We start from the raw sequence: 53,501 nt of genomic DNA, 5'->3' as shown, positions 1-53,501 counted from the left end.
TTATCTAGGAAAAGTAGAGTAAATTAATACTGTTGCTGGGTGGTATAGGCCTGTGGATGTTCCAGCGGCAGTCTTAATAGAACAATGGGTTCGGGCATGAGATAGTGGTATGTGGGTTTTGAGATTTACACAAGATCAGCTAAAAAGTGCCAAAGGCCAAAGACTGGAGCCTTGAAGGATAGAGAATGGAGGATTTGGTAGCATTGCATCCACTACTCTCTTGTAACAAGTTCGGACTTGGTGTGTGTATATATATTCTCTCTCCTGCAGATAGAAATGAGGAAAGTAATATTAGCATAGACATTTAAAAGTAAGTGTAATCACATGACAGACTTAAAATGGCGTGATGCTGTCCCTTTGCACTCTTTTTTTTCCTTTGGTTTAAACCATGTTTATTTTTGTTACTGAGATTCTTGTGCTTCTTTAAGTGGGCTACTCATTAGCTGCTTCTCCTTCCTCCTGGATACTTTTGCTCCTCAGCCTTTTTATACCCTCGAGCTTGAGCTCTTTATGAACATGCCATCATACTATATGAGTCTCTTTTTGTTGGGTGTTCCGTCAAGTGAGGTTCAGCTTAGCCAAAAATTCGAGGTTGCATTATTTTATATGTTTCTGATTGCGCTGTTACATATTTGGGTTCAGTTTTTTAAATCTTGATGTCTGATATAGGAATCCTGTTTTCTTTGTGTTGCACTTGTAGTCTTGTATTGCAACCAAATCAAGAACCTGAACAAGATGATTCTTGGACTTTTCGGCATCCATTGGGTTCCTCACTTGGTAATTCCTCCCCGGGTAAGTTTACTGAGGATTTCCACTTCTATGTTATGCTGAGACAATTTAAGGTCTTCTGTTTCCTTCTGCTTGTGCCTGTATTCTCTATTTTTTTTTTTAAGTTGGGTGGGTAGAAAAGGGGGGGGGGGGGGGACTTAATTAATTTAAACTTCTATGATTTCAGCTATGACCTCTGATACTAAGGCATTGCCTATATTTCTTGCAGGTAATTGGGCACAATTTGGCAGCCCTATTGAGCGTGGCTCCACTCAAAGTCCTGGCACGTCACCAGGATTTAGATCCCTGAGTCCCACCATTGGCAATAATTTACATGGGTTAGCTTCAATTTTGCATCCTCGTGCATCAAATACCTTGAGGGTCGCACCTATTGGTGAGGATCGCACAATGGGCGGTCATGCAGATTTTCCTAATGGTTCAAACCATGTTGCTCCCTTCCCTCAGTCTCATTCTTTCCCTGAGCCTAAGATAACCCAGTTTGGTGGAACACTGTCCTCTTTGGGTGCTTCAAATACAACTGGTTCTGCTGTTGAAACACTATCTGGACCACAGTTTCTCTGGGGCAGTCCAAAGTTGCATCCTCAACAGAGTAATTCTTCATCCTGGAAAACCCGGTCTTTGGCGAATGCTTTTACATATAGTGGTCAGGGCGACAGGTTTTCCGTGTCAAATCATCAAAAATCTTTACTCAATTCATCTCAGCACCATCAGCACCACCTTCACCATGTTGGATCTGCTCCATCTGGTCTTCCCTTTGATAGGCACTTTGGTTTCTGCCCAGACTCGTCAATCCTGAGTCCAGGTTTTAGAGGCATAGGTATAGGTCCTCGTGACGGAAGTTTGATGGTTAACTATGGTGCTCGTACCGCTTTGAATTCTGGCGTTGTTGTTCCAGGGAATATGTCGGACAATGGTTCTCCTGGATTTGGCATGATGTCTTCCCAAAGACTCAGTCCTTTATTCCTAGGCAATGGTCATTTCCCAGGACATGCAGCTTCTAGCTTTGAAGGGCTGACTGAACGCAGTCGCACTCGACGTGTTGACAATAACAATAATGGGAACCAGATGGACAGCAAGAAGCTGTTTCAACTCGACTTGGATAAGATCAGATGTGGTGAAGATACTCGGACAACCTTGATGATTAAAAATATTCCTAACAAGTAATAGCTACTTCTAAATGCTTGTACCTTGTTAAGTATGGCTTATTTTAGTTTGGGTGACACTTGACATTTTTTTCCTCCAGGTACACCTCCAAGATGCTTTTAGCCGCTATTGACGAACAACATAAAGGCACTTTTGATTTTCTGTATCTGCCCATTGACTTCAAGGTAATCCTATAGTAGTTAGGATTATGTGCTTTCCTTTTTGTTTCTCAAAGTCTGATGGAAATTCTTGCTTGCGAGCAGAACAAATGCAACGTGGGTTATGCATTTATCAACATGTTGTCTCCATCACTCATCATCCCATTTTATGAGGTTTGTTTTTGTCTATTCTTTTAAACGTATTGTATTACTTTCTTTTTCCTGAAGTGATTGGGCTATGAGCTTTGAAGCTGTCTCTTCTTGTTGTATAGTTCTTGCCTTCCCGGTTATATATAAAGATTGCTATGCCTTCTTAATCGTCTCTTCCTTTTTATTGTGTTTGCGGTCTTGAAGTTTTGAAGCAAGTGTGTTGTGCTGTGTATTCACTTTGTGCAGGCATTTAATGGAAAGAAGTGGGAGAAATTCAATAGTGAGAAAGTGGCTGCTTTGGCTTATGCTCGGATTCAGGGAAAAACAGCCTTGGTAGCCCACTTCCAGAATTCAAGTTTGATGAATGAAGATAAGCGGTGTAGGCCAATCCTTTTCCACTCGGAAAGCTCAGAATTAGGGGATCAGGTAATATAGACCGTTTTGTTAAGAATTAAGCATGCAAAATGTAACTACTGTTATGTCGTGCGCTATGATTCGGCTAGCTTTGATTTTTTTCTCTTGAGTTTTCAGGCTATGTGATTGGATATTCTTGTTGAGATAATATGACAACTGAAACTGCAACTTTTTCATCAAAACATAATTATAGCTAAGATGAAAACTTCCCTGCAGATTGTTCAAGAACATCTTTCATCTGGAGGCTTACATATTCAAATCTGTCAGTCAAACGAGTCAGACTTCCTGGAGTCACAAGGTAGCCCACCTGAGGAGGATCCAGTTGACAAATCGGAGAATAGCTAGCAGTGTCATGGAAGAGTTTTTGCTCACGGCTTGATGAGTGTGCAGCTGCTAGTACAAGTGTCGATATACATGTGTAGAGTAACATGATTAAGGCAAAAACATAGAAGTATGAAGTATTTGTATTATAGTGAGTAGGTGTTTTTGGTTAGAAATATCTAAAGAGGAAGAGGGCTATTTCTGACGTGGCATCAAAGCATCTGTAGTTCATGTTGTAATCCTTTGGCAAGTTGAGATAGAAAACTATATCTCAACATGGCATGCAAGGTTTGTAGTTTTGTAACAATTTTTTTGGTGGTAGGAGTAAAGAGGAGATGCTTGAAACTTGTATAGTGGGAAGGAAAGCTGACGGCCATTTTGTATCAAGCATTTTGCTATTTATGTGAAACATCTCTAGAACAATTGTATAACAAAATTGCTTGGTTTACTTATTACTTTTTACACAAGAAGCAATGATTTAATTTTCACATTTCACACCTCCTCTACTTTGCCTTAGTTTATTTTGTCTTTTTCATTATTTAGGAGAATCATGTGAAGTTATTGAATGGAGGATGCCAGACTTGTATGCTAATGAGTAATGGTTAAAATGTAACTTGACCTGCTTGTAGATTAAAATATAGTTTAGTTATAAAAAACTTGAAAGGAGAGAAATTGTGTAATGTGATAGAAGGCCAAAACCTTAAGGGAAGCATATGTATTTTTCTTTTATCAGTTGGACTACCTATAATTCAGAACCTGAGCTAGTGTTATGCTCTATGCATTTACGTTTTCAAGGATTTCCTGTTATTAGTTTCTTTTTCCTTTACCGTGGGGTGGAAAGAGCATTAATTAGACAAAATGAGCGCGACTTGAGGTCTTTTGCATTTTCACCATGTAACTCCTGTGACTACATTAAATTACCGTAACTGGCACGTCGGATTTCTGCTTTCATTTTCTCTTCTTTTAGCTGAAGATCTATTGAAAACATTCTCTGTACCTTTCAAGTAAGGGGTAAAGTTTGCATACGCTCTATCCTCTCCAGACCCATTTGTGGGATTACACTACATACGTTATTGTTGGAGTCCGCAACGAAAATGAACCCAAAAAAATGTTACTAATTCCCCCATTTTTTTTTTTTTGGGTTAAACGCCTCTTTCTTTACACCTTTTTACGTACTTTACATAGATTAATCATGCTTCAGGACTCTGAAAGTTCAATGTTTTATGTAGAACCCTACTTATTTTTGAGCAATTAGTAAGGTAAGCTCAATACATCAAGGATAAGCAAAACTTCGGATTGTCGTTTTAGTGGTTAAAAAGTGCTTGAAGTCCAATTTTGTTTAGCTTTAAGTTATTTATATTGTAAGGTTTCGATTTAAACGTGTTATTTTTTAGTTAAAATTGCATTATTCATACCAATCTCAAAATAATTAAATTGCATCATTCTTAATAATATGAAAACACTTAAACTTGTTCATTAATTTGAGACCCAAACTTATTAAAATACAATCATCAAAGAAAGAAAAAACTTAAAATACATGAGCCTACACATGCCCTTGATTTGATCTTCCGCTAAACATACTAATATTCTTCAAATTAACAACATCATTATAAATTAAACAAAAAACTAAAATCATAATATTCTTAATCATCATCAGAATTGAAGTCTTCAATACCGTCCTCAGAACAATATTTTGGGTTTCTTAAGACATATCTTCTTTCAGTAGATGTTAATTCTCTACCTGTTGATGATGCTTGTTCTTCGACCAACTTTAGCATGTAAAATCTACAACGTCTTGCTAGCATTCTGTTGTTTTCTTTTCTACTCCTTTGTATGGCAAACTCGCATGTTTCTGGACCTACTCGAGGCATGGTTATTGAGAACATTGTTTGGATTTGAGCGTTGAGATTTTCAAGTCACGAACAAGACGTTGTGATTCGGCGTACCGATAAGCCCATTCGCGACGTAAACCACAATAATATTCACGTGGATCTGAATATTTCAGCTCGCGAAAATCGTCATTACGCTCTATTAAAAGGTGGGGCTTGAAATCGTCTAGCATGAATTCACTGTTATCAGTTGAGGAATCACCGGAATAGTTACTTTGATTTGAGTTGTCATCACCACTGCTATTTGAATCCTGTGAAAAAAATACCGACCAATCTATATTTCTACTATTCGACATTGAATTTTAAGTAGATACTAAGTAGCAAAAAGCTCTTTATATAGGTATCAAACTCAATAGGTTGTGAGATCATGACTATGACCCCACCAACTTTATTTAATACAGTACAACTATTAATAATATCATGGGGAATCATCGTCATAGGACATCTCACAGTCCGAATCCCACTTGGATCTGAATCTGACGTAACTATGTTGACCATATTCTACCCTGAGGCAACGTATTTTCATCCGATTGTTCTCTTCGCCAAAACGGTTAAGAGCAAAATTCAACTCTCGTGGAGTGCCACGAGGCATTGACATAGCACATTTTTTTGGGCGTTCAAGCCCTAGTGACCTCAAGTTTTGTTCCAGTGCTGCAGCCTCCCTAACACGCCAATTCCACTCGTCTGTCACCATATTGTTGTAACGTTGATTGTATCTCTCGTTCGGGTTATTCGAGTATTCAAAAACTTCACCCAATTCCCATGTCCTACCCATTGCGTCGAATACGTCTCCTGGAGAGAACATTGTAATACGACTAATATCTCCAAATTGATTAAAAAATGACATAATAACTCAATTTTGTGTGGTTGGTAGTTATTCGTCAATTACGTTATATAACACTTGCTAGCATGAAACGCAAATTTTGGATTCGAATTATGACGTCTTTCTGTATGACAACTCTGATTGACAACACAACGCACAGAAATAGTGTAGTAATTTACTGCGTTATGTCAGAATTTACTGCGTTATTGATTAATAACGCAGTAATTTACAGCATTATTCTGACATAACGCAGTAATTTACTGTGTTATTCTAACATAACGCAGCAAATTACTGCGCTATGTCAAAATAAGGCATTAATATAATGGGCTATACTACTACTTAATTATAACGCAGTCAAATAGGCGCACTCCGTACTTAATTTGACTTGACGTAACACTACAAGACACACTAATTGCATGCGTTATATGATTCAAACGCTTTCAAACCTTATATAATACAAATTTTGTATGAAAGGAAAACACAGTTTCTAAGTTTGATCCAATTTTCTTTATTTTACACAAATTCTAAGTTTAATCCAATTTTTGCATTTTGTACTCCTAAATTAGTCAAAAAATGGAAGATGTTCCAAAAATGAGGGTTTCTTTATTCTGGGACAGAGAAATTACATTTGAGGAAAATAGTTTACGTTATGACTCTCCCCCAAAATACCATGTTAAGTTTCCACTTAACTTAAAATTCACAAAACTACTCCAAACCTTGTATAATAGACTACAAGTGAGTAGGAGTGATTTTGATTTAAATATAATTAGAAGATATCCAATATCATTTACACCGCAAGGTGTAGTTAGTTATGGACAGTGGCATATTCATGACGATGGTTCTTTGACGGATTATTTGAAGGCGCCTTACGATTATAGGAAATGAATAACTTTAAACGTCCTTGAAATGTACGCACAGAAGGTCCCCATTAATCGTCTTGAGGTCATGGATATAGCTCCTCGGGAAATCCCATCTAGAATTCAGGCTGAAGCTACTGAAGCGGAACCTACTCATGAACACAATTATCCTGACATGAGCACTTATGAAGGCATTTTAAGGAGTCAAATGCCTCTGGAAAGTTTAAGTCAGCAATTTGATGGGCAGTGGTAAATATTCATTATTATTATGTGTAGTTTCATATGTTAATTACTTGGATGCTACTAATGATGTTGATTATATTTTTTAGGGGTTATACACCTACTCAAAACGATGGTCCTTCCTCAAGTTTCGGTGCAATTGATTACTATCAGTACATCTATTTTTTTAACATCAATAGTATTATTTGATGTCTAGTAGTTAAAATACTCTAGTTTCTTATGTAGGGAGAATGTGGTCATTGCACCAAATTATAGGCAAAGACCTGCTCTGGAAGGAAATACCTAATATGGAGGAAAGTGAAGATGAAGAAAGTGAGGATGAGGTTGAGGTTGGTACTAATCCTCAATATCAAGTAGAACTGTTGCAAGACATGATGAATAGTCCAGCACACCAGGAAGAACTGAATTCACAACACCCATTTGACCAGCAAGCGCCTATGCCGCAAAGTCAATTTCAACAGCAAGAGTCGACCTCGGTTCATTGGCATTTTGATGAGATCCCTTATCTTGATCATCTTCAAGATCGCCCCGATGCCTTTGTCTTTACTAGGGATGATGATCATATTCGGCGAAATTTGTGGAAAGAGCCGGTGGATCTTGTAAAATAGAAGGTTCATATTGAAAAAGGCATGATTTTTAACTCGAAAAAGTCATTGCAAAGGGCTGTTAAGATTTATTGCATCCAGCGGATGAAGGAGTTAAAAGTTGACGATTCTACTCGAAAACTTTGGCGATTGGTCTGCAAGCGAAAAAATCAAGGTTGCCAATGGATGTTCCGTGGCAAGGAGACTGCTGAAAAGATGTGGACTATTTCAAAGTTCTACACAAGGCACACTTATGATATGGGTGACCTCCCAGATGATCGTTGCAATCTAGATACCAATATGATTGTTGTTGTGTTAGTTGGCGACATTGCAAAAAGCCCGGGGTATCCCCTTCGCTTAATTTTATTTTAATTTTGATGTTAACACGATGTTTCTCGTTATTATATGCTGATATTTCAACTTATCCAGGTACCCTATAAAAGATTGTATTACAGCCGTCTTGAAAGTATATCGCAAAACCGTCAGTAGGCGGAAGGCGTATCTTGGGCGTAGACGCGCACATGAGATAGTCTACGACAATTGGGAGGGCTCTTTCATGACGTTGCGGAGATACATGACGGCTCTACACACTTCAATCCTAGTACTGTTGTTGAATGGAAGCTTAAATCGAAGCCTGGAGTGCCCGGTAATATTTTTGAGTTTGTGTTTTGGGCATTCAAACCATGTATTGATGGTTTTGCTCATTGTTGGCCAGTAATATCAATAGATGGAACACATTTGTACGGGGTATACGACATAAATCTGCTAATTGCAGTTGGAATGGATGCAAACGGAGCTATATTCTCTCTAGCTTTTGTAATTGCAGCTAATGAGAGCACTAATACGTGGGGTCTGTTTTTGAACTACTTGAGGCAACACGTTATTAAGGATCGTATGGGCATATGTGTTATGTCAGATAGAAATGTTGGCATATTGAGCAATATGTTTAATTTGCATAGGTGGCAGCCGCCTTTTGCCTACCATTGTTGTTGTTTAAGGTATTTGAAGGCAAACTTTCAAAAGGCATATCGAAGCCCAGCACTTTACAATTGGATGTGGGCGGATGCAATAGAGCATCAGGATAAGAAGTTTCACTTGCACATGGAGATTATTAGGCGGGCGGATGAGGAAACCTTCCACTGGTTGAATATGTTCGTGGTTTTGTACATTGAGATTTGTCGTGTGTTAGTGGTTCTAGTCTTGGATACCGAGGTTATCAAGGTTAAATGAGATTAGACAAATTTATCTTATAGTTATAATGGGTTAAGTTCTTGTTTAGCAGGTATTGGATGGATTAGAGGCTCAATGAATCAACGAAAATACGTTTCGGCAAAAGTTGAGATTTATGGTTGTATTTATGGACTGTATATGTTATACGAACCATAAATTTTATAGACTCCACCGTAAAATTGAATCAATGGATGGTGGTTTTCTGTTGGTGATTTACGGTCCAAATGTACGGACCGTAAATTATTTACGATCCGTATATTGGACCGTATATATGAGGCGGTGGCAGTTTTTTTTAATATATATTTTCGACCCTTGCTCATTTTTGCTCATTTCAACATTTCCCAAAGTTCATGAAAGCTCTAGAAATTTCTTCTAAACATATTTAACCAACCCCAAGTGAAATCAAAGATTAAAAGGCAAAAATCAAGAGATTCAAGTGTTAGAAGATTCACGAGGGTTTGTAGAGTCTAAGTATTCCTTTGGTGTTGAAGTTGGAGGTTTCACTCTAGTGGAATAATTTGATCCAAAGCTTGCTCTTGTGTGATTAAGGTAAGTTTTCACATCTATTGCATGTTGTTGAGGATGTTTGATTGTTATACAACTTGATTGAGGAAAGAAAGTGAAAAAGGAAGTTCAAATATGAATTTGAGGATATTTGGAGTAGTGAATTAACTTGAGTTATAATTTTTGACATGTTATGAGTATAGTCTTGTTATGAGGGGTAATAATGATGATGAGGAAGTGTTGTATACAAGTGTATAAGGGGTTGTGTTGAAGTTGTTCTAAATTAATTATGAGAAGAAGTTGGGATTGTATAGAGTATAGTTTGAATGAAATCTTTTAATCATGGCATTGTTGATGTTGTTATTATTGTTTGGGAGTTGATTTGGAGTTTGGTGGAAGTAGATTAAATAGGGGAAGTGCTGCCCAAATTCCGTTAGCTCACTAATTACTCTAGTTTGAGCTTATGAATGTTTTCAAGACTTAACTCTAGTATGAATTCTCTTGAATATAGATTTGTGAGCCTGGGAGGAGAAACGTTAAGTAGTTAAGGAGACGAAAAGGTATGTTAAGGCTAACCCTTTCCTTTATATGGCATGATCACTTTGATATGAACATACATACAAATGTCCTCTATAATGACTTCATTTCTAGAAATGTTAAAGCTTATGATTCTTGAGGTCCATATGATATTGTTGATAATTGTCCCATAATTATTGATCTTCTCATATGATTATTGATCTTGCTCATTGTTGTTGATCTCATCTTATGATAATTGTTCCTTCGAGGTGAGATATAGCGACGATGATGATTTCCATAATGATAATCGGAGGTTTACCGACCTTACTTCACTCCGATACAGTTGTAACGTATTATTTGGGCTCTCATACATGCTTTATATATGTAGTTATTTTTCTCCCACCGAGCCGCGCTATAGTCGGCCGGGTACGACACGTAGATGTGCACACCACTGCAGTGGGCAGGTTATGATGTTACCCCAGACGCGGGATGATATGATATATGGATCGGGTTACACGTTCCGCAACACTAATACTTATATTATATATATATATATATATATATATATATGTGCGTGTATGAAAAATATTTTTTTTAAAAAGGCTAAGCATGCATGATATCCGCCTTAAGAGGTAATCAGATGTACAAGTTATTTTTCCTATCTCAAGTTTCTTCCATATTTTCATTGTGTTGTTGTTCATGCCTTACATACTCAGTACCTTGTTCGTATTGACGTCCTTTTTGTTTGTGAACGTTGCGTTCATGCCCGCAGGTAGACAGGGAGACGAACCAGACCCCTAGACTGCTTCATCAGCGATTGTACATGAGCGCTCCATTTGTTTCGGAGTTGTAGTTCAGCTGGTACTATTCTTTTGTGTATATATGGGCATGACCGGGTCCTGTCCAGTCTTTATGATGTTATGCACTCTATGTAGAGGCTCGTAGACATATATATATAGTTAGATTTCCCATAACCTCATCGATTCATATTTTTGTATATCATTTTTGGCAGCCTTGTCGGCTTGCGCATATGGGCATAGTTGATGATGATTATATAGATGTGCATTTATCTTTTGGACTCATGCCCTTACAGATTATGATAGTTATGGGTTATCTTTATGGTCCACCTAGATATGATTATGAGATATAAATAAGAGGTGCTCGGGAGGTTAGCTCCGAGTGCCCGTCACGGCTCTTCGGTTGGGTCGTGACATAATACAATTGATAAAGACAAATGGACATTACACCAGGATGAAGGTAGGTGATGGGGGATGCTGACAACAAACAGCTCTGAGTCATTCAATGGCTTGTTGAAATATGCACGGGGTCTACTCGTCACCGCAATGGTGAGAATGACTTTTAAGCAAGTTGTGGAGCGGTTCGTCACTAGATCAAAAGAGGCCAAAGGACTTGCGACAGACAGTCTAAAATGGATGCCAAAACCGTCACAATTGTTCGAGTATCACAAATTTAAGGTTCAGCAACACGACTGGATGGAGTACAACTATGCAGAGCGCATATTTGAACTCACAACAAGTGTGCACCAAGGTAAAGGAGGTAACGTCCACACAATTTGTGAGATTCCAAGAACATGCACATGTGGCAAGTGGCAATCATATCACATGCCATGTTCTCATGCCTTTAAGTGCTTTATCACAATGGGAAAGAACACCTCCCCGTAAGTGGCTAAGGAATATACAGTTCAATATTATGCAAAAACGTATGCTGGAAGGTTCTACCCACTTGGTAGTGAGAGTTATTGGCCGCTGGATCCATTTTCCATGGTTGCAAATAAAGCATTTATCCGTAAATTCAAAAGGAAAGCATACTCCCGTATTCCTAATGAAATGGATGTTCCACCAGGGAGATACATTCGAAAATGCTCATTTTGCAATTATGTTGGTCATGATAAGCGCAAGTGTCCCTTACGGCATAGTGGTCAAAATACATCTCGCGGTGGAAGTATCTCTCGTGACGGAGGAAACTTCACGGTGGTGGCACATCTCGTGGTGGTGGCGGACGATCAACTCAAGGGCATGTGTAGGCTCATGTATTTTAAGTTTTTTCTTTCTTTGATGATTGTATTTTAACAAGTTTGGGTTCCAAATTAATGAACAAGTTTAAGTGTTTTCATATTGTTAAGAATGATGCAATTTAATTATTTTGAGATTGGTGTGAATGATGCAATTTTGATTAAAAAATAACACGCTTAAATCGAAACCCTACGACATAAATAACTTAAAGCTAAACAAAAATGGACTTCAAGCACTTTTCAACCACTAAAACAACAATCCAAAGTTTTGCTTATCCTTGATGTATTGAGCCTACCTTACTAATCGCACAAAAATAAGTAGGGTTCTATATAAAATATTGAAGTTTCGAAGTCCCGAAACATGATTAATCTATGACTAAAGTACGTAAAAAAGTGTAAAGAAAGAGGCGTTTAACCAAAAAATAAATGGGGGACTCCTTTAACACAGTAAAAGGACTTAACCGTGCCGTTACGGTTAAGTCCTTTAACGCAGTAAATTATTGCGTTAAAGGTACTTTAGTAAAAAAAAAAATTAGTACTTTGGTTCAAAATGTTTTTTTTTGGGTCATTTTGGTTCCGGACTCTTATTGTTGTAACCCCACTCAATAGTACATTACAATTCCAATTAGTCTGGAAAATAAATTTTTTAACGATAAAGGTAAAATGTTGAAAAATGATTATTTCTCACTTGATTTGCTAAAAGTGACGAGTAAATTGGAATGAAGTATTAACATGGAAACCAAAAGTAACTAAATACGCTTAGAATATAAATTTCCTTGGGCGCATCTTTATAGCTACGACGTTTTCATTAATATGAATTAGTAAAACTAAATGGATCTTTTTTCATTCCCATCTATGGACAAGTTATTGAAAAAAAAAATATTGGCGCTTTTAAACAAAAAAATTCATGAAAAAGGTTTAAAGAAATTAATTTTGATTTATTGACTCAATTCTTTGAAATGAACTGAACTTTCCTATCCAGCCAAACATCATAATTTTGGAGCGTTTTATTGAGAAGATAGTTTTAGAGCATACTGATACAAACAATATAGTGATATACAGCATAACAGTTTACATAAGTAACCACATGAAAACATATCCTATGCTGCTGATAATAATAATAATAATAATAATAATAATCATGGCTGAAGAATCAGAATCAACTCCAAGGCTTCATAGGCTCTAGAAATACCAGATATATTCTTACTAAAACAAAAAGAAAAAAAAATTACCTGAAGTGCAGAGGAGAGTTTAAGGTACCTTGATATATGACTTAGGACACTCTGCCTGCATCCAAAATTGGACCATGTTGTCTAGATTTCCATTTCTTGAGTTCCTTCCAAATTCAGAGCGTGTTGTGTAGATTTCGATGTTTTGAGTTCCACTTCAATTAGGAAATAACATTTGTTTTCCTCTCTAATATAGCGGACGTGTCCGTTCATCATATTGACAAGTTTCCGGGAAGCATTTAACGCGATTCCTTCTTGTGCTGTCCATCTATTTCTTTCTCCAGACATGTCATCGATTAGAGCAGCAGGTAGTCCTTGGCCAGGGTGAGCCATTCTAGAAAATAAAGAGCGTTAACTTTACATGAGCATTTATCAACAGCAGTCATTACAATACATACATATAGTTATTGTAAGGCTATGCAAGGTGGTTTCGCGGATTATGACAAAGATGTTTACAGTTACAAAGGAAGACAACTGAGAAAGTTCTTCCTGATTTTCTACTCTTCTCATTTGAGAGATTCAAAGTGAGTATTTGATAACAAAAAACAAATTCAGATAAGTGAATAAAGCTCCATAAATATTTCCACTGATTACATTAAACCCAGCAAAGTACTTCTATGGGTTAGGCGTTATATGTTGCAGGAAAGGACAGACATACGTTGCAGGAAAGGACAGACACAAGATAAAATAAGTTCATGTTCTTATGTAACAAACCATCAATATTCAAAAGATAAATAGCTCTCAAGTTACCTGAACTGGAGATGGATAAAGTCATTTCCATCTTGTGCAAGTTTCAAACCAGGTAACACCTTGATTTCAACCCAACCATCCGGAGAAGGTGCATGATGCACTACACTCAGCAAGAAATCTGACAGAACACGCTGAAGCTTAATTTGATCACCATATAGAGGAAGTGTTTTGATCTGGTCAGGGATATCATGCAGCAGCTGTAAGTTCTTTTCTTTCAGCAAAATCATTACTTGACTCACAATAGCATCCACAACATTTCCTAGAACGAACTCCTCCATGTTTAGCTCCACTTTGCTGCTAGAACCAGGAGAAAGTAATGTGCATTAAGCAGACCTTTCAGCCTTAGGGAAACAACACAAAGAGAAACAAAGAAGCAAGTATCAACATACATATACTATGGTGGCTTATTGTTGCACTAACAAATGCAAAGGGTCGTTATAGTAGATTTTTGAAGAAAACTATAAACTTTTTACGCATTTACAGTCTTTTGGGTACTTCTCTCTCTTTTCCTTTGGCGCTCCTGTAAACTGATTGCACTCCTTCGGAAAGCCGTTTCTAGTGAATTTAACAGTTAATGAGTACCAGCTACTCAAGACAGGGACACTGTGTCCAAAAATAGCTTATCAAAGGAATAACTATCAGTAGAGGCCAAGCAAATAGGAAATAGAAGTTGCGTAGCCTAGTAAACTTGAAGCAAATTACTTTATAGTTGAAACTACACAAATTAATATAAGCCGTGATAAGGGAAGAGTTGCTGTAGAGGAAAGAAGAGTGGTAACCTCTGGATGAAAAATCCATTCAGAAGGTCTTACAGATCATATATGGGATTTCCTCTATCATAAAGTGACAATCAGTTGAGGTGGAACATAAACAAACATAAGAAAGAGATAGAGTAATTTTAATCAGGGTCATATAGAAGAAGCATTACCCATCCTTTATACCTCCAAAATCCATATTGTCAATAACAGACAGTATCTGTTTCTCACAGGCTTCACTAGTCTCCAGAAGCTGTTTCTGATTATCTGAAACACAGGTTGCTTCAAGGAGTTTATGGGTAAACTGGATCCCATACAGTGGATTTCTCATCTGCTGTCGGACATAAGCAAATTCTTTAAGTTTTGAAAGGGATTCTTTATTGTCTTCTTGTCTCTCATCTGATGCCTCTAGCGTTGGCTGCAAGAAGCAGAAACACCCAATTATATTCCCATGCTCATCAGTTCTCTTGCTTGCTGTTAGGAATACTTCCACCAACTCTCCTGTCCTATTAAAAAATCCAAATGGAAGCTTTTTGGTGCCATGGCCACTAAGTGCTTGGTAGAAAAGAATCATAAATTTGGTAAGGGCATCTTGTCCCCTAAGACGACAAAGACCACCAAAAACCTCACCAGGAAGTGTCCTCCCGATGATTTCATATCTTGTCCAACCAGTCAACCTTTCCATTGCTGCATTCCACTCCGAACAAGAAGCATTTTCATCAGAAGCAAATATTGGTGGAATCAATGGATTAAGACTTTGTACAATAGCCTCATAATCTCCTCGCAACTGAACGAATTTATCCATGACAGCTTTCTCAGGAGTGACATCTTGAGCCACAAAGCACACACCAACAACATCATTTTTGTGGTCCCTGCTTGTGCAGGTATTCGTCACAAGGTATATAACTGATTCTGGTAGATCCTTCCCAAACCTTCGCAATTTTATTTCCACATTTTTGTCCTCCTCACCTGAATCATAAGTTATCACAAGTTACAAAGAGAGGGGGAGGGGCAGAACAAGCTTAGAAATGTTAGCGGAAGCTTCTATGTTATGCTAGCTTCAGTCTTCAGTCAATTTTGACTTACCCAGAAGAGAAAAAGACAGTCCTTTTCAACTAAAAGAGTAAGCTAAGTTTCACTATGCAACGGAGAAGACTGATTAGTCAATGCTGAAAGCATAATATTGCCCCAAATAATGCAGGTAACTAGGCATATATATTATAAAACACAAGATGACAGGCCAATTCAGTTTGTACGTAGCCAATTCTCTTACAGTAGGCATGAATTTCAAATCTAAGAAGGCTATCAAGTATGGACTACAATGCATAAAGAATGAAGATAAAAAAAACAAAATGAACACATATGTAGAATTATAGCCATCTAATGTTAAGCATGTTTCCGAATTATAATGACTATAAAGGCTAAAAGAGAAATACCTGACAGAGCTCTATGTAGAACATTTTCTACAGTTCCATGTGAATCTTCATGAGCAATATCATTAAGGAGAGACTTTCCAATAGCTTCACTAGCATGCAACCCTGTCAAGTCAGCAATCTTCTCATTCCATCCATTTATTAAGCCAGATGGATCAACTCCAAAAATTGGAGCAGTGGCTGTCTCAATCAACCTAACCATTTCCATTGCCACAGAACTAAGTTCATCCATGCTTGGCCCATCAGCATCATTCTGTTGAGAAGAGGTCAGAGTTTTTAGATAACTGTTCTCTCTCTCTTGAACTGATTCTCTCATTATGATTTGAAGAGAATGAATGGCATTAATCTCCGGAACCTCCCATGGCAAACTTCTGCTTTTAACCACTTCAAGAAAGGCATTAAATGAAGACCGCGGGTGCATTTTGCCTCCATCATCTTTATCATCTGGATGATGCTTTGCACCTCCCCACTTGACTTCCTTTGCTGTGTGAGACCTGAACCAGAATAGAAAATCCTTGGAAGTAATTCTCGCAGTAGCCATACCACAAACTGCATCTCCCAGTAAAGTCGCACCAGGATAACCAGCATCTGCAAGACTGTCCGTACTTAAACCTGTGGAGTCCGTATGAGCTCTTAGTAACCACTCTGCAATATCTTTAACTTGTGCTTTAGTTGGTGTCACCCCAAGCAACCAACATTTTCCACCATAATAAAGTGCAGCTCCATCACACTTGACAAGATCCATAATACTAGGGGATTGTGTTACAATACCAAATGGAACATCTCGAAGAAGCATGTCACATAGTAAGGTCTGCATTTGGAGAGTTTTCTTCTCTGCCAACTGTGATGCCAATTGGAGCTCCATATTAAGCTGCAGGCCAAATGCTTGTATGAAGAATTCACACGCATATCGAAGTGGGAAAGGCACATAGCGGGAAGAAGCGTGATGACAAACAACCAAACCCCAAAGCTTCATTGAATCACCGCTATTGATAACAACTGCCATCGCCAACGACGAAATAGATCCCATGTTGGCCATATACTGGCTATGGCAGTCATGAGGTGATCTAAGAGTCGAATTTACCAAGCAGAGAGGCTTCTTTAGTTCTTCACTCTGAACAACCTTAACAGGATTTGCATTACAATCACATATCATTCTAACTCTGTTCTGTTTGAACAAGAACCGAGCAGCTTGTGGGATATCTGTTGCAGGATAATGCAAACCCAGATAGGGCTCCAAGTCTGATCTCCTAATCTCAGACACAACTTCACCATGATTATCATCATGGAACTTATACACCATTACCCTATCATATCCAGTAAGCTTTTGCACATCTTCCACAGCTGTATCACACAAAACCCCTATATCTCCACCAGGGAGTGATTGCAACCTAGATATCGACCGCACCGCCAGTTTCTGTGACTGCACTGCCCCAGCAAGAAGCAATGCAGGATCACTAGAATTAGCAGGCTCTAAATCAATCACAATGCCCACATCAATCCTATGAAGTATAGCATAAAAAGGCTTGTGGGTACTTCTAGAATGAACCCATATAGGGTTCAACAAAGAAATCTCCCTAGAAGCCATAGCTTTAGCTAATGAATCCCCTGAAGAAGGGGTAAAAAGGGTTCTAGCATCAACACCAATCAAACTAACAGAATTTCCAGGCTTCAGAATCTTAAAATCCAACATATCAAAGCAATTCTCACTATAACCTATAATCTTGAAAGTTGGTTCTTCAATAGCAACCATACAACCAAATGGTTGAACAAGTCCACCCCTCTGAATTTTTGAAAGATAAGAACTTATTTCTTCTTCATTAGCATCTTGTGGTGCAAAAGGAACTGATTTTGAATAATTAAAGGACTTACCAGACACACTAGACTGGTCAAACTCAGCCATTAGCTTTGCATCAGCATTATACTGAGCAAGTGTGACCTTGCTGGCATGATTCTTCATGTTACTAGCAGCTGAGGAAATGGAATCTTTGTTGGAATTCTTGTTGTCTTGTTGATTCTGGCTGGTGGGACTTTCTGTTTTCCTGGTTTTACTGCTGTGAAACTCCATTTGATGGGTTCTTGAAAATGGATTATTCTTGGGAAAAAATGGAAGTGGTTCAGTAGAAAGAGAAGCTGGAAATGTAACATGACTATACTTGACAGATTCTCCTACTTGAGCCCTCCTTGGAAGCTCCACACGTCTCCTTCCCCTCTCTCTCTTTTTTTTTTCTCTAGTACGGACTGTGGTTATTTTTTTTCTTAATTATGTCACTAGACCTTTCCAATCACTGTCCTAATTTCCTATTTGCACGGAAAGTGATCATGATTCATGAATAGCTTTATTATAGCAGCTTTCTAATCACAATGGACTTATCTTCTTGTAATTATGTCATTATAGCTTCCATATTTACCTAAAGGTATCGGGTTACGTTTGAGTGTAGGTTATGGAGTCAAACGGGAAAAAACAACTCGCTTTTCTAATCGGACTGATAAGAGAAGAGGCTCTAACTGTTTAAAGGTAAAGGAAAGGACGACTGGTGAAATCACCGTCTTTGTTTGGGAACAATTTAACCCCTAATGTGTGACTTCATCGAGCCAATCTGAATTTAATCGAATTTCAATACGAATATCGAATTAGAACAAAAAAAAAAAAAAAGACACTTATGAACTATAGTAATGGATGATACAACCTCCAATCCCATATCTATTTCTTTTTGGGAGGAATAATGAGTAAATTAAAATTTGAATAGAGGAAAATAATTTTATCAAAATTTCATTTATTTTTTTATCGATCTCTTGTGAAAATGATTTGTCAAGGGTCTATTAGAAGTAGTTCCTCTACCTCCACGAGGTAGGGTAAAATCTGCATACACTTTACCCTCTCCGATCCCACCCGTGAGATTGTACTGAGTATATTATTGTTGTTGTTTCTCGTGAAAATGGTCATATTTAACTAAAAAACATCGGGAATAGAACATTCATCCACTTTAGCTATAAGTGAGAATAACAAATTAATAGCTAAAATAATAAATATGAAATGCGAGCTCTTTTAGATGAATTTTTATGAACCACAAGTTTAAGGCATTAAAGTTGAGATAGTGCTGTCATGCATGTAACCCATAGAAGCAGGGAAAGAAGAATGACTTGTGAGAAATTTGTAGGGCCGTTAATAGATCTAAAGGTTCCTTAAAAACGAAGGTGGAGAAGGGGACATCAAATCGTTTGGAAGTGTGCAAAAAGACATTTTAAAATTAACGTCAAATTAAATATTATAGTAGTACGAGATTTATTACATTAAAACAGTGCCAAATCTTGCTGTACATACGTGATTTTCAAGATAGTTTACTCTGCATATTGGTCTAAATTCAAGCTCCATGGAAACTTAAAAAACAAGAGGCGCAGCAGTGGACCGGATATATATATATATTTAGAGGTAAACCACTGTTTCGGTGTGCGCCGTAAGAGTGGCATCAAATTAAGGCAAACTCCGAATACTAGATATGATCTCAAAATAATAGGGTCAAGACTCAAGATCGGCTAGTAAAATGATGGAGACAAGCGAGCGAAACAACTCAGATTACCAGTTAAACCCTTAAACAAACTACTGAACACGTTTTGGTTTTCAACTACTTAATTTAAACAAATATTTGGAAGACGGAAAAGGAAAACTAGTTATGCAATTAATTATTGAAATTAGTAAAAGCCGGAAATTATTCTCCCTTCCTCAAAATTCTTGTCCTTAATTCTTAGTGAATCGTCCAGGAATATAATGCTATTCACTTTCCTTCAATAGGTCAGATGTTCATCATGTGTAATGCTTTATGCCCAGAGGCGGATCCAGAATTTGAAGGTTCCGGGTGCCACGCCATCCAAATAGGATAAACGGGTCGGTTTGTTGGATTTTGGGTTACGTTCAGGTTATTTATCTTTTTCGATTTATTTAATAGTGTTTTCTTCTAGATATTCTGAGATTAAAGAAATCTAAGCAGTCTAAAAAAATTGTAGGAACAGGATGCCTTATTCTCTAAAACTTAGAGAGAAACAGATTTTCCACGTTAAAATCCTTACCTGTATAAACCATCTAATATCGTTACTTCAATATCTTCATCCTCCAATGTCTTTGTGTGTTGATGCATATACAAAGTTGAGAAAGAATCAAGAATTGTAGCTTTAACTCAATCATCTTCACTTAGCGCAAACATCGGTAAAAGATTACAATATCCTTTAAATTTTATCATAATATTATTTATCTTTATTACTTAATATTTATGTGATATTTTAAAATTTAGTACTCATTGATATGGGATATGCACGCAACGTGTATATCAAGAGATTAATAATTGAGAAAGAGGGAGGAAAAAAAGGTCAAGAATTAATTAAAGCAAGTAAAGAAGAATTGAAGAAAAAAATAAAAAATGAAAAAGGATACAGCTGATGCGTGTAATTAGCAGCAAGCAAAAGAGCAAGCCAAAAAATATGTGCTACATGAGATTCGAACTCAGGTCAATTGTGTGGTATGGTATGCCCTTCGCCAGTGTCACCATTCCCTCCTTTGTTAGTATGGGTGGCAAGATCAATATATATTGAATTTTGTATAAATATGCACATACATATACAAATTTCCACCGAAGTGTCCGGGTGGCGTGGCACCCCCAGCCCTCCACATAGATCCGCCCCTGTTTATGCCTAGACTGTTTATTTTGTACGTCCACGTGTATGTGCATGCTGATGCCTTTTGTTAATTTGGTGATTTAGAGTATCACAATTAAAATAAGCATATTAGTCTATAAGTTTTCATATTGTAATTATAATAGTATTGATGAAACTTACGTACACCCTTGCATGCCTCTGGGCATACGTCCGAATGATAAGGCGACATTACGTCCATATATAGTATTGAGACTCTTCGGTTGATGTATATTAGTATATAGTCAACAATACGAGCTTCGAGAGTGACGCAAACAAGCATATTCTTTTTCTTAAGACGGCATGCATGCACTTTGAATATCACAACGAATATCATATACGAGTTTCAAAGTGTCATCTGATTTAATTTTAACATATTGTTTGATATGGAAATGAAGAACGTGCATGTTTCTCCTAGAATGCTCATCTGTTAAATAAGTTGATGTTTGATCGAAGACGAGACTGATTCAAGATTTATGTTTTATGAGTTTAAAGTTTAATATTGAACTTATTATATTCTCACTTTAAACCTCCGTGGATTGCACTTTAAACCTCCGCAAATTACCTATTTTGTAGTCACTATTTATTATAATTCTAGTAAATTTTTACACATAAATTTATAATACATATCGAGAATATTCAATTCTGAAGAAACCGGTGGTGCAACAATGCATCCGTCTTTGTGTTTGATGCACTATTGAAAAATTATTATTTTCCCACTAAAATGTTCAATAGCTATTTCCATTGAATGTTGGTGAGAAAATCTTAAATAGTAGCGTTTTCACACGGAAAAATTAGGAAGTTTCCCAGCGTTTTAATGGGAACTTGTTTCTCATCATGCGTTTTTCAGTGAGCTGGTTCATTGGGAATGAGATGGGAAAATCATGTTTTATAATAAAAATTTCTCGCTGAAGGTCGATGGAAAAAACCTTTATTTGTAATAGTGATGGGAGTATTTGAAGAAAGAAGTTTGTCATGTATTAGTAAATTAGAAGAAGGTAAAGATATTTTTAAATACTTCTTTGTCTTATTGGGTTCAAAATATTTAAAAGAAGTTCGGGAGTAAAATCAAAGTTTGGCTATGTTATTACATAGTCAAATATATATATGGTCACTCGGGGTGGTAGCTCAAAATTAAAGTTAAAACATTTGGCCGCTCTCCAAGAATAACTATAAGCGCTAGCCATATAAACAAAAAAATATACACTAATTATGTATAAAATATATATATTATATATACATTTATATACAAAAATATTTGCCGGGTATTATTTTGGTGAGTGGCTTGCTGTATGTACAGTGTCTCCCATTATAAATACCCGTTGCTTCTCCAAAAAAATGAAACATCTCAAAATTCCATCTCTTTTTCTCCTATCGCTCACCGCCAAATTACGAATTTTGTTCTTGTGGGAGATTTCAGCTAATTATTAATTGAAACTCAAATTTTGTTGGTTTAGTAAACGCCTGAAGTAATTCTGTCACCGTCCTTACAACAACATAAGTGAAGCTTAAATTTCTTAAGAACAATAATTACACTATCAAAATCGGTTTATTTCTTCCCGTTTCTGAAATTTATTTTCTAACTTTATCCTTCTCCAGTAAGACAGAAGCCAATTCCTAAATTTGACATAATGATATAGAAACTTCTTTTTATTGTTTCGAAAGTATATTAATACAATTACCGGTCAAGCTATTTGATTTGGCAACTAGCTCGCTGTTGGCTTAAAAATGAGAAAATAAATTAAAGGAGCAATGTTGATAGGAGGCAAAATCGTAATTGATGGTGTTTTGAAATGATATTTATTAGGAGAAGAGATAATTTAGGTCAACTGGAAGTCTTAATTCTCTTCCCTTTGCATAAATAGAAAATTTAACTATGTATTGACCACTTAATAGAACAGAAGTACTTCACAATATTTCTATATGCCATCGAAATCAAACCTTAAAGTAAAGAATCGAAATTAGAAACATGCGTTTAAAATAATACTTGAATAATAAAAAACTTATCTATTCTTAAATACAATATTAACATGGTTTATCGAATCAGTCAGCAACCAAACAAATAACTTGACTTTATAGCTTCGAGTAGTACTATCTAACTAAAATATGACTGCAACGTGTAACATTTCCTACTTCTTAAAGACCACAAGAGATATCAACATCAACATAAAATGTAAAAGTCTTCATTAATGTGAATGTCCATTTCTTTGAAATTATTGGGTCACTATGAAGTAATGGGGCACACAAGAAAAATACATATCTGCATTATACATTCACGTCAAATTATTTTTATTTATTATACTAGCTAAATAAAGAGTCAAGATAAATATACATATTAATAAACTAGATTAACCCGGTAAATTATACTATATGAAAGAATCTACTTATTTATTAATTTGATGTAAACATCAAATATAAATAATCTTTTGTTACCAGAAAGCAAAAACTGCTCCATCACATGAGAGGAAATTTCATTTCAATTTGGAGCACATTTTAGGAGCATGTTATACACGTGCTTAAAAGGCACGTAGGGCAGCCATTTCTTCTGTGACTGCTTTCTTTCTGAGAAAGCATCACGTGTCAACATGTCATTGTGACTTGGTTAACCATCGACGTGGCAAATGTCTACCAGCCCAAGCTCATTCCAATGACTCAATCTCAGCCGTCCATTCTAGTAAAAGTATATATCGAATAGCCAATTTTCGGACCACTTATTTATTAATTAATTAATGAGTAAAGGTGCGAATATACTCCTCAATTTTGGATTTAGAGCATATATACCCTCATTATAAAAGTGGTGTATATATATTCCTATGGTTACAAAATGGTGTAAATATACCCTTGTTGTTACAAAATAGTGGATATATACCTATTTAGCTGACGAATTTTTTTAAAAATTATTTCGGTTATTTTTTAATTAAGAAAAATGTCACGTGACTTTAACAAAAAAGCCTACCCCTTTCTTTGAGTAGACATATTTTTCTAAGGCCACATAAGAATTTTTTTTGGTGATCGGGTCTGGTTCGTTTAAAAAAATATCTTCGTGACTTTAAAAAAATAAGTCTATCAATTTTTTTAAATGAACCAAACCCGATCACCAGAAAAAAAAAGTTACTATATGGCTTTAGAAAAGTATGTCTACTCAAAGAAATGGATCGGCTTTTTTTAAAGTCATGTGGCATTTTTCTTAATTAAAAAATAACCTAAATGATTTTTTTTTAAAGTCAGCTAAAAGGGTATATATGCACCGTTTTGTGACGGTAGGGGTATATTTGCACGTTTTTGTAACGGCAGGGGTGTATATATACAACTTTTGTAACGAGGGGTATATCTGCTATAAATTTTAAAGTTGAGGGGTATATTTGCACCTTTGTCCTTAATTAATTGATTTATTGCGAAATAGTAGTCATTTTTAAGTCGGAGAAAATATTTTGATAAAAATATTCTTTGGTAAGACACAGGACAACTCTAGCATGGGGTGACGGAGTTTGGGGCAGTAATAAATAGAATTTTGATTCAATGTGCTAAAGTTTAAAAATTTGTTAAACGCTTTAAATTTCATAGACGATTTGTTGAGTTCAAGATTTTTCTAACTTTTGATTTTATGAATGATATATGGGTTCAAATTTTCGCATCCTATTGCAACTTCGAGTTACATGAATATTCACGAAGTTTAAAACTTAATTAGCTCAATTTCCATCAATTGAAGATTCATGGAGTTCAGACTTCAGACTTTCACAATTATAAGTTTGGAAAACTATTGTTTCAAACTACATGAAAGACCAGGAACGGTTCTCAAACTACATGGAAGACCAAGGACGATTCATGTAGGTTAAATTTTCACAATCCGAATGCAAAAGTCTACCGGAGTTTCAAACTCCATCAGCAGTTCATAGAGTTCAAATCATTAAAAATTCAAACTCTACCAAACGGTTCATGGAGTTTAGACTTTTACAATATAAGTGTGACAAATTGATGGAGTGCAAACTTCATGAATGATTCATGTAGTTCAAACTTTTATCACTTCAAACTTCATGAACAATTAATGAAAATCAAACAGATAAATATTCAGACTCCAGTGAAAGTTTATTAAAGCTTTTCATATTTTAACTAAAGATATTTTTGTCAAAACGTTATTTTCGTATTAAAAATACCAAACACTAATTGTTTTGAAATACTAACTAAACTTAATAAGCGGTCCAAAAAATAATTGTTTGTCAATTTTGCCCCTTCATTCTATCTTAGAGAACCATCTTAATTACGGGCCCACGATATTATTTTTAGAAATAACTCTTTAGATAATGCTAAAATACGAATTCCTAATTATGTTAGCTAATAATAACATTCCATTTTCAAAACATAACAATAATTTCTTTATGAAATATATACAACCTCCAATAAATTTCACAACATTAGAAATTTAATTAGAGATTTTCCTTTCTTTTCTTTCTCCCTCCAATTCATGTCTCTCTTGCAAAATAATTCTAGACTCAAACTACTAGTAGAAAAATATTACACACAGAAGATTGTCCCTCTATTCTGAAAAATATAAAGAAGAAGAAAAGCTCATACGAAACTTTTTTTAATTAAACCTCACTTCAATCGCCTCTAAAATTAAAATTAACAAAAAAAAACCAATTTTTTTTTAAATAGAAAAAAGAGTTCAGGAATAACTAAATTTCTCTAGAAAAAAAAAAGGAAAAAGGAAGAATCGATATTCCAAGAGAAAATCCTCCCAAGAGAAAAAGGAAAAAAGAAAAAGCGAGATCTCAAGAAAGTTATTTGATATAGCATAATGGTGGTGATGTTGTCAACACGCCCTATTTGGATCGTTCACATTTTTGCCATTCTCAAACCCAACTTTTTTTTCTTTCTTTTTTCTTTGCTTCGCGTTTCTCCCTTTCTCTACTTCACATTGAAAAATGAATTAACGATATTCCAAGAGAAATTCCTCCTGAGAGAAAAAGAAAAAAAAGAAGAAACGAGATCTCAAAAAAGTCATATGATATAGCATAATGTCAACACGCCTTATTTGGATCGTTCACGTTTTTGCCATTCTCAAACCCAACTTTTTTTCTTCTCTTTTTCTCTACTTCACGTTGATCTTTCTAGAAACTTCAACTCTATGAACATGAATGAAATTCACAATAACATACTGAACATACACATGACATACAAAATGTATACTTCCTTCCCTCCAAAATAATTGATGTTTTAGGCTTGAGCACATGTATTAAGCAATTCACTTACTTCTAAAAATTAAGAAAGATTTTGACTAAAATACGCTTAGTTATAATTAGTTTTCTTTTAAGGTTGACATAATTATCATGGGATTAGAAATGTATTAAGAGCAATGTTGAAACAAAAAAGAAAATTAAATACCTTCTTGATTTTGTGTAACGTCAATTATTTTTAACCACCTTTTAAAGGCTAAACATCAATTCTTTTGATCTGAAGGAGGCATCATTGTATGTCGTATGTATGCTATGTATATAATATCTATATAAGTTACACTGGGCATAAACACAGAATACAATCACTCCACCACTAAAAATCATCACTCATTTCACTGCTGGACATACACTTGCATATCATTGTATGTCGTATCATGTATGTATGCAAATATTGATACATATGACATCTATACATTTAAAATACACACGATATATATATGAAGTATTTCACCGCCACTAAACCACCATAAAAAGGCACCACAACCACCACTCATCCCACCATTAGAATGCGAATCATTTTCATACAAAAAAAAAAAAAGAAGAACAATATAAAAAGAAGAAAAAGGTTTCAAAAAATTATTTATTGTTTGCCCACCATGGCAATCAAAATCATATGTGAAAATTATTGCTCTAAAGCATTTGGTATGCTGAAAAATAAAGAAACTATGCGCGAGAGAGAAGTTGAAATTTGGAGGAATTAATTTTTTCAAATTGGAGCCTAAAATCAAGATATATATATATATATATATATTCACTTAAGTTGCTATGTTTCGAAAAGTCTTATTATATTCGGTAATTAGTTATATGGCGTAAAATTCTCTATTTAAAAAAAAAAGTATCATTTTTTTGTTTAATAAGTTATATATAATCATATAAAGATTTTTTTTAATCAAGTACTTGAAAAAATATTAAAATAAATAAATAAAATGAAAATTTAGTAAGAATTGACCGGTTGAAATATAACTCATTCTAGCCCAATTCATATAAAATCTTTCCGTGTAGGAATACTGAACTTTCACTTTATTGATGAGTATTTAAATTCCCTTCCCATACCCCTATATAATTAAAATAAATTAAAAAAATACTTCCATTTATTAATTCAATTCATTTTAACCCGTTCCTAATTCGCCCATTTGACACTTCACTAGCGTCAACCGTAGAGAATAAAAGCCCTTCCTTCATATCTACTCTTTCTATATAAGCAATAGAAAGGTGCCACAGAGAGAGAAAAACGCGCGTTTAGAGAGAGAGCGCTTGGTGTCTCTTACCAGGTAATACTAATAATATAGACCGACCTATACATATAGAAAATTTGTATCTATACATGTCATCTCTCTTGTCTACTTGTCTGAAAATCACCCTTTCACTGTTTCTATATATATAGTACTACTATTCATCTTCTTGTTCAAGTTTTTTTTTGTTTAAAGTTGGAAATTTTTGAGTTGTTTTGAGCTTTGAATTTTGAGGTATTGGTTGAAATTCTAGGGTTTGTGATCTGTTGATTGTGTGTGGTTACTTGATTGAATTGGTGAAAATTGATTGAAGTTGACTTTGTCATCTTTTGGGTTTACTTTGAATTATTTTGGGGTTTTGGGTTTTCTTTTGTTGTCAATTTTTTAGACTTTGTTTATGGATATATGGAGCTTCATTACTAGTAAAGTTTCATTTAAAAAAATAAATAAATTAAATTTGTGATGTTGTTAAAGTTGGTAATTTGAGCTGTTTTGGACTTTGAATTTTGAGGTATGGTTGAAATTCTAGGGTTTGTGATCTGTTGATTATTTGGGGTTTTGATTGTTGGATTATGTGTTGTACAGTGTGTGCTAACTTGATTGAATTGATGAAAGTTGATTGTTCACTTTGTGATCTTTTGGGGGTTTTGGGTTTTCTATTGTTGTCAATTTTTTAGGTTTTGTTAATGGGTATATAAGAACTTCATTACTGGTAATTTTTCATTTTTTTTTTAATATACGAATATAATTTTGATTTGAAGTCACCTTATGGAAATATTGTGGACATATGGAATATTCCTGTGCGGTATAAAATTAGCTTACTGGTTCATATATATTTTTTAAATTTGGGTAGAAGTTTAATTTTTACTTTTAAATTCTGAAAATGAGCTTGTGTTCATGTAGATCTTAACTAAAGATGGTTTTTTGGAGTATATGGGTGGTTTATGGGTTTCTTGATAGGTCAGAATTAGGTTAATTTGATGGAAAGTTTGGGTTTATATTAGCTGGGGAGGAAAAGTCAAAGGAAAAAGATTTTTCACTGTTGTAATCCGTCTTTACAGGGTTCTGATTAAAAAATGGGTCTTTACGGGGTTAACTTTGAAGGTGGGCAGATGTAGCATCTTATCTTTGTTTTTTCATGGGAAAAAGCTTTCATTTTTCTTTCAATTTTTTTAATGTTTTAGCTTTTATTGGCAGATATCAACCGATAATCAGGTTTGTGGAGTAAATAGTAATGTAGGAAGTAAAGAGGAAAAATGATGACTAGAAGAATTATGTGAAACAAGTAGTTTATCCAGTCGAGGCATTGTTGATTGATTGGGACTAAAAGATTCCCTCAAAACAACTTAACTCCGTCAAGCCTGTGTAGAAGAAGGTTTATGTTTTATGTGAATTGGGTCTTTTCTGTTGGCAGGTCCAATCTTGATGATTATGTGGAAACCCCCAAATAAAAAGAGTAAACAAAAAAAGTGGTCTTATCATCCATTACAGAAAACTGATTAGAAGGCGTGATTTCACCACCTTTTTAATTTTTGGTAAAACTTGGTGGTTCAACATTAGTAAATTATGTTTAAAAAGGTTGTTATTCATGCTTGGGTAGGGGAGAGAGTTATTCAGTGCAGAAAAGTATCCGTAAAGATGTTATTGATTTTTGTTTCCCAATAATCGAGTTTTAGGTGTGGTTTATGATAGCAGGAGTTTTCTCTTTTCCTTTATATCAAAGTGATTTTGGTTTTTGGTTTCTTAGAGTTCATTTTGAGTGTGATTTCTGTTGATTATTTCACTGCATTCAGTTGATGACTACAAAAATTGTTCTATATATTCTACTTATTCTATATGCTAACCTTTAGGCATAGCTATGAATTCTAAAGCCTTTTCAATTTTCTTTGACAACAGTCTCTTGTGGCTGATACTATTTGTCTGAAGGGGTTTTGAATCCCTACTGATGCTTTCAAATCAAGATTGTGCCAGATATCCCACATACGAATCAAATGCCATCACTAAAAATGAAGACAAAGCTAGCCACATCCAGTTCGAAAGAAAAAAATGGTCTCCATGTCTGTCCAAATTCAAGTGTCATATCCAAGAGTTCTCTCTCTAGAACCAGAAGTGTGCAGAATGCAGAGGAAGTTGCAGATCTGATTCACAATACTCATGATGGTAGGTTTGGTTCTGTCTTATGGTTGTTAAGAATAACAATTCTTTTGTTGTTATTGTGATGGTGTGAGAATTATTCTCTTCTCCTCACCCACAAGTTTCACAATGGAAGTCTCTGCACTACGCTGACATTGCCATTTCTTCGCACTGCACATGATTCATCAATTGCTTTATTTCTTGCAGTTCCTATCTATCACAAAGTATGTCCACACCAAGTCGGAAGAAATGGAGATCATGCTAATGATTTGGTTGATGAACTGCTTGAAAAGCAACAGCAACCTGTGACTGATTCTGCAAACCTTGATACAATGGTAAACACGGTCTGGAGTGTTAACTATCAGTAGCTGACGTTTTAAGTTTCGTGTACAGTAGTCTTAATTTATTTATTCATCTCTTTCAACTATCTGGTGTCCAGTGGGTAAGGATTCTTCCACATATACACATATTGCGCGTCTTCTGGTTGCTGATAATAATCATATAATGTTCAAAAATATGTTTTGCATAGACATATGGAGACAGAAACTGAAGATAGAAATTCTAGGAGCAACCAAGGAACCAAAGTTAAGCTGTCTGCTCTCGCCATATCTCTTCTGTAGTGGCTGTGTGAAGTTAGCAATATGTGAGAGGGCTGAGACACGAGCTCAGGAAAAATATGAATGTATTCCCTGTCTCGAAAATGACTTGCTTTGTTTTATGAGGGTCAAATCTAGTAATCTTCATGTTGATATTTGACATTAATCTGTTTTCTCAAACAACACATATATGTTAAGAAAAAATATTTCTTGAACAGGTAGTGTACGTTACAGATATATAAGAATCTTTAAACATAGATTTCATAATTGGATAAACTTGATTTGGGAAATTTTGGTAAAACAAATTTCATTCTGCAAAGAGTGAGTGGGTCGGAACAAGATCCCAATGCAAAGGCCGCTGTAATGAGAGCACAGATATATCCCAATAAATAGAAATCATACCCGTGGCATGACAGGCATTACGGTCAAGTCTTCTGGCTAAAATATAATAATTTATATCAAAAGTACATAATGCTTGTTAAACACCTAATACAAATAATTTAACCTGAGATTTCAGTATCTAGTGCCAAAGTGTTGGACACATTGGCAGCCTTCCTTACCCAGAAAATAAAGGTCATTGAAAGACTCCTCAATCTATAGACTACTGTGTTTCATGCTTTATCTTGTGCATTTTCCTTTATTATCCATTTGTTTCTAGCTGCTTTTGCTGTACTCAACTGGTGCATTTTTTTTCCTCAAGAAAAAGAATAATGCACAAGTTGAGTACAATAAAAGCCGACCCTAACTAGCTTGAGATTGAGGCTTAGTAGTTGTTGAGTGCTGTAAAAGCAGCTAGAATGAAATAGATAATTCACATAATATAATTCACACGTTATTACTTTATTAATTCATATAATATAGGGCTTGTACACACTAGGATTGTGCTCCCAGCTCCTGTCAATTTTACATTTTAGCTTTCTATGCCATACTTGTGCCTGCATGCCAAAAGTAGACAATTTGATTTTTGATGTTGGTACTGTCCTATCATCTTTTGAAATCACTGCAGGAGTCTACAGTAGTAACCTGCAACTCAAGTTCAGTGACCATCTTTTCACCTAGTCTGAACCCTGCTGGTGCGCAGAGTGAGTCGGATATACCCAGTGATGGAGGTATGCCTCTATTTCTGTTGGATTCTTTTATCGATTGTGAAATTTATAATATGTCTTTTCTTCTTCTGTTCGTCCTGAAAAAGATGTTAGGCAAACCAACAATGCACCCTTAAATCTTATTTTGCTTTATTTCTCCTGATCTTGAAAAGGATGTTATCGAACAACCAAAACCCCCTCGGGCCATAGACGATAAGAGCTGAGAAACATACTCTCTCTCTCTTCTAATTCTTGCAAAAAAAATGATCATTGTTACATTAACTTCTCGTATTTTTGGTTGCTTACAGCAAGCAATGATTTTTATGTACCCCAATTGGAGACTGAAGATAGTGATAGCAGCAGAAGTTCGTGTGAACATCAGACATGCAATGTTTCAGATTTTTACATCTCTGATATGATTGTTTCTTGTTTGGCGGTCGAGGGAGAAACCATCTATGATGACAGTTTGACTGACAGATTCTTGTCTGATTACAAGTGTGAAGAGCCAAATATCTTTACTAATGTTGATGAGGAATACTTGCTGTTGCCTTTTCTTGAAGACACTGCAGCAGCTAGCTATAGTCAAGATTGCAGAACATCTGGAGAAACTGCCGTTCAGTCAGATGATTCGAGCTTATACATGGCGATCCACCAGCTCAGATCATCTGAACAATCTGATGTTTTCACATATTTAGAATCTGATCAAGCAGAATGCTTTGACCCACATGTTTTCATAAGAAATTTGCCAGACATATTAGAGAGGCCGAATTTTTTGCCAAAAGAATCACAAAGAAGCAAATCGATCACCCTAGTACTTGACCTAGATGGTGAGATTCACTACTCGCATATTCCAATTTTATTTATCATTATAGTCGTGCTGCAATTTAATGATCCAATGTGTATCTTTGCTTAAAAAACAATCTTTGGTATACCTGAGGGTCAGTTACTAAGATTCTTTTTACGGCTAGGAGTACCCTGGTACATTCGTGTATAACACGTATATAGCTCTAGTTGCTGGATTGTGATGCAATTTTACTTTCAGTAAATATAATATTTTACAGAGTATGACATGATTTCCACAAGATGATTTAATATCTTGTGTATTCATTCCATGTCTTCAGAGACACTTGTTCATTCTACACTGGAGCACTGTGATGATGCAGACTTCACATTTCCGGTTTTCTTCAACATGAAAGAACACGTTGTCTATGTGAAGCAAAGGCCTCACCTTCACACATTCTTGGAGAGGGTTGCAGAGATGTTTGAAATTGTAATTTTTACCGCTAGTCAGAGCATATATGCGAAGCAACTGCTGGATATTCTGGATCCAAATGGAATGCTTATTACAAGGCGCGCGTATCGTGAATCATGCATCTTCTCTGATGGAAGTTATACTAAGGATTTAACGGTATTAGGTGTTGATCTGGCAAAAGTTGTAATTGTAGATAATTCTCCACAGGTAATCTACTTGCATCTTGTATTTGATGATGAACCGATTATTATACGCTTATTGTCTTAGCTGGGAGTATGCTTTAGTCATTTTAATACGTTTGCTTTAGGTTCTGTGCTTTCGAGGAGTCTTTTAGTCCATTAGAGTTTCTTAAGCTAGTAAAAATATAGAAAACGTCTACTTTTATTTTTTATTTTTTATAATGTTGGCCTGAGAAGATCATAAATGGAGAAACATGGTCAGTGAGGACTCATATAGCCATCCCAATCTCGGGAGTGAGGTGTAGTAGCAGTTGTTTTATATGCTTATCCTGTTGGGGAGACAGATGGACACAGATCTCGATGTGCTGCTGCTGATGTAGTAGTAGATTCCTCCTCTTTTTTTTTTCTTTTTTTTTTTGTTTCTTTTTTCATTTGGTTTTGGGTGGTAAGGGGGAGTGGAGCAGTGAGATTAAGTCACTAAAATTCTTGCGCAATTTGTAAAATAGATGCAGCACCTTTGTCAGGTATTTCACTGTGCTACTTTAGTTCTCTATATGAAGAAGATTCAAAATTGTCTGTTAAATAATAGAGTCTAGATGTTTGTGAGTCTTTTTTAAGTTTGATGTGCTTAGTTGGAAATTGGAGAAAAACTTTAAGAGACACGAACAACAAGATAAGAATAGCAGACTGCTTAATTGAGCATGAAATAAGGCTATTGTTTTATGTAACTGAATATTAATTTCCCATCTTGATTTCAGGTTTTCAGATTGCAAGTGAATAATGGAATTCCTATTAAGAGTTGGTTTGATGACCCTTCAGACTCTGCACTAATTTCTTTACTTCCATTCCTAGAGACACTGGCTGATGCTGATGATGTCCGACCTGTCATTGCTAAGAAATTTGGTAACAAGGAATAAGAGGCCCTTGTTTCTTCCTAGTAGTTCCTCTAGCAATCCCTCCTCTCTTCTCATTTAAACGGGATTATCCTTCATTTACATGCTCCTTGTTCTATCCTCATTGAGCCTTGATATAATTGGGTGTGCAATAAGATTACTAGCCCTCTTCTGGTTGAGTCAGCTTTTTGTGCGCATTCCTTTCTTGTTTCCACCCTGTTCAGTCCATTGCTTATCTAATTTGTTGTTGCATATAGTTGCAAGAGGTTCTCCTTGTGTGAAATGTACAGTTATATTTGCCTAGTTTTATACGAGCTCTTGTATATGAATTGATCTATTGTGAAATAAATTTTGTGATTTCTAGTTTCGTTATTATAACATAAAGCTGTCTGTTTGATTAAATTACCTGTTCATAGTACAGCTAATGCACATTTGTCAATTTTGCAAAAACATAAGCTTCCAATCAAGTACTAATTGGCCAAAAACATGAGGTCAAGTGTAGAAATAGGTTTAGAAGCTATTTGGATTATGATCAGATGATGCTTTAAAGACTACCAACTTTGAGAAGTAAAAAATAGAATAGCATGGACGTGAAAAGCACTTGCTTGTTTCTTCATGTAGACTTGTACAGGTTGTTTCACGCTTTTTTATTTCAGAACATTAGTTATTATATGAGCTAAACATAGTCGAATCCATCAAACTCATCTCAAAGCCTATGTATAGAGCCTTAGGTCTGGAGGTTACTACCTAATCTTTTTTTTGTTTTGTTTTTGGGGGGGATAAAGGTAGGTTGCTACCTAATCATTTTGCATGAAAGATTCCACTTGTAAGATTAACTGCCTAAAATTTATTAGGAAAAGAGAACAGTTGTCTGAAGTTATAGTCATTAAGTTAAGAAATTGATCAGTTAAAATGTTAGAGGTTCTGGCTAACATTTCACCCAGAGAATTGATTGCTTTGGAGTTAAAAATAATAGTGGTATAGTTCCACCAGTTATTTACCAAAGGGAGCCCAATTTTAGCAGTTCATACTACTAAGGGCTAATTAGAGCTGTGTCACCAGAATGCTTTGAATACTGGTAGATTGCCTTTCTTGGTTGCTGATACCTGCTGAAAAGCATTAGATTGACGGCCCTTTCTTGGTCGCTCATACCTGCTGAACAGCATTAGAGTGACGGCTAAATGTAAATTGTACCAAAGTAGAGACTGGATGTATGTTCAAGGGCCATGTCATTCCATCTTCGAACAGGTTAATTTCTTTCTGTAACTTCTTGCATGGTGTAATAACTGTCGGTCTTGATGGGAAAATCCTCTGCTTCTAAAGGATCCCAAACAAAAGAAAAAGGAAAAGAAAGCTCAAGATGATACCTTATCCAAAAAAGAATAACGTTAAGAGGATAAAAGTAAACATAACTCAAGAGATATAATCTTCTTCTTGGTATAATGATATCGAAAGCTTAAAACATTCTGTTCAAGTTAACTTTACCTGATCATTTTGTGAACTTTCTCATTTTACTTGCCTGGTTAATAGTTTCTTGTGATTCGAACATCATGCTGTTGCTTAGTATTTTGGTTTTGATTCATGTGAGTGAATCTAGGTAAGCTATGCTTCTGCATTTATTTTGCTTAACATCTTAAAAAAACTAGAGAATTATACTTTTCAAGGCTCGTCGGTTATTGATAGTTCAAAAGATAAGTTTTTGCGACTGTTTTCATACCTGATATGATGAATACCTAGAATATACTAGGGAGGTTATTTTTTGGGGTGGATTTTTGGGTGAGATGTTGTCTCGGAGTTTATGACTTTATGCGTGTCCCGATAGCATGATTAATCTATAGTCCTTCCCTGGGATATGAGTCATTGACAAGCTTATGGCATCATGTAATGACTGAACTCTTCAGGAGTGTAATATAACTTAGCCCGGTGAAAGCATGTCGGATGATGTAGTGCATCATTGTGTAGGTCAGAGTGTAGTTCTGTGAATTTGTTTGTTAGGTATATAATTGTAGGATGTTCCTTGGTATCCCTGTTTCCCATCCTTTCAATAATCTCGCCCATTCGATTCATGATATTGTCGACTTGCTTTTTGATCAAAATGATTTCATAACCACAAAGAAAGACCTCTTTCCAATATCAGTCTTGTCTCCCAGTATATTAGTCAATCTGGTGTAGGATGTTCTTTGTTTGCAACACATATGCTATTACAGCTGCATCGCATCATAAGAGACTTCTTGCAGTGCTTAATTCCAGCGTGGAACCATGGTAGAAAAAAGACATTAATGGTTGGGAACCAAAACAAGATTAAGCCTTTAAACATGGTTGCCTCAGGATGTATGATCTATTGAATAATGTTAGTGGACTAGCTGTGACCTAAATCTTTGAGAATTTATGTTAGTGAGTCGTACGTCGAACTTTGGACATGAGTGGAATATCTTATATTATTACTGGTGTAGTGACTAAGCAATTGACTTTATATGTGAGGCAACTTCTCCCAAGATATGTTTGAAGGAACCAGTTTAATCCGGTTGAAGAGGATATCAATTATGCCTTTAGACTAGTCATTGGCGGTTATATATGTCATCTACCATCCCACTTTAGTCGGGCCTACTTCAAGAGCCGAACACAGCGTTCAGAGTATTCCTTATAGGCACTGGGTTTAGGACTGGTTATGTTTTGTGAAAGCCACTGGAGAGGTTGAAAATGATAGTATGTAGTTTTCTCCTTGAGTTAGGCCACGTGTTATTTCCTTTGACCATGATGCTTAATATTGACACAAGAGTTCTATTTCCATTTTCTGGTATTGAATAGCTTAGGCAAGTTCTTCTGCAAGAATGGGTGTTTTCTAGGTGGTGACAAGGTGGTTGTGGCAGCTGCAAAAGCTCTAGATTGATTTCTCTGGTGATCCAGAGGTTGGGATTAGACTTTTCAGTTGGATGTGTCCCAGTCGAACCCTCTGTGCAGATACTGAGAAGTTTGCATCATTTGGGTAGCTCATGTTCCAGCTTACCATAGTATTTTTTGTCATTGATATCTGTGCTTGTAAAAATTTCGTTACCCTTTCCAATCTGAATCTGTTATCTGCAGGTCATATGGAGATAACTAATGTTTTGGCCACCAAGTGGACTAATCTTAGGTATGCAGTATCGATTTGTTTAATGTTTTCTCAGGGTCATTATGAGAAAAACTAACTACCCTTTTTTTTTTGTTTTGTTTTGAGAAATACTAACTACTGCTGACAATGTCGGGTTTTCTTTTCCAAAGTCAGGTTGTTTTCTCTTATTTTCTTTTTTCCTTTTTCATTGAAGTGTCAGGATGAACTCAAAACTGTTTAAGATGTTTTCTTAGGGCAGGGTCTATAATTAGAAATGCTATATCTTGTCCTTTTTTGTATAGTATGTCCAGTATATCTCACCTGTTATTGTCCCCTTGTTTTCATGTCTTTGGTGCACTTTTTAACTTCATGGCATGAAGAGTATTTGTTCATCCGAGGAAACTGTAAAAGAATACCTTTTCTTTCACTCTTCTTCGTTTTTTTGTTTCTAAATGAGAGAAGTGTATGCATAAAATTACCTTTTTCATCCCTTTATATGTCGAGGATTATTGAGTTTTATCAGCTGTAATTGGACTTTTTGTTTGTTAACTGTGGACATGAGTTGGATATAATAGTCACGTTGTATTACTTCCCCTTGTAACTTGTGATAATTGTCCATATTTTGTGCGCTCGATACATACCAAACAAGGTGCACCGTGCACTTGACTAATTATCACATAAACACCACCACCTTTCCCCTGGAAGTAACCACCATTTAACTTCTCGAACTCTATCCTTGTTATCTGGGTGGAACTTTGTTGGCCAATGGCCTGTTTGATTGACTTTCCTTCCGATTAATTCTTGTTTCATACTAGTTTGTTTCTACTTGTTAACAAGGGTCTACTAAAATGGAAATACTTGAGAGAATAACGGCCAAAGTCTATCGAGTTTTTGCTCTGCCATTTTGTTATAAGAATGCAAATGTTGATGCTATGGCTTTTGAATAATTGATTTGTGTAAGCAAGCAACAGCGACAGGTTAATTTAGTATTTGGAATTGGAATGGAAGCAAGTATGAATGCGTTCACAGGAAAAAGGATCTTTGATAGGAAATTTGAACAAGGAAAAAACTACTAACTAGGCAAAGAAAAGCTATTTACAGGTTGAATTGTTTTCTGGTTTTGAAACTGCAACCCCCTGTAAACGGAAAACACTTTTGAAAATGGTCTTTTTAGATGGGTCGTCGCCAATGAATAAGTGTCTAATAAAATGGAAAGTTATGATCTTCGCATTTAAATGTGGAACGTTTTGAATTCAAATCTGAGCATTTTTTTTCGTGGATTTTCACACTTCAAATTTGCTGGTCTTTACTTTTTGTGTTTCGCCTAATATCCCGAGTTTGGGGTTTGAACCCGCCTCAGTTTAAAAAAAAAGAATCGCAAGATAGAGTTTTATAGCAAAATTAGGCTTATTCGGGCAAAAGCTTATACTCGGAATTTAGGAGTTTTATGCGAAAAAAATTAAGGACTTGCAATTTGAGGGACAAAAAATTAAAGACCATCCCCCGAATAAGGCCAATCGTGCAAATTGCCCATTCTGAATGGCCGAGTGTCTCACCCTCTGTGGATAGGGCACATGCTAAGGCCTTGTATGTTTGCACATATTGAGGGTTTGAATTTTAGTTATTCTTTAAAATCAATTATTCGATCTGGTTGAATCAAATATGTAACCAAGCGCTAAAATTTTAGTATGACACTCTTTCTTCTGTTAAAACGTACGTCAATTTATAGGAATGCCACAAGGGTGAATAAAGAAATGCCCTAGAACTTTTCCCTTAATAGTTTCAAGGGTTTTAATACACTACACATCATATATGCCTATAATCTCGACTGTGCAGTCAGTTGCCTGACTGGTGGATGTGGTAATTACTTACATATATCTGGTATTTCTCAAATCAACGTAACTTATTATGGTTAAATGATCTAATGTAATAATGATATATATTAAGTGATAGAAGTGTATGTACAAACACATGTATTTACCGGGTAAATCTACCGTCCCAGTGTCTTTCCTTTCTAGGGACTGCTAGCTCCTCAAGCCTTCGCCTGCCAATCTCATGTGGGTGAACTCCAAAGTTAGCTATATAGTATGCAAAATAGAAACTAATAGATGGAGTAATTTTAGGTACAAGACCTCTCGTCTCAAAATTGACTTTAGTTATGTTTCTTGATGAGAATAATATGTCCATGCAGTTCACTGATCTTAAGCTAAACGCGTCAATATGAGCTAATGCTGACTTTGAGTCTTTGACTGAGCAACCCGCCTGAACTCAAGTTGGATAAATAAGGTGACTCTACCTCAACTAAATTTTGACTAGATTGAACCTGATTTAAACCATTTTATCCGGCCTAGATTTTTTTTTTATTCTTTTTTTTATATATAAGCCGTCACCATTAAGTTGTGAGCCTAAGGTGTGAGGGGTTTGGCTTGACCCCTACCATGTTATATTATAAGTGAATAACTCACAATGATTAGAGGGGGATATGGAACCTTGCCTCTAATCTACAAAAGAGATTGACAAGGCAACCTAAAGGAAGGATTAGCCAAAACAGTATCCTTCCATGCTATACAAAAAGATTAACTAACAAAGAATTACATTTTTCAGATCTTCTTCTAAAGGTAGGAAGTTGCCACTTATCAAGTTGAATTAGCCCCTTTGCCTCTCTTGGCAGATCCTTTTGAGAAAGAAACAAGGTCCTCCTTCCGCTTGTTGACGCCAACTTAGCAAAGTAATCAGCTACTTTATTAGCTTCTGCTTAAGTTTCAGATTATCAGTGTCTTTTTTGAGCAGCATGTTTGTGATGATTTGAGAGTCCAATTCCAATAGAAGATTATTGAAACCATGTTGTATGCACCAACACACACCATATTCTGCAGCCATCGCCTTTGCATAGTTGTTACTATCACATTCTACAGGAACAGAAAATGCCATAATAATATCACCTTCACTGTCTCTGAGAATACCTCCAATGCCTGCTTTATTAGTCTGTTTAACAAAGCTTTCCATCAGTGTTTAGTTTTACCTTGCCATTGGCAGGTTTTGCCCACCAACCTGCCTAGATCTCACCCAACCAATCTATTCGATACCTTAGCATGTCAATTTTAAGACATAATAAAAAGGTAACCAACAACTACTTAGTTTGACAAGTTTGGATTATGACCTATTCAATCCATTGGCGACCAAACCCATCATGACTCAAAACAAACTTTGATCATATTATCATTTTAATTAGCTGAACATACGTTAACCTGTCCAAACATAATCCAGCCCTCTCATTTAACACGTATATTATTAGCCAAGTGAGGGAGGTAAGTTTAGACCATTGAGAAGATACAATTGAGGTCCTGGAACAAAACTTAAAAAATCATGATAGACGCAGAGAAGTAACAACCTCTTCTATTTTCAATGTCAACACCTTTCTATGCAACTTCCATTTGTGACTCTACTTTGACATTCAAAGGATATAGAGAACTCAGTTTACTACTACAAACAATTCTTCAGCAAGAGTAACTGAGGCAGGGACACACTACAACTTTACTGATCTCGCGAAGAATTTGTCCTCGAAAATGAAGAAGCCTCTGATGCCAATGTGGCTGTACTATGAGAAGGTGAGATTCCACGAGCAGGAGGCCGCCTATAAGGGGATACAGAACGTCTAAATTTTTCTGCCGAATGTGGTTCCTTTGCAATTTCTGGTGATTCTGATTCAGCAGCAGGAGTTCCTGAAGAATATTGCACCGCAACGTGTTTACCCTGTGCATTATAACAAGTCAATCTTTAGTGCCAGATGACGGTATCAAAATCACATGCACACAAGTTTATTATACCTATACCCACAGAGAGTACTGATAGCAACTATTATCTGTTTGAGTCAATTAGAAGACTTGACGCAAAACCATCAGCTCTTCACTTGCTCCACAAGGCCCTTGGCAGTCACAAATTTTAAAACGACAATAGGATTTACACTTTCTTCGCTTCGCTCCCCACAGTCTAGTGTTACAAGTATATGATCAAATAAGGCTCTCAACAATGTCACAGTTTAATGTACTTGGACATACTTTGCGGAGATCAAGACCCTGTCAACTATTGATGCTGAACTGCTGTTACCATCGCTATATCATGTGAATTTACTGTCATGATGTGGGATATGAACTCCATCTCTTAAATAGATGAGAATACTTTCATTCTAAGAGCTAGCATGGAGCTCCTTTTTTCTTTCTTCAACTAATCCTGCCAAATTAGAATCAACCCTAATTGCCATGATTCACTTCATGGGCCTCTCACAGTAGATACTTCATACTGTAGTTCGCTTCCTTTCTAACTTGCGGTGCACACACTCTAGAGAACATGCAGTTAAAATTTGTGGAGGTATTTTTCAAACTTAAGTAATGGAATGAGTGTCAACCACATTTATGTAAAAATAGAAAACCTTCTCATTCACCTGATAAACAATGTACAAAGGTTATCCTTATACAGCAATCTTGAGCTATACATAATATGGCAGGTAATAAATCCGTATGCTCATAAGGTGACTAAATATTTTATGATTAAATTCTAAATAGCCTAAGGTATCCTATATAATATCTATATGGTTTTCCTCTTCCATTTGTTTAGACAAAAAAACCATCATTAGATAGCAATACAATAATAGAAGCAACTATAGGAAGGAACCTGATGAGTTTGATTGTATTCCTCGTCCGTTTGCTGATCCCGATGATGATATTGCTGCTGTTGTAGGTGAGAGTATTGCTGTAATTGGAGATTTCCCTGTTGTTGCCATTGTTGTTGTTGTTGCATGCTCTGACATCCTTGTTGACGTACTTGGTACTGGTGCATGAGTAGTTGATAACCATGCTGTTGCATCTGGTATGCAAGTTCTTGTGACTGACGATATTGCTCCAGCTGCTGCTGCGTTTGCTGGCCTTCCTGTGGTTGCATCTGTTGTGCTTGCTGTTGAAATTGCTGTTGCCATAGTTGCTGTGCCTGCTGTGAATATTGTAGCTGGTGAAGATATTGCTGCTGTTGATATGGTAAAGACTGAATTTGCTGGAAATACTGTTGCTGTTGCAATAGAAGTGTTTGCTGCTGACTCTGTTGCTGTTGTTGTTGCAGATTAAGCTGCTGCTGCTGATACAGCAGTTGACTTGGATGTGGATGCATCTGTTGCTGCTGTATACTAGTGTAGGGCTGTTGCATTTGCAACTGATGCTGTTGATACTGTCCGTGCGAAAGATGCTGCTGCTGGTAATAGTGTTGTGATGTTTGATTCAATGCTTCCTGGTGGTGTGAAGGCCCAATTTGCTGGCTACTCTGCCCAGAATGTTGAGGTGTACTAGGTTCAGAAAAAGAAGCATGTGGGGAAGACATTTGAGGGTGGTTTTCTGATAGGGAGATGTGTTGTGATGTTTGATTCAAGGCTTCGTGATGGGGATTGGGCCCAATTTGCTGGCTATTGTGCGCAGAATAATGAGCTGGACTTGGTTGAGAATAAGAAACAGGCGAGGAAGACGCCTGGAGATGGTTTCCAGACATGGAGATCTGCTGTGGCATATTATTTAATGTCCAGCATTCATTACCCGGGATATTCCCCTGAGAAGTACCCGATTGACTATGGACAGGAGCCTTATCCAGGACCTGTTGGAACTGCGAATCACCCTGAGAATCAAGCAAGCGCGGTTCTTGCGAATCAGCTCGTTGTGATTGCTGTTGCTGATCATATCCTGCCGGTTGATTGGACACCTTTGAACTACCGCTCTCAGGAACTGCTGCTGTATCATATATTTGCTGTGAACTTCCCGCAGTAACAGGACCTGGAGATGAACAGCTAGCTGGTCCATCTCCATCATTTACAGGATCTGGTGGTCTGCCTGTGCTTGATGAGGGAATTTCTTCACCACCTTTAAGATCATCAGAATGCATGGCGACCAAATCCTGGGATTCCCTTTCCCCAGAGATTAAGGAAAGATTCTCCAAAGAAACCGGCACCGGTGGCTGTTCAAGTTCAACATCCTGATCTTGATTGATAATTTCTGAACTTGGACGTTCTTGTGAGGCTTCTAAAACAGAAAGGGGCCTTGAGGGCTCTTTAAAGTCCAGAACTGGCCCAGGAGACTTGGATACATCTTCTCCAGGTTGCGGTATGGAATCATAAGAGAAGTCCATTGGTCCAGCCAAATCGTCTCTCCTCTGCTGTGATGGACCATGACTTAGTTCCATTGGCGTTGAGGAATCATCCTTTGATTGAACAAGAGGGTCAAAAGATAACTCATTTTTCCCAGAGCCATTTCCACTGGATAAATCTTCCACTTCGGGAGATATCTGTTCTTGTTTACCAGTTGCATCTTTTCCCTTGACCACAGCTAGAGACGGCTCTGCAGAAAGCTGATCTGGTTGCTTCCCATCTTTAAGCGGCGGTAACTGTGCCTGCTCTCCTTTGGACAGCTGGATCATGTGGCCAGAGCTTGGTCCTTTTGATGGCTGATTAACTAAGACATAGGAAATGTTTCTCCTTTGTTCAGTAAAGCTGTTCAGTGAACTCTTCTCAGTACCTATGTGTTTTGATGAGGTATTGGTTCTTATGAACTGAGGAAACAATTTGATGTGACGACTCCATGCCTTTCTTATCTCAGAGATAGAACCACAAAGATCAACAAACTGTTGCAACCATAAATGATAATTATCAGGGACAGGTGAAAGTGAATTTTACACATCTAAAACACAAAATAGTAAAACTTAGTAAATATAATAAAAAGGCAACTTCACTTTATAGAAACCTAATGCCAGATTCAGTAGGTGCAAGACCGTGCGGAATTGTAAAGAAGAAAAACAAGTAAACGTCTAGTCAGTTTTTGCAAGGGTTGGCCTATCTCCTAGCAAACTGAATCAGAAGTTTCAAGTAAACTAAGTTCTTGATTAAAAGTTGTTATTCCTGTAGGCAGGTGGTATTCACACTTTTGGCTAGTTAAAGGTGGAAGTGGTTGGTATAGAAACATTAAATTATTGCATGACAATTGGCAATAAACTCATTGTTGAAACTAAGACCATCCTACATACATGTTGTACTTTCAGATGAGATCTAAAGTAAAAAATCACAATACATAAAAAGAAAAATCAACTTATCATGTATGCTTACTGAGTGTATCTTTTTAAAATCTCTCTGTTTCAAAGTTTTCCCATTCACTTTAGTACGACTAGGGCTTGGTTAGTGGTGACACAATCCCCTTATACCTCGGCTAGTTAGGAAGATTTGATTACATGTTGATAGATGTGAATCGTTGGATCAAGTTTACAATGTGAACAGCAGTGGTTAGCTCATTTCCAAACCGTAGTTAGTTGTACCTACATGTTCCCACTAGTTAAATTCTTATGAAATAGATACTTGACTCATGAGTATGTCGAACTCAGTCATTTCTTTCATATTTCCATTCCATTAATTATGGATGGATCCAGCAGCATCAGCAAAAGATAATCACACATGAAGCCACAAAAATATTGAACAATTTTTCCACTAAAATAAGAGAATTCCCCTCCTCACTTTCCGTCCACTAACAAAATGGAGAACAACAAAAGAAAACAATGTAGAACTGAAACATTTAGACGGGGGATCTAACCTCCAAAAATAATATAGAAATACTCTCTCGATCTTTTATATCCAAATCTTGGGATACATCTGACACAGGAGAGATTGCATTAGCTATGACAGAGTCTACTATGCTCAGTTGCTTAGTTCCTTCATGTGCCATCGCAAATCTTATCAATTCCTGCAGAGCAGAATATATTCATTATTTGGTATACGTCACGAATCTCATGTGGTGCCAAAATAGCTCACAGCTATTCAGGATCTTTACAAATTTTAATCTTTTCAAGCAAAAGAGTCAAAAGAGTAGTAGCTATCAGATGTGTGCCATTATTATATGGTGGTTCTGACTTCTTAATATAGATGCATAGATGCAAACAAGAGTTCTTTATTATTAACAATGGAATCATCACCACACAACATCCTCAGCCCACAAATAATGCTTCCAGAGATGGCAAAGGAGTTACCACATTTGATGAAGTCTTGCGAGGCTTTTGGTGTTCAAATAAATACCACACATGGACTTTCGAGGTCCATCTAGAATCTTTTGAAAAAAAAAAAGGGGGGGGTCCATCTAGAAATGGAAAGAGAGCGGATTGCAACTAGAGGGGTTGATTATTGTTTAATAATCTAATGTGCTAGAGAACTGAAATATCATATGAATATGGAATTATTTGGATGGGCTGTAAACAAAAAAGGCATTCTTGTTGCAAGAAGGCATTCTTACCACAACAGAGATAAGGAAAACATACCTCATAAAGAAGTCTGCAACCAGGGAAACGCTTTATTCCATCAATTATTACATCTCTTGCAACCTCCAGACTAGCAGTGATCTAGCACCAATGAAAGGCAGTATCAGATTCTGTCAAGAAAACAAGCAAGACCCATAGAAAGAGCTATTACAATCAGTGTTGTCAGAGGCGCGCTTCAGCCCTGAAGCGAGGCACAAAACATGCTGAGCGCTTCATCAAGGCTTTAAGGCATACTTTTTCTTGCCAACGAACATAATGCAACACTAAACAATTGATATTTCACTTTATCGTATTTTTTTTTCAATTTGTTGTTCATATATTGGTTCTTCATGCTTATGATCATATTTTTCTTCATTTGAGACTTTTTCATTAAAGCCCACACTTTATTTGTGCTTAAAGCCCCAGAGGACCTTAGAGATTTTTTGCATTACAATTAGGTTGTGTTAACTGCAGTATGAAATGGTTTACAAAGACAGGAACTTGTACCACACAACATGTCTCATTTTTTATGAAGTAGAATTTCATTGAACCAAACATGTCTAACTCACCCTTTACTTAGATAGAATTAAGTGACAATACTTTCTCGTGATTACATTTGAGCAACAATCTGCTATCTCTCAATAAATGTAATAAACTTCTACATTTAATTATGTACATAGATATGGGTGTCTGACGGGCTGGGCCAGCCTGTACTGCAGGGGCAACCCCCCCCCCCCCCCCCAAAAAAAAACCAAAGAGGGGTACAAGGGGGCAGTGCTGGGGTGGGGTGGGCTTTGTAAAAGGAGGAGCTGTTCTCCTGGATACGGGGCAACCGGGACAGGTTAAGCCCGCTTTAGAAGATACCGAGTGTCACAGATTTTGGTGGTGTAGTGGGTATACTATCTAACGCTGCCTCCATTTTTAGTTTCTTGAAAATGAAGTCTACCCCCATTCTCTTAACTTGATGATGGCATTTTTGTTCGGGTCATTCATCCTCCTCACATCCAACTAATGACCTTAATATCCATTGAACACTTCTTTTTCTTAACCCCCCCCCCCCCCCCCCCCCCAATTTTCTCCTCCACCACCACCTTTAACCTTCCTATTCCCTATTCCTCGTCACGTATACCACTATGTGTCGTCCCCTTTTTGTGTGACCGCCAAATACCTTCCGTCATACCAACATTTTTCTACACTTACATCTCCTTTTGACTCTTATGTCAAGTAAGAGTTCAATAACTTTATCCTTCTTTTCTGCGCCAAGCGAACTAAGTCCACCATATAAGTGGAGTAGAGTAGAGGGGATGGGCATCATCACCGAGTTTCAAAGGTTGCAGTTGGCCCAAAGAGTTGGCTCTAGACGATTTCTCGGTCATAAGAAAAAAGTTAACTTTATCCTCCTTTCCTTCAAATGAAACTCTAGGAACTTTCAAAAGTTAAGACATTTCCCCCACCCATTTTTGGTTAGCTTCTTCTCCCTTTCAATGAATGCTAAAGGTTAAGGATCACTAGAGTATATTGAAGCTCCTTAAAACTGATTATCAAAAGAGATCTGTCAAGAAAAGCATCCATAATTCTCTCTCTGTCTCCCCCTCCCCAGTCCCTCCCCAACCAGCGAAACATCAAAAGAAACCAGTTAACCAACAATTGCAAAATAATGTGTTTAAGCTGCAGCGTAAATTGCATACCATGTGTGTTAGACGATAATAACCAATGTATAGCATCGGAATGCATTGCAATTTCTGCTCCTTCACTACCATATTAATTGCTCTTTTGTAGATATCAGAAGCAGCTGAGCAATTTCCCTGGCAATTTTCAGGAACCAATGTCTTATAGGAGTAATAATTATTGTTCCACCACTCATGTAACTTAGCACGTACCAGACGTTTTTCCATATTGGCTCGATTGGTAACATATTGAATGAAACAGGAGTCCCAATCTGTATTAATAGGAGGAAAGGAAGCACGAGCACCATCTGGATCTCCAATTTGCTCCATATATCTAGCAGTAAAAAGATGGATTTCTGGAACATTCTGCAAGAAGCACTTAGAGATAAGAGTCCTCGCTTGACACTAAAACTATAGTATATAGTGTCCAGAGACTCAACTGTATGATTTAGTTTTGAAACACTAAGTCCTTTTAACTTATCACTTCTCTCTTGTAAATACAAGTGTTCTAGAAAGTAATTTCATTCACGAGCAAAATCTAGAAAATTCAGTGCAGAATCTAAGCCTGGCAACAATAATTTACAAACTCAACCATCAGAAATTCGGAAAGAAAATTTCCTGTAGGAAAATAATGTGCTTCATGGTATCAGAGACGCACTGTAATACTCTGTCTTCTGAATGTTCAAACTTTTCGTTATTGATCCTTTTCTTTTTGTGAGAACTTTTCGTTATTGATAATTTAACTGGGAAAAATTGGTCTCCAGAATTCATAGGGGCCAGAAACCAGTTCCTCAATAGGGATAACCAGCACTTGCTAGAAATTGCTCTTATGCAGTATAACAGTAACTACAACAACATACCCAGTGTAATCCCACAAGTGGGGTCTGAGGAAGACCTTACCTCTGCCTTGGGAGGTAGAGAGGCTGTTTCCGGAAGACCCCCAGCTCAAGAAGCAGTGTAACAGTAACTAGTGAGCATATTTGCAGATAAATTCAGATCCAAAGGACAAATCTGAGGTTGGTTAATTGCTTAACTTAAAATTTAAAAGAAGTAGTCACTCAAGATTATAACTGATATAATCTCATACTCACTTAACCAGGTCCAGCTATAACAGTAAGATAGACCAATCAATAAAAGAAAAGTGATTCAAAGTTCAAGTGAAAATTGAAGTGATTGTCGATCGATGCCTGTCCAGGAAGTATTTTGAAGTTACCTTTGAGAAAACTTTTGTTGCTCGTTCTAAAGCAAACATCGATAGCTCTCGTCCTCCCTTAGTCTCCATGAAATCCACATAACGTATCCAGAACTCGGGGTAGTTGGCACAGGATATCAAGCACCTCTCATAAAGTTTTAGGGCCTGTAGCAGAATAGTTTACTATTTTGGAGCAAAATCAAGCAGGAATCCCCGATATCTTCAGAGAACACTAAAGCATACCCAATCAAAATCGTCTTGTTTTTCGATGAAGTCGAGATAATCATGCCAGTTCTTCAGCTCATCGTTGTCAAGAGGAGTTGCCTGGAAATATCGCCTCTGGATGTTTGATTCAAAACTTTTAATTTTTTCCTCTAGTTGACAAGCTTTCTGGTACAGCTGATCTCCACAGTATCTGTACTTATATAGTGCTTTCAACCTGACTGAATCATCACTAGGATCCTGGAGGTCCTTAACAACTTGAACAATTTCTTTATTCAATAACACAGCTGTTGCACTGGATAGCTCTTTTAGTTGTACATCACGGCTGTCATCACTGAGATGTAGAATCTCCTCTTCTAAATTGGTTACAAGCTTCTTAAAACTGGATAATTATAATAAGGCATATAAATTTTTAGGATTCACGAATGATATGCTTTGAATCTGACAGATAAGATACAACAACTGTTTATCCATTTTTCAGAAAATAGATTTTATTCATAATAGGAAACCATGTATTACTGTCCTAAAGGGGTGTTGTGAAAAGAACGAATCAGGAAATAATGGAAAAATTCAAAATGCCTACTTAGACACTGGTTGATAAGAATTAGCAGATATGGGCAATCCAGGTACAAAAATTGCCTCACCACATATCTAAATAACTTTCTTAGCACATACTCTTTATCAGCACAGAGCATATTGACCTTTTAGTCATACAGATACTCTTTTGGAGTAATCCAATCCATTTAGCACCTGAAATTCTACCATAGCCAGAAAGGGACAAGACTTTCATTGTTGGAAGCTTAATAAAATAAAGTAATATGACCTACTTGGTACTCTCTGAGCATAGATAATGAAGAACCTTAGGCTCTCAGCAATAGAAAGTATCAAACATATAGTCTCACAATCAGCACATCAAGAGCAGTGTAGTATTTATATGAAATCAATTTTCAGCATTCAAACATGACTTAGAGCCTGTTTGGATTGGCTTATAAGCTGTTTTTAGCTTTTTTGAGTGTTTGGCTGACCAGCTTAAAGTCATTTTGTGCTTAAAATAAGCTTAAAAAATAATTGGGCCCATTTGACTTAGCTTATCTAAAGCAGCTTATAAGCCAAAAAAAATAAGTTAGACTACCCCAACTTATTTTTTTTAGCTTATAAGCTGTTTGCAGCTTATAGGCATAAGCCCATCCAAACAGGCTCTTACCAGTAATTTTAGGTACTCTAGTGCCCCAAAAGTATGAGGTAATGAATTTGAGCACTTTATAATAAATATTTTTAATCAAACACTTTATCTTTTTTATCAAGTAAATAAACTTTCATTAATGATTAATCAAACACTTTATATTAATTTTATTTCAGCATGATATGCATCCAATACTATCAAGAGCAAACATTCTTCTTTGAAATTTACTCATTGTTAGAGCAGCACTGCTGAGAGGGAATTACCAGGAAAGAATAAAAGTTAATTCAAAATAGAAGCTGAAACTAAGACAAATACGCGATGTTCGAATGGAGAAAGTAAAGCAAGACGTACTTCTCGTAGTACTTATGCAACTTCTTTGTGGGAAAGCATAGAGCCTGTACATAAACTAGAGCAAGGGAACCCCACTTCTCCTGAGAGAACTCAAAGGACATGTACTTGTCCCATAAGACATGACAGAAGTAGTCCTTCCCAACAAGGGAGATTCCTTTGGTAAATAACCTGTCAAAAGTTTAAAAGAATACACTGATTATAGGGATTGCTATTTATGATCTCATTAAACATGAGCATAACTTACATTTGAATTTTCAGAAGCTATAAATCAATTTCAAAAGTGTAAGCATATTGTTGCAACACAAAAAGGTTTTCACTTTATATAAAATAAAAGGTGGAACATGAACAGGTAAAAAGAAAAAGAAACTAGGTCTAGTTATGTTCTATAAATAGCTGAGTCAACCAATCCTCCATGATATTGCAGTTCAGTATAGGAAGACTTATGCAGGGATGCTACTTCTGTCTATGTTTTTTTGATACTAGGGATGCTACTTCTATCTATGTGCAAAGCATAGATGGTTACGGACTCATATAAAGGACTCCAGCTACGGCAGGTTATAGAAATAGTTAACTGGGATGAACCCTCTCAAATGGATACAGATTACTCATATAGCGGAACCAACTAGTTTGGGATTGAGACTTAGCTGATCTAATTGAATGTGATGCAATGATGTTCTCCTATAGCTACTTCAGTAGTGAATTCCACTGTTTCATTGTTTTTTTGCTTAAAAATATGTCTCAGATGTTAACATTTTCATCATTATAGTTGAAGACTAACGTGGCAGGTGGTACGTCTGGTCTCCTTTTCAAGAAACTTACAGAAGTATAATTTCCAAGGATTTACCTACGAATATCAAATGGATCCTCGAACGAACTCATAGCAAAGGTACAATAGTCAACCCACAGACCAACAGAAAATGGTGTTGATTCCACAGCTCGCTCAAAGATTTCAACAGCTTTTTCAGCATTACATAGCCGTGCCTCGTGATAAGCGTATCTTTTCCAATTCCAGTGGCACAGTGGAAATTTAGACAAAAAGGAGTCAAAAGCCAAACAAATCGTATTTCTATCATCCTGCAGTAATTGGAACAGAAATTACTTGTATTGCCATTGAAAACACAGGCAAAAATAGAAGAATGAGAAGAATCATGTAAAATTGCATGTCGCGTGCTTGACTAATGAGATAGAAACTAGAAAGGGCTTCTGTAGCTTGTTTGTTCTTATATCATCAACAGATCTAGATGCATATCTTCCATGTCAGGTGGCTGCCCCTAAAAGATTTCATCTACCCGAACTTTTTGCCAATCTAGAACAGGAAAACAGTTACTATTGATTACACCTGCTCCTAATAGAAGCAGAAACAGTTACAAGAGAGCAGTTCCTGCAAGATGCACAGCTCTCGATCTATGGGGAATTTGGACATGACTCGTGAAAGAAAACTGTATTCCCTTCTTTGATAAGGTAAAGTAATTTATAAAAGAAAAATGTAGCTCTTGACATATAGTTTCCAAGGATTCAAACATTATTCATTTGGACTCATATACAAAGTTATGGCTATTTCAGGAAAATGTACAAAGCAAGTCTGGCACATAACTGCATGACAAGAAGGCAGCAGCCAGCGTGACCGTGCTGAAATCAGAGAAGTGCCATTTTGTAGCATGTCACATCGAGAAAGGCTTCCTGAAGAACTCTACTTTGCTACCTAAGATTGGATCCTTGTAGCATTCTTTCACCTTACTAGATTAGGTTCATAAAGACGAAGTTGATACACCTTGCTTTGTGATCAATTTCTAAGTAATCGGGTTCAATTTCAAAAAAAAAAAAAAAAAAAGCAATCGGGTTCAATCTCCTTCTACTCCATCTTTACCTTTTGGGCCTTTGATTCAATTGAGAGTTGAAGTTTACTATACTGATTTGCCTTTCCATTTGAGCTTTAAATTTATTCTTTATAATTACACGCAACGATATTTTTATTAGAGAATACTACCAATAGAGTGCAATGGAGGAATAGTACAACCCCAGCAAAATGTGTCTAAGTACACTAGCTGGACGCGAAAAGAATTAAGGAAATTAATCAATTTTTATTGTAACTAAGGCAATTAATCATCCTATCTATTTTCAGTTATATGCCAAAAAGTTAATAGAGCTAAACATCTATGCTTTAAGGTACAAATATTTTCCTCTTTGTTTTGAAAATATCTTTTATTTATTTCCTTCCATACAGTCCACCATATAGCCATTGGTATAGTGTTCCACAACTTTCTGTCGCCTTTTGTAGTCATCTTCTATTCCAACAATGTAGCATGTCTACGAGATGTTGACATGCACAGTTTAACTTTCTGGGCTTTTGATTCAATTGAAGGTTGAAGTTTAGTGTACTTCCATGTGCCTCCGATCCTTGGGTTCAACATCTCTCAACATATTGTAGGTGTTGGGAAAATGCTCGTCATAATCACTAAGGCTTATTTTTCTTAACAGAGTCCATGCTAGTGCAGGCATTCTCGTACTTAGTTTCTGTCGTAGAATCATCCCAAATTGATGACCACAGAAGAGCAAAACCCACTAAAACATTGACCATGGCAGCAAACAAATCGAAGAACAAGAATGTTGTTATGCTTTTTGGACTTGGATTACTGTCGTTTTTTTTTTTTTATGACAAGGGAACCCCATTACTGTCGTTCTTATACAAACATGCAAATTAGTAAAGTTCAATACAACATGATAAACAAAAGGCCAATATAAAGCTATGTCCTATATCAAGCATGATATTAAATTTGACCCATATGAAGCCACGTGAATTTGGACTTACAGGGTAGGTTTTCTCAATCTCTGATATCAGTGAGTTCCAGGAATCAAGGTCTTCTGAGCCTCCAGAAATCATATCCTTAAGTCTTTCATTATGAACTTCAATAAAGGAAACAGCGATTCTGTCTTCAGTATCAAGCAATACCAAAACATGAAATAGAAAAATAGCACATTTTGCATGACTAAATAACGTAGACTACCTACCCTAAGGCAAGCATTAGTGGCTGCTTATCAGAAGAAAGATTCAAATTGTATGCACATATACAATGAAAAATTACACATAAATCATCTTATCATCAACTATATCACACATGTGTGCTAGTTATATCTATTTTAGTTAGCATGAACATTATCTAACAAGTTTAATTTTTGTTTAGGAAAAAAAAAGAAGTTCCTTTATCATATATCTGTTCATATTCGAACGGAATTTCACTAGAAGCATGAGCAAGATTCTAGTAACACTAGTTCCTACAAAATTACAGGTTTTCAGCTAGGTAAAGTTATTTTCATTAAGATGATCATTCCTAAATCCCAAAAAAAAAAAAAAAATTACTACCAACAAAAAGAAAATACTACTTTCTCCGTCTCAAAAAGATTATCTTACTTTCCTTATTAGTTTATCCCAAAAAGACTGATACATTTCTATATTTAGAAACAATTTAACAGCCACACAAATATCTAAGGTTTGTTTTGGACCGCACATCTCAAAAGTTCTACTTTATTTCTTAAACTTCGTGTCAAGTCAAACTAAGACAATCTTTTTAGACAGAAAGAGTACCCCTAAAGATGCAATAGGGATGTGGGTTAAGGTGTACTTGAGGAGTTCAACCTTGCCTGGTATTTAAGGGGAGCCCACATTTCAATCAGTTTGTGATCGTTGGGGTTGGACAAACTAACACACACCATTTCTTGGTTATCAAATGAAAAAAAATTATTCTTTAGTGGAAATTTAAAGAAAGTTAAGAAGTATAAACCTTGAACAAGATGAGGTCCATCAGGAGCATTGTGATTGTGTAGCTCCATAGCTGGAGAAGTCTGTTGGAAGCCACCAATAAGTGCACTTTGTGTGTGTGTAGCGTCTCCGGCAGGTGGAAACTGGAAAGGGCAAAAAATGGCCTGAAACAAGTATGTCCTTTCTTTGTTTCTTGGCCTAAAAGTACTTTTGTCTTTGGTGATTTGACAACTAAGGTCTTTGAGTGCCATCTTTTCAATTTTTATTTGTAGTTAAAATTAAAAATAAATTATGCGATAGTAATTATAGAATTTGAAGCCAAAATTTTAGCGAGTTGTAGAATTTGAAGCAAAATTTTAATGAGTTGTTATGATATTGTGTGAGATTTGCTTTAAAAGCAAGTTATGATAATTTTGATGATACAAATCGATACAAATCGTCATAATCTTTTTAATATTTCTGGTTGATATTCTGGGAATTTGTCACATTTTTATTTAAATTAATTTAAATCAACTCTAAATTTGATATTTTAGACTTATAATGTCAGTAATTTTTTTTTTTTTTAAATGTCTTCTCAATTATCACGCAAATCAAAAGCAAGTATAGCGGAAATAAAAGATGGTG

At 36.3% G+C, this 53,501-nt stretch overlaps 4 protein-coding genes across 11 annotated transcripts in view; 2 read left to right on the top strand and 2 right to left on the bottom strand.

Moving 5' to 3' along the window:
• The window catches only part of LOC132625226 (protein MEI2-like 5), a 7,910-nt gene extending 4,440 nt beyond the window's left edge, over positions 1 to 3,470 (top strand). For 2 of the 4 annotated variants that reach the window (XM_060340067.1, XM_060340068.1), the window contains exons 7-12: positions 701 to 792; positions 998 to 1,949; positions 2,033 to 2,117; positions 2,196 to 2,264; positions 2,487 to 2,666; positions 2,871 to 3,470. In XM_060340067.1, coding sequence (XP_060196050.1) covers positions 701 to 792; positions 998 to 1,949; positions 2,033 to 2,117; positions 2,196 to 2,264; positions 2,487 to 2,666; positions 2,871 to 2,999 — 1,507 coding nt within the window. In that variant the 3' untranslated portion in view covers positions 3,000 to 3,470. Of the gene's footprint in view, positions 1 to 700; positions 793 to 997; positions 1,950 to 2,032; positions 2,118 to 2,195; positions 2,265 to 2,486; positions 2,676 to 2,870 lie in introns of those variants that run through there. The other 2 variants (XM_060340069.1, XM_060340070.1) reach the window with 2 other exon arrangements.
• Positions 3,471 to 12,655: 9,185 nt separating this feature from the next.
• On the bottom strand, positions 12,656 to 18,374 carry LOC132625238 (phytochrome E). 2 transcript variants are annotated; one of them, XM_060340088.1, is made up of 4 exons: positions 15,821 to 18,374; positions 14,558 to 15,353; positions 13,630 to 13,926; positions 12,656 to 13,213 (listed from the first exon to the last, which is right to left on the bottom strand). In XM_060340088.1, the coding sequence occupies exons 1-4, from the start codon at positions 17,883 to 17,885 to the stop codon at positions 12,964 to 12,966; spliced, it is 3,408 nt and encodes a 1,135-aa protein (XP_060196071.1). In that variant the 5' UTR covers positions 17,886 to 18,374; the 3' UTR covers positions 12,656 to 12,963. The 2 variants fall into 2 exon arrangements, with proteins under 2 accessions (XP_060196071.1, XP_060196072.1); XM_060340089.1 differs by having other exon boundaries at positions 13,630 to 13,923; positions 15,821 to 18,372.
• An 8,494-nt stretch (positions 18,375 to 26,868) lies between these two features.
• LOC132623878 (uncharacterized) lies at positions 26,869 to 33,491 on the top strand. 2 transcript variants are annotated; one of them, XM_060338690.1, is made up of 7 exons: positions 26,869 to 27,008; positions 28,866 to 29,129; positions 29,310 to 29,437; positions 30,705 to 30,807; positions 31,092 to 31,610; positions 31,905 to 32,242; positions 32,973 to 33,491. In XM_060338690.1, exons 2-7 carry the CDS (start codon positions 28,961 to 28,963, stop codon positions 33,129 to 33,131), a joined length of 1,416 nt encoding a protein of 471 aa, XP_060194673.1. In that variant the 5' UTR covers positions 26,869 to 27,008; positions 28,866 to 28,960; the 3' UTR covers positions 33,132 to 33,491. The 2 variants fall into 2 exon arrangements, with proteins under 2 accessions (XP_060194673.1, XP_060194672.1); XM_060338689.1 differs by lacking the exon at positions 26,869 to 27,008 and adding an exon at positions 27,058 to 27,203.
• Positions 33,492 to 38,585: 5,094 nt separating this feature from the next.
• On the bottom strand, positions 38,586 to 53,143 carry LOC132623877 (pre-mRNA-processing factor 39-2). 3 transcript variants are annotated; one of them, XM_060338687.1, is made up of 13 exons: positions 52,900 to 53,143; positions 51,930 to 52,024; positions 49,965 to 50,194; positions 49,121 to 49,288; positions 47,608 to 47,968; positions 47,386 to 47,529; positions 46,386 to 46,538; positions 46,194 to 46,310; positions 44,527 to 44,607; positions 43,809 to 43,958; positions 40,870 to 42,852; positions 39,726 to 39,951; positions 38,586 to 39,183 (listed from the first exon to the last, which is right to left on the bottom strand). In XM_060338687.1, the coding sequence occupies exons 1-12, from the start codon at positions 53,126 to 53,128 to the stop codon at positions 39,733 to 39,735; spliced, it is 3,930 nt and encodes a 1,309-aa protein (XP_060194670.1). In that variant the 5' UTR covers positions 53,129 to 53,143; the 3' UTR covers positions 38,586 to 39,183; positions 39,726 to 39,732. The 3 variants fall into 3 exon arrangements, 2 of the variants coding, with proteins under 2 accessions (XP_060194670.1, XP_060194669.1); XM_060338686.1 differs by lacking the exon at positions 38,586 to 39,183 and having other exon boundaries at positions 39,390 to 39,951; XR_009576460.1 differs by lacking the exon at positions 38,586 to 39,183 and having other exon boundaries at positions 39,815 to 39,951; positions 40,026 to 42,852.
• Positions 53,144 to 53,501: the final 358 nt, after the last annotated feature.

This window comes from Lycium barbarum, chromosome 12 (genome assembly GCF_019175385.1).
Source record: "Lycium barbarum isolate Lr01 chromosome 12, ASM1917538v2, whole genome shotgun sequence".
NCBI lineage: Eukaryota > Viridiplantae > Streptophyta > Magnoliopsida > Solanales > Solanaceae > Lycium > Lycium barbarum.
This window is presented reverse-complemented; position numbering and strand designations above follow the sequence as displayed.

What these genes read in the sequence shown, in the direction of transcription:
- LOC132623877 (XM_060338687.1), bottom strand. Translation starts at nt 53,128, where the DNA reads ATGGCACTCAAAGACCTTAGTTGTCAAATCACCAAAGACAAAAGTACT. An exon ending in TGGACCTCATCTTGTTCAAG is followed by an intron (nt 52,025 to 52,899) that starts GTTTATACTTCT and finishes CCTTTATTGAAG; the next exon opens with TTCATAATGAAAGACTTAAG. An exon ending in GTTGCAGACTTCTTTATGAG is followed by an intron (nt 43,959 to 44,526) that starts GTATGTTTTCCT and finishes TCTGCTCTGCAG; the next exon opens with GAATTGATAAGATTTGCGAT.
- LOC132623878 (XM_060338690.1), top strand. Translation starts at nt 28,961, where the DNA reads ATGCCATCACTAAAAATGAAGACAAAGCTAGCCACATCCAGTTCGAAA. An exon ending in GATTCACAATACTCATGATG is followed by an intron (nt 29,130 to 29,309) that starts GTAGGTTTGGTT and finishes TATTTCTTGCAG; the next exon opens with TTCCTATCTATCACAAAGTA. An exon ending in CTGCAAACCTTGATACAATG is followed by an intron (nt 29,438 to 30,704) that starts GTAAACACGGTC and finishes AAATCACTGCAG; the next exon opens with GAGTCTACAGTAGTAACCTG.
- LOC132625238 (XM_060340088.1), bottom strand. Translation starts at nt 17,885, where the DNA reads ATGGAGTTTCACAGCAGTAAAACCAGGAAAACAGAAAGTCCCACCAGC. An exon ending in TTTGGAGGTATAAAGGATGG is followed by an intron (nt 13,927 to 14,557) that starts GTAATGCTTCTT and finishes TCCTGGTTCTAG; the next exon opens with CAGCAAAGTGGAGCTAAACA. An exon ending in TTTATCCATCTCCAGTTCAG is followed by an intron (nt 13,214 to 13,629) that starts GTAACTTGAGAG and finishes TTTATTTTCTAG; the next exon opens with AATGGCTCACCCTGGCCAAG.